The sequence below is a fragment of the Phocoena phocoena genome, chromosome 17 (genome assembly GCF_963924675.1).
Source record: "Phocoena phocoena chromosome 17, mPhoPho1.1, whole genome shotgun sequence".
NCBI lineage: Eukaryota > Metazoa > Chordata > Mammalia > Artiodactyla > Phocoenidae > Phocoena > Phocoena phocoena.
Window position 1 is genome coordinate 61505930 of NC_089235.1, and position 72089 is coordinate 61578018.

Here is a 72089-nt window from a genome sequence, read left to right on the forward strand (position 1 = left end):
GCAAGCTACAAAGGTAAAGATTCTGAATCCAGGGGCAGAGGGTGGAGATGCTTAGGCTCAGCCCAAGTATAGCTTTTGGAGCTTGAATCCTACCTCTGCACCTCAACTGCTGTGTGATATTAAGCAAGTCACTTAAATACTCTGTGCCTCAGTTTTGTCACACGTCAAACAGGAAAGATAACAGTTTTATTACAGTGTATTAAGCATCAAAAGAGATAGCTGAAGTGTAGCACTTGGTACTCCCCCAAAATAAACACATTTCTGGGGTAACTTCATCAGGGAGAACTGATAGAAAATACACCAAGATGGCAACATTGCTATAATTATTTCCACCTACAACATTATCAAAATTATCGAAGTTTCTCATTCTTAGGCAAAGTTATTTGGCTTGGTTTTAGCCAACATGGTCCCAGGAACATTCCACAGTTTCAGCTAGAACTTGCAAAATACATGCATTTTTAAATAGGAGGTCAGATGCTAGACAAATTATGGAAGTAGTAGCAACACCAAGTCTGTGCATATACTGATCTCTTGTAAAGATCATGTTAATGTCACTTAGGTATAACTCTGAGAGCTACTTACTAGTCTTCTCTGCCAGGTAAGTATTTTAAGTTAAAAAAACAAGTCTTTCCATTATCCAAGGCATTGTCTCATTTAATTTCTAAAGCTCCGAGGCTATCACTACTGACCTTAATTTCTAAGATCTGGACTTTAGTTCTGGTTGTGACACTTATTAGTTAGACAAATTTATTATGTCACTTAAAGTCTCTGAGTTTCTGTTTCCTCATGGAGTTAATGAGATTCTCAGATTAATATAATACCTGTGGAACGAATTACAAATAGCAAACCAAGCCAGTGCTGTCTCCCAAGGTCAGTTGATGATGTCGTTTTCGTGCCCATTCCATTTTCAGAGGAGAGAAAACTAAGTATTTTTACATTTTAATTTAATTGAAAGAAATGTTGCTGGTGACGGTATGTTATCTTAAAGAAAAAAGGGTGTTTTATCTTAGAGGTTATTGGGCAAATTTAGTGGAAGGCACACAGTGAGAAAGCAAAATTATCTGCAAAACGCCACAAAAAAAGATTTTGGAGCAATCTTGGCAACCCAAGAAGGAGGAAGAGTGAGGTTACATGAAACCAAGAAGAGAGGATTGGAGGTAAAGTCCTAGAGAAAAATGTTGAGAAGGAAAGGCCTGAGAGAAGATGGCAAAGGGGAAATTCCTAGTGTATTATTGGCTAGGGAATTTTGAAGAAGAGGAATGCCGAATACTCAATTTTAAGTTGTTTGATCTGCTCTTGAAATAATCATCCTCTGTCCTCAGCACTTCGGTAGAAAGACACCGCATATAACTAACTGTCTTGCACCGGTGATGCTTCAGGGTCAGGAAATAAAGTTCCCTTGTGTGATGGATTGCACACACTTGAACTTACAAAATGGGATTTAGTCTTCCCTTCAGTCTTAATTTAGGTGATCAAGTTGAAATAATTTACCTTAAGGCTACAACTTGTGAATGTGGTTATTCATCAGGGAAATTCTCCCATAGCAACAGATTGCCAACAGGTCATGTAACCAATGTTTGTATTCTAAAATACATGTATGAAACATATTCATAGAGGAAGCATGTGACAGACAAGGAGCCACTTAACAGAGACACCATGGACCTGGGGTTGAAGAATAGAACACAAAACCAAGATTGAGTTGAGCTCAATGGTGTGGCCAAGATATCCTAAAACATTAACCCTGTACATATCCCCATGGTGCCCCAGAACACACACAGCATTACTTCTAGGAGTCCCTAAATTCTGGCTTCCGTTTTCCGTGATGTATTCTTGCCTCTGAAATTAATGTGTTTAAAAAATATTTTTTAGCAACTAAATGCTCATTTTTAAGCAAAATTGTTCCCCCGTGTTGTATCCATTGTGACATGTCCTTGTAAGCTTTTGGATCCTTTGAGAGAAAGAGAAATAGGAGTAAGAGACTTCAGTATCTATGCCTGTTAAGAAGGAGGAGTTTTGGAGTCGTTTATCAGAACTTAGAAAATATATTTGCTTGACATTAAGTTTAGATCTTCTCAGAAGTATTTCATGAAAAGATGTGCTGAAAATTATATATAAAGTACGCAGCCAAATTTCATAATATGAAATCTCTGAAATATAAACAGACCATTAAAAAACGAACATGTCATTTATTAGGCACACGCTTCCCAGCAGAGCTGAAATAAATATTTATCTCTATAATGCAGGAAATATTTTCCCAGAAGTGGGTTATATTCTGTGTTTCATCAGCTCAACAAATGCCCGATGATCTCTTTTAACTTCTCTGTGTTGAATGTCAACCAAATACATCAGGTCAAAAGTCAACCACACACTCTTCAATCTTTATGGAGACCTTGTTGCTAAGGATTCTCGGAAGCAAGGGGTAAAAGAAGTGGTCAACAGCAATTGCTCTGAAGATCGTTCATTCCTGACCTCCGTATACAGTGAGGAGAGAGGCAAAGATGCCCTTTAGTAATTCAACCTGTACCTGTTTAGTGCCTATCTCCAGGGAACTCAGGTACCACGAAAATTTGTTTGACCCATTCCATAAGCAGAGCATGGATCTGGTCTCCACACTTGCAAAAATAGAGAACTAAGATGTAGCAGAAGTAAATAGTCTTCCCCAAGGCAAAAATCTGTAATGGTATTGAAAGTTGGGCCCAGGCTTCTTAAATGTCGAGTCACCGCTATTGTTTAGCATAGTTTCTATTAAAAATATTCAGTTTAGTCATCTTTTTTTCCTAGAGAGCATAAAGCAATTTAAAAGAGATCATGTATTTGAGCTGACTACAAAGAATAAAGATGCCTTGTCAAAAAGGAAAAAAAAGTGCATAAAGTATTAATTTCCCTTTCACACTGCCGAAAGCATTAAAGAATCTCTCAGTTATAAAATGTGAACTTTCTTCCTCTATATGGATTTGGCAAGTTACCAAACTCTATTGACTCTTCCTTTATAATACATTGGCTATCTTTTCGTCTCACTTTCTATTCTTTCAAGATCTCATCCACTCTGATGGCTTTAATTACAACCTATATGTGGATGACTCTCTGATCTGTACCTCTGGCTGAGATTTTGTTGGGGCCATCAGATACCTCCCCTTGAATATTTCAGAAGGATGTTGAACTCAACGTACCCAAAATTTAATTTATCATCTTTTCTCTGAAATTTGCATTTCTTTTCTCAGTAAATGGCATCACATCCAATTGTTCAAGCCAGGAACCTGGGAATTTCCCTGACCCCTTCCTCTCCCTGACCCTCCATTTCCAAGCAATCAGTAAGTCTTGTTACTTCCACATTCTTTTTTTAATCCATTTGCTTCACTTGATACTCACCCTTGCTTCCAAAGCCCTGATTTACCTAATTGAACTATCTGATCTTTCAGCCTCCCTTGCTGCTAGCATAATTCTAGCCAATGAGATGTAAATGGATTTCACCCCATAAGTTTTCCAGGATGGTTCTTTGAAAAGATGACTAACTAGCTGTCCCGTTGTCTCGGCGCTTGGTCTACAATTTTTCCCTTCATCCTGCGTAGAATGTAGGTACAATGTTTGAAGTTATAGCAGCCCTTTTGTGGCTATGAGGAGAAAAGCCACATGTAAAATATGGTGAAGGCAGAAAACAGAAGTCTTGGTGCCTGATGACAACATAGTACTACTGTGTTAGGATTCTCTGCCTTCAGATTTCTTATTATTTGAAAAAACAAACCAATAAACCACAAAATCCATCTCTTATCTCACCGAGCAAGTTACTTGCTGCGTTTCTATTACATGAAGCCAAGAAGGCTTACCTCTGACACACCTCTCATATTCTGATTTTCAGATCCAGCAGCAGCATTCCCTTTTTTTTTTTTTGGCCACACCCACATTGCTTACGGGATCTTAGTTCCCTGACCCGGGATTGAACCCATGTTCCCTGCAGTGGAAGCGCTGTCTTAACCACTGGACCGTCAGGGAAGTCCCAACAGTCACTTTCTTAAAATCTTTCATGCGCTCCCACTGCCCGTGGTATCTTTTTCAAACTCCTAAGAAGCACCTACAATGTCCTTCAGATCTACTCCTTACCTTCAGCTGAGCCTTATCTGCCCCATCAAGTTCCAAACGCTAGCCTCAGTGAACTACTTTCAGTGCCCCACACATATCATTCTATCTCTCAACCAAGACTTTGCATATGGTACTCCTTCTATGCAGAATGTCTTCCTTTTATAACTTCTCAACTTTATTTGGCTAATTCCAATATTTGGCTAACTTTATTTGGCTAATTCCAATAGTTTTCCAAAACCTGCAAAACCCCTAAAGGAAACCTTTCCTAATCCGCCAAGCCTAAATCAGGTTCCTCTCATCTAGGTCTCCATGACAACTGGATGCCCGGTATTTATCCCTATCAGAATGGGAAAAAGATTTAAAAAGTAATGGCAACTGTTTTTAAACTTCTCTCTCTTCCCCAAAAGACAATAAATTCCTTAAGAAAAAGACTGTGTCTTAAGGACTATTGTAACTCCAGATACTGTACTGCAGTATCTGATAAATCATTCATAGTTGTTGAATGAGTAGATGAATGAATGCATTTACATCACACATATCTATCATTCGAACTCAAACCCCTCTCATTATGTGCCCATGTAATTATTCATTCTAATTCATCCACTATTAGTCAAGAAATTGCTGTGTATAATTAAACACGGAACAAAAATAATGAAAGTCAGGAGCTTGCCTTGAGCCACATTTTAACCAGAAGAAGGTATTGATCCCTGAGTACGTAAATGGGGATACCCGTGCTCTTTAGTGTAATTAAGCTTATACTTAGATGTATTTAAATAATAGAATTTAGTAATTTATATATATTAATATCTTTTCTTTTCTCTGGTTATTTTTTTTTTCATTGATTGCTTTGATTGAAAAAGCCTCACATAAAGACACTCTTTAGGTGCACTGAATCAGTACATACTGACCTGGAAACAATCTTAAGATTGATGACTTACTGAATCTATAAGAACTGATTTCCAAAGTGGAGGCAAAACCAAATTTTTCTAATTGATGATTTCCAGGCTTACAAACACTTCTTGAGAATTAAAACATTCCAAGAGTTTGGAATGTAATGTTGATGTTATTTTTTTTTAACAGTTTTATGAAGGTATAAATTATATACCATACAATTAACCAATTGTAAGTGAAGAGCTGGAATTTTTAGTGTATTTATATAGCTGTGCAGCCATCACTGTAAAACAAATTTATAACACAGCTATCACTTCCCGGAGTGCCACTGTGCCCATATGAAATCAATTCCTGCTTCTTCCCCCAGCCTCAGGCAACTACTCATCTGCTTTCTATCTTGAGAGTCTTGCCTATCCTAGAAATTTCATATAAAAGGAATAATATAATACTTAGTCATTTTTGTCTGGTTTCCTCTACTTTGAATAATTTGGAGAGAAGCCATCATCTATATTGTTCCGTGTATCAGTAGTTTGTTCCTTATAGTATTGATCCATTGTGTGGACACACTACTTGATGGACAAAATCCATCCACTGCTTGATGGACATTTGTGTTGTTTCCAGTTTTTGACTACTACGAATAATACTGTTATGAAAATTCATGTACAAGAATTTGTGTGGACATGCGTTGTAATTTCTCTTGGATAGCTCTCAAAGAGTTGAATTGATGGCTTATATTTTAAGTTTATATTTAACCTTTAAAGGAAGTGCCAAACTGTTTTCCAAAGTGACTGTTTACATCCTTACCAATAAAGAAAGAGGGAGCCAGTTTATCACATCCTAGCCAACACTTAGTACTATCACTTTTAAAAAATTATTATGGCTAGTGTAATCTGTGTATAATGGTATCTCATTGGAATTTAATGAGTAATGGCATTGGGCTTCTTTCCATACATATATTAGCTATTTGTTGTCTTTGTAGAAATGTCTGTTCAGTTATTTAGCTCATGTTTTTTTATTTAGTCAGTTGCATTTTATTACTCAGTTTTTTACAAGTCCTTTATGGAATATATGATTTGCAAATATTTTCTTCCAATCTGTGACTTGTCTATTTATTCTTAATGAGGTGTATGTGTGCTTAAGTACAAATGTTTTAAATTTGGAAGTAGTATAATTTATCAATTTCTTTTATGGACCGTGGTTTTGGTGTAATATCTAAGAAATTTTTGCCTAACTCAAGGTCACAAAGTTCTTCTTCTATGTTTTCTTCTGTAAGTTTTATAGTTTTGTCTCTTATATTTCAGTTTTTTATCCATTTTGAGTTAATTTTTGAGTACGGTGTGAGATGTGGTTCTAAGTTCATTTCTTTTCATGTTGCAATTCAATTTTCCATGTGGCATCATTTGTTAAAAAGACTATCATTTTCCCCACTGAATTGCCTTGGTACCTTTGCCAACAATCAGTGTGAGGATTTATTTCCATTTGATTTTTTTTAAATGTGTTTTTATAAATATGAGGTTTAAAATGTAAAAATAAAATAATTTTGAGTGTTAGCATGTTGCTTTCTAAATATGTGTCATTTTAAAAGCCATTCTATTAATTTCCATTTTTTACAAACTGCATGCAATTAAATTAACTTATGAGAGAGAACTTTAATCGAATAAGATGCTTACATGTGAATGGACAAAGATAAAACCAAGTCCAGAGTTGAGTTATATCACCTTGCTAGGAAATCCCTTCAGGAGATGAGGTTGTCATTTTGCTGTTATCCTGTTTTAACAAGTAGAACACTTCAGCCTTGGGATATGCTTGTTTCATATTCTGTTCGTCATTTCCCTCCAGATATCACCTAAGCTGGATGAATAATAATTAAAATGCACAAGAACAGATGTTATTCGGTCTCTGTCAGGCACTGAATAAATGTCTGATGTGTCATTCCTTCCCATTAACTGTGGATGAATATCACAAGAATGGTACCTTAGTTTCCTAGGGCTGCCATAACAAAATACCACAAATTCGGTGGCTTAAAATAACAGAAACTTATCTCACAGTTCTGAAGGCCAGAAGTACGAAATTGAGGTGTTGGCAGGGGTGGGTGATTCCTTGCTTCTTCTAGTTTCTGGTTGCTCCAGGTGTGCCTTAGCTAAAGGCTGCATAACCTCGACCTCAGCCTCTGTCCTCACATGGCCTTCTCATTTTGTACCTGTGTCTCATATAAGGACACTTGTCTTTGGATTTAAGGACCACCCAGATAACCCAGATAATTCATCTTGAGATCCTTAGCTTAATTACATCTGCAAAGACCCTTTAGCTGAATAAGATCACATTCACAGGTTCCAGGCATTGGAATATGGATGTATCTCTTATGGGGCCACCATTCAACCTATGAAAAAATGGGTAGAAGACTGGGGAAGGAGGCAGAATATCACTTGTTATTCATTTCAGTGGCATGTCATTTTTGGACAAGCACAAATCTCAAACCTGGGATTTCAATGCCTTGGGAAGTGGAAGATGAAAAATTCAGGAAAATGTGGAATCACAGAGACAATTTCATAAATGAGCTACTAATTCTTATCTTTTTAGATTTACTTTTTTTTTTTGAGGTTCTTCTTTAACATCTTTATTGGAGTATAATTGCTTTACAGTGTTGTGTTAGTTTCTGCTGTATAACAAAGTGAATCAGCTATACATATACGTATGTCCCTGTATCTCCTCCCTCTTGCGTCTCCCTCCCACCCTCCCTATCCCACCCCTCTAGGTGGTCACAAAGCACTGAGCTGATCTCCCTGTGCTTTGCGGCTGCTTCCCACTACCTATCTATTTTACATTAACCTCTTCTAATCTTATACCAGCTGAAAACTTGATTGGTTTATTGTTTATGTCAGAATTATGTTTTAAAGAGAAATCATAGTTGACTTGTATTTCAACATCTGACTTAATTTTCTAGATAACTGAGAGTTAAGTCTTTAAAGTTTCAGTAGAAATCTTTCTAGTGGGCATTAGATATTTTTCACACACTAAAAAGGGTACATTTAACATCATTTGACAACTACCTTTCATTTACTCAATCCTCTCTTCCCTTTTAAAATTTATGTCATTCATTTATTCCATATTTACTGGGTTAACAAGGAACTTGTACAAAGTTTTTAAACAATAGCAACAGTCTCACAACTTTCAACATCTCACAGACCAGGTTCCATTAATACTTTCTTTACAACATTTTTTTTCTTCATCAACAAACTTCATAGTAAATTATGCTAGATTCCACTGTCTCATTTACCACACCATTCAATTTTAACTACACTCTGGTTTAAGCACTGTTTAGAACCCTTAAGAAGAAATACAGTATATTCTTAGGTGCTGAGAGTAAGTAAGTAGGAGACAGATGGGTCAATAAAGGTAAGTGATATTATTAGTTTTCATATTATTGTGACTGTTCAATAATGACTTTCCCAGTGGTTATGAGACTCCTTGTCACTCCTTTCCTCTCATCTTGATGAAATCTCTTCACTGAGTGATCTCTTTCATTCGTAAGGTGGTATTTATAAATTATTGACTTCTAAATCCCATGACTTATTCTCAACCTTCATCTTATGCTTCCATGCATTAATTGGAACCAATTATACATTTAGACTTTCTTGTTCTTTGGCTTCCATGACATTTTGCTCCCTCTGTGATCTGTTTGCTAGCCCTTCTTTTGCCTTTTGGCCCCTGAATATAGACTCTCTTGGTATTCATACTCTTGAACTTCTTTTCTCACTCAAAATTCCACTTTTATCTCTAATCTCCATACTTATGACTCTCAGATTGAAATCTCAAATTCTAGATTTCCCCCTAGAATCAAAACCCGCATTCCAAAATGCCTGCCTGTAATCTCCATCGTGTTATTTCCCTGACCCTTAAAGTCACCCAGCCTCATTATTTTCCCTTCAAAATTATTTTTTTCCACAACCAGGGTTTCTTAGTGGCAATAGTGTTTTTCCTGTCACCCAGATTGAAACTGAAAAGTGTTTTTTAAGATCACATTTCTTGGTAAATCCTAGCTAAAAGTAGAGCAGTCCTCTCTAGTCTATGAAAGTCCTCTACTTTGAATATCCACCTACTTAAAAGCTCCCATATTTGTCAGTGAGGGAAAAAGGGAACTATATTTCCAAGCCAGATGAGAAAAAAATTAATCCTGGAGACCATAGTCTCCATGAGAAAGGAAAGCACTATATGATTACAATATATGAGTTATTTTTTTTTTAATTTCCGTTTAGCTGTTGCTCTCAACATTCAGTGACTTACCAAGCCATATACATTTGTCTTCTTCAAGATCAAAAGCAGGAATTTTTAGACATAATTTGTATTTGAATTTCTTTTGTCCCCTTTTCAATGGGGGACTATTAGTCAGGGTTCTCCAGAGAAAGAGAACCAACAGGATATATCTCTTTCTCTATCACTATCTCTATCTATCTGTATATATCTATTTCAGAAAGAGAAAAATTTATTATAAGGAACTGGCTTACATAATTATGGAGGATGAGAAGTCCCACAGTCTGCAAGCTGAAGGCCCAGGAAAGCTAGTGGCATAGCTTCAGTCCAATCCCAAAGACCTTGAGAATCAGGGGAGACAATGGTGTAAATCCCAGTCCCAGTACAAAGGCCTGAGAACGAGGATAGATGATGCTGTAAGTTCCGGTCCAAGTGCAGGAAAAAGCCAGTCCCAGTGCAAGTGCTCAGGCAGAGAGCAAGTTCTTTCTCTCTCTGTCTTTTTGTTGTACTCAGGCCCACAAAGGATTGGATGAGGCCCATTCACTTTGGGGAGGCCAACCTGCTTTACTCAGTTTACCAGTCCAAATGCTAATCTCATCTGGAAACATCCTCACAGACGTGCCCAGAAATAATGTATAGCCAAGTATCTGGCACCCACGATCCAGTCAAGTTGACTAGTAAAATCAACCATCACAGTGACCTTGGCAAAACCGCTTAACTTTTCTGAGCCTCGGGTACTTTGCCTGCAAAATGAGGGAATTACTGTCTATTCCACAGGGCTATTTTAAGGTTTAAATAAGATAAACAAGTTAAGAGACCTATCCTTGCACATAATGACTGTTCAGTCAATGCCAGTTCCTTTCCCTGTATTGCTTATGAAAAGATCAGTTTAGTTATACTACAAGCCTGTTGTTATGGGTTGAATTGAGTCTCCCCAGGCAAAAATATGTTGAAGTTCTAACCCCCAGTACCTCATAATGTAACTGTTTAGACACAGGGTTATTAAACAGGTAATCAAGTTAAAATGAGACCATTAAGGTGAGTCCTAATCCGTTGTAAATGGTATGTCTATAAAAAGGGAAACATTTGGACACAGAGACACACACACAGGGAGAACTCTACTTGAAGATTGGAGTTATGCTTTCACAAGCCAAGGCACTCAGAGGCTATGAGATGGGCCTGGAACAAATCCTTTCCTGGTGTCTTCAGAAGAGGCATGGCCTTGCCAATACCTTGATCTCAGATTTCTAGCCTCCAGAATAGTGAGACAACAAATTTTTGTTGTTTGAGCCACTTAGTTTGTGATACTTTGTTACAGTAGCCATAAGAAACAAATCTACCTGTATTTCTTAGATTGACCATTATTTGAAATGACATCTCTTAGGGATAATTCCTTATTAGTTCTTATCAGAATATGTAAGGTTCTTTTCCAATTTCAAAGAAACTAGGTCCAAAAACCCTTCTGGCCCAACTCTTAGTTAACATGCCTCTTCAAGAACGGAGAAGGTAAGAAATCTCCCTGCTATATGACCTGGTTCTAGTTTTTCAGAATCTTACTAAGTCTAGGCTACTCATACAGGTCATGGGGTTGATGGAACAGATAGGTAAGCTGACAGTTAGATGGATAGATAGATAGATAGATAGATAGGTAGATAGATAGACAGATAACAGATAAATGTAGAAAGAGAGAGGAGATCTCTATTTCTATCTCTGTATATATGGGTATATTTGTAGTTACATCATCTGTATCTATATCTGGTCTGCTTTTTAACAAATGTGATACCACAAGGTTTTTTCTCCCCATTTTATCAAAAACTTGCTGAAAACACCATTTTAATAAAATTGTCATGCCGTACTCTCATGCATTTGTACTTAACGATGACTTGCCAACCATTAACGTATCATTAAGCAACTGATGTCCTTTCGCCTTTGGACACATCTTTTAAATAAAACTTTGCCCACATTTCAGAATATTTTTTTCAGACAGTGTACCAGAAGGCCAATTACTAGGGCAAAGGCCATAAACATTTTTAATATTCTTGATACTTTTTGCGAAATTGCTTTGCAGTGAAGTGATGTTCCTTCCTTTGGGGCTCAGTCCCAAGACAGTTCTTTGTAGCAAGAGAAGAAAGAAATAAGGTCACATGGAGATCAGTTGGGAGTGTTAGTGTTCAACTGTTACCAGCAGCAAGTAATGAATATTTCCTTGTGAAAAAGCTCAATGCCATGCATAACATGTAGGTAATTCAAGAAATCTCTGGCTCCATCTTTCTGGTACCCCAACATTTCAGTGCAATTTGGGTATTAAATTATCCATTCATGCACTGAGTTGAAGGTATCTCTGTCCCCTCTATTCTCTGAGATGTTTCTGCTGACCCGCACACTTGAGTGTTTAGTTCAGAGATAACTTTCAATAAACTGTTGTCACTTGAAAATAAACAGTCTGGACAATGTATGGTTCATTTGGAACACTGAGAAAATAAACAACCTTCCTTCCTGTTTTTACAGCCCTTTTTGGAATGTGTGTTCCAGATATTTCCCCTTCTTCCCCAAAGAAGAAGGTTTTATTTAAAATAAAGCTGTTCATTTGGCACTTCTGGGCGGCCCTTTTTTGAAGAGCCACAGCAATGGGTGGCTTCGGAGCCCATCTTCGAAGGAATCAGTTCATCCTTCTGTTGCTCTTTCTTTTGCAAATTCAGAGTCTGGGTCTGGACATTGATAGCCGTCCTACGACTGAAGTCTGTGCCACACACATAGTTTCACCAGGACCCAAAGGTGAGGAAAGAAAAATGAAACGCTCATATCTAGTAAGTAAGCTCTCTTACTTCATCCCTCAACCCCACTCTAGCCCCCAATGACTTTCTCTACTCCCTTCCTTAGAGTTCTCTCACTTTCCTTCTATTTTAGAAAAATCAATGTCTTGTTACTTATTTTAAGATCTCCCTTGGTGTTAGGTAAGAGAACGTGGGGAGGCGCTGGAAGGCTGGGGCAGGGCTGTGTTGGAATTCACCCAGGGCAGGGGGAAGTTCCATCTTCCGTGCTGCTCCAGGGGAGATACACAAGCAAGACATCAACCTTCCGGAATCCTTTCCTTAAGAGCATCTCTGTTCATGGGCTGTTTTTACTCCAACTGCTTCCTCAGACTGATTTTGGTAAAGCTACTAGACCAAAGCTCAGTAAAGTAAAAATGAATTCTTTCATGTATTTCATAAATTAAGGGGCTTCTGAAGAGGAAAATATTCATCAAGGATTGGAGGTAGCATAGAAATGAACATTTCTTTATTTGAAAGTGGAGTTTTAGGGCCAAGTGCCTTCAGCTGAAGGATGATAGAATATTGCAAACATTGTTTTTCAAGTAGAGCCAAGGTCCAAATGCGCTTCCAGCAACTGGTTGGTAAAAAAATGCTGTTGTTTTCCTGGTTTCAGCTCTGACCCTTTTGTTCTGGAAGTGGTCACTGCAGCACAAATTGGTGCTCCCTCATTAGTAATTCATGCTGTGTTTCTCCAGGCTAGATGGTGGAAGAATTGCATCTGCTTAAAATTTTAAGTAGAAAAAAAGGGTCTTTAAAAAAAAAAAGAAAAGCATTGTCCCGTGCTTGTCAGTTATTTAAATGTGTATTGCTTAAAGTGCATTTTTCTTAATCAGTGAATTAATTTCCTCCTAAGATTGCAATCCAAGTTTTAACCTTTGATGCCATAAAATAAATGCAGGGAAGAACAATGCGGCCTTGGGGCTTCCAAATAATTTCTTGGGTGAATAAATGAATAATGTGAGGGTAAATGTTCGGAAAACAAAGTTTCAATTAGAAATAAAGTACTTACTTAAAACCATTACTGGACTTTTCATAGAATAGAGGACACTTTGTGTTATTCCTGGGGTTTCATGGGAAATGCTAAAAATTAAAATTGAAACTTTGTCCCTTCAAATAGCAGAATCCATTTTAGAATAGAACTGTTAAGAAGTTTTCCTTGCAGAGAAACTGCAACTTTCAAACTGGAAGAAGAATGGACAAAGAATTGTTAAAATAATGTCCAAAATATCGTCCAATTCAACAATTCTATTCATTCCAACTCAGCCGGCATATATTGAATACCTATTAAGTTCTAAGCACTGTTTTAGGCACAAGCGATGCATTAAATGGTATCTATTAGTGTCATGAGCAATGGGGACGTAAATAATTTAGGAGGGAGAGCAGAGGGCAATTAATATTTGCTGGATACCAGCGTGGGGTCCACCATGAGCCTTCCAACCCTCATTTTTTAACATAACACAAAACTTCTCCCTTCCCATTAGAAACTGTAAGGTTTCAAACAATGGAAACCTCTTTAACTCTCTTCCTGAGCCTGTGTAGAAATTATGAGATGATTACACGCAGAAATGTGACAGAATGAAGAAGCAAGTGCTCCTGGGGAAGAAAGACTTGGGTCGAAGCCCTCTAGAGCTCCGGGTTTCAGAGCTAAGTTATGGACTTGGTATGATTTCTTCTTCCCCTAGAACCTGGGGACTTGGCATCAAGTGGGTTCTCAGTGGCTTTTTTATTTAAAAGATTCCAAGATTCTGGAACGTACTGAATACCAGCTAAGTCCCAGGCATCATGTGGGATTCTAAAGGTTTCAAGCTAAGGAAGAACTTGTCTTAGAACTTGTACCTACATTGAAAGCTGGTGTTAGAGTGCAAACTCTTGGGGTCAGTTAACTCATTTTTAACTTGCAAATTGCCTGTATGTGTACCACATGCATAACATCAAAAGCCTATTCCTCACTGCCCTTCCTCTGCTCTATGTCCTGTGCTAGACATTGTGGATACACCAAAACACAAGGCATGTTTTTTTTGTCTTCTCTCAAGATATAAACTGCCATCTGCTCTACTTCATCCTGTCATGAACACGGTGACAGTCCTCCCGACCCGTGAATAAGGCGGATCTGTATATTTATCTCTACAAAATGACCAAAAAAAAAAAAAAGCTTGATGGCTAAGCAAACATTTTAACGAACTGGATTATTGCTTTTATTTAATATATTTTTTTAAGAGCAAGCTGGTCTATATTTTTCTCCCCGGCTAATCATCTCAACACCGGAGTCATCAGCACTGTGCGCAGAAACTTCCAGATACTCTGAGAAACAAACAATAAAAGGAGTTTTCCCTAAATCCATTTGGGAGACTTGGAATTTAATAAAAATCTATAGAGTTGCAAATGGAAAACCATTAATGCTACTCTGTCATACAATATATTGTCTAAGACAGACACACCATTTTTTATTGCACTACTTCCCAAGCTTGACTTAGTGGGAAAAAAACGACATTGGATTGAACCTGCTTGATCTTCAGGATGGTATTACATCTGTTTATGCTTCAGTTTCTTTATTTGCAAAATGAGCTTCATCACAGACCTCTTTTAAGAATAACATCGGCTAATCAAAGTGAACTTTAAGCTGGGTAGACATTATGAATAGAGACTTAACAGATTCTATTTCTCTTTCCTTCTCCTTCCTATTTGTCTAAGTCTGTTGAGGAGTCATTTTGAGAATGAGTATTGCTCTAGTTATAAAAAATTCTTCGTTGAAAGCCATTTTTATTTTTCTTTCTATGCCTTAAACTTACTATTATATGCTGCTTAGTAGGAAAATGTTCCCTTCTTTTTTCCCCCACGTTGGTGGTTTCCTTAAACAATTTGTGTGAAAGTCTGACCTCTAGTGGTTTTACTTGAAAACAGCAATGACAAGAAATTTTAACAAGAACTATTAAAAAGAAATGTAAAACCAATAAGAAATATTTGGGTGATGCTTCACAGTTTCCAAGGAACTTTCAAATATATTATCTTGTTTAAGTTTCACAATTTTTCAACGTGGTAGCAATTACTTTGACCTTAAAGATAAGGAAACAGTCTCTATGAGGCCAAGTGGAGGTCCCAAGGTCTTCCATGTAGATGTTGCACAGTCATGCAATTTGAACTTGACCCCTGGCCTTCTGCCTCTGTGTCCACCGTCATTCCATGACATCTACTAGAGTCTATTAGAATCATGTTTGAAAATACAGCCCACTGACCCCTTTTTGATAAATGGATAGAACTCTGCCTCAGAACATGGAATTTATGCAAGCTCACAGCCCAACATTGTACTGGACCCTAAAACATGCTGAAAGTGATGACGTGCCTCCTCCTTGATAATGAACTCCATCACTTCATTCGTTTGTTTGGAAATTAATGATATTTCACCCTATTGCTTATTTTGGGTTTTGTTTTAGGAGGTTTTTCTTTCAATGAAATTTGGGTGTATGTGGTCTTAAAGCTCCTTTGCGATCCATCTGGATTCTCCCAACTTCTCCCACCTCAAACTACTTGTCCACTTGTAGTTTGCTTCAGGCATCCTTGCTTTGTCTCCCATTCCCGACCCAGGATTTTTGCACTTGATGTTCCCTCTGTCTGACCCAAACTTGCCCCAGATCTTCCCAAGGAGAGTTCCTTCTTCTCATTCTTGTTTTAGCTCAAATGCCATTTGCACAGTGGGACCCTGCCTGAAGACCCCCTTCACTCTCTGTCATAGTGCCCAAGACATTTTGTTGTTATTTTCACAGACTTACGACCAAATGAAAAATCCCTTGTGTTTTTATATATCTACAGTCAGTCCTAGAATACAAGCTTGATGAAAGCAGGGACCCTGTTCATCTTGCTGAGTGTGTTTTCCTGCTGTCTAGAAGAGTTCCTGACACATAGCAATTGCTCAATAAATACTTTTGATGAAATAAACAAACCCAAATTTTCCAAGATCCCCTGACCGTTCCTTGAAAATACTTTCCAAGGATGTCTTGCAGTTCCCCAAAATGTGTTGCAATGCTTCCAAGAAAACAACTGGTCTTGGGAGACACTGTCATTGTACCACTTCAGTGGTCAAAGAACTTTCCCACCAGTGGCCACTAGTTTTCTGTAAGCACAGCCGTACCACCACTTCCCTGGTACCCCTGTCTCAACCTGGCCTGGCCACTAACTCAGTGCCACTTCACTCAGTAAGGAAGGCTTTCCTTTGCTTCTGAGGGCACTGCAACTCCTACAAGTAACCATCTTGACTCCACACAACTGGCCTGTGATGAACTCATGGGGCCAAGAAAGGCTCTCTCCCCTTCAGCATGACTCTAAGGACAGCCTCAATCATGGTGGTGGCAGCAGTAATACTAACACATTGAATAGATGCCATTGACCCGGTACTGCGTGAGTGCTATCCAGCCATTTTTAAGTTGAACTATCTCAATAGACTTTGAGAAAGAAGACATTTTAATTCTCATCTGACAGATGAGGAAACCGAGGTTCAGAACTATTAAGTCACTAGCCTAAGGCCACACAGCTGGAAGGTGGCGGGTTGGAACCTGATTCAATTCTAGTTGGACTTCATGCTCCATTCAGGATGCTAAACCGTCTCATCAGCCGGAGGGGCCCCTAAGCAGTGTTGACTGCATCACAGGATTTTACAGGGCAGGATGAAACAGCTACTTTAGTTTTTGCTTAAAGCTCCTATTGGTCCCTGTGGCCCACATCTGAGTGCCAGACACTACGAGGTACATGTGGCTTTGCCAGGATGTAAACCTCTGTCTTACAGGATAGTTTCTTTCCCAGAAAACCCCTTACCTCTAGGAAATGGACTTCAATCTGGCCAGTATTTTTGCTGAACATGGCTCTGGATCCCAGCAATTGACACACTTGAGTTATTTCCCAGAAGTGTTCTCAAGCCTCCAAAGAGATGGCAAGTATGCCCAGCAATATCTGGGTCACTTTCACACTCCAATCAGAAGTCTCACTATGTGTAAAGTAACTTCAGAGTTTATTTGGTTTAACACCAGTTATATTTACATTTGTGAAAACTGAAGCCCAGAGAGCTAAAATCACGTGTTCTAGTTCACACAGCTGTTCATTGGTGGCAGAGCTAAAACTCCTCTTCCAGATTCCCAAGCCAGTCATTGTTCCATTCCGCCGTGTTCTACCATTGTCCTCAGGTTTTATCATCCTCATTAGGCATGAAATGATCCTTCCTTAGGTTTTATAAATTAACATTAGAAAAGGAGGTCAATGTATAAACATGGTACAGAGCTGTTTTAGCTGGGTCACCTTGGTACAAATTAAGTTGCTGGTTTCTTTCTGGTGACTTTATCAGAGAGGTTAAGCAAGTAGGTATTTTCCCAAAACCTTTTTTTAAAATTGTATTAATTCACCAGATTCTTTCATTAAGAGTTTTAATATGTATATTATGCATAAGGTCAGACCAAAATTTTAAGAGACTTGGCTTTTTCAACTTTATATTCCAGTGGATGGATGTTCTGAACCAATTTTTCTCCTCTTTTTCCCTTTGAATAGATGCCAAGAAAACATTTCAAGGTTAGATCAGGAGGGGAGGGATAAAAGTCCAGGCAATCAAAGTGTGGGCAAAGATGAGTGAGGATGTAATAACCAAAAAAAAAAATTAGCTTGTTTCATTTAAGAAAGTTGTATCCTTTACCTATACCATTTCTCCCCCCAACTCACTTACATAATAATTTGGCTATATATCAGTCGTTACTAGGAACTGTAGTAATAGGTGCTTGCATGTTGGTAAAGATGATGGGCTTTGGAGACAGAATATATGGTTTTGAATTTGAGCTCTGCCACTTACCTACCGATGTGATCTTAAGTCTCAGTGTCCTCATTTTTTAAATGGAGACAATTTTATGGCCAATCTCAAAAGCTTAATTTGAAAATTAAGACACGTTTAGCGTATAGCTCAGCTATCATTTTCTTTCATTAGCTTCCATTGCTGTTACTAGTCACCATAAGTCTTCTCTCCCACATCCCTAAACAAAGGCTCATAGGTTGTAACCTTGGTTCTACAAACAGAAATCTACCAGGGAAATGCACCACCTTCTGCTCCTTGCTGCCATTTCCTACCTATTTTAGTCTCACTGCAAAGTCAACTTTTATTCATCAGACGCTCACAGACTTGAGGCCACCCTTCCTCTTCACTAATGGCGCTTTCTTTCTGTAGTTCTCCAGTTGAGCCTGGGGCTTCTTATCAATTAAATAGAATAATAATAGTGTAAATACACCCAGTAGGATTAAATGAATTAAGACAGAAAAAACCAAGCCTCAGTCCTTTTATCTGTAACATGGGTTAGTAATGGTATGACTACCTCATAGGCATAAAGCATTTAGCACCATCTCTGACACATTGTTAAGGACTCTTTAAATATTAGAAAACCACAGATTAGCAAAACCCAAGGGAGAATGAGAATTATTTTTCCATGTTTCCTTCTTCTCTTTTTCCCTTAAGGAATATTTTCCTTTAGCCGCTGTCTGTACCCTAGGTAGGCAGTTCTGTTGGTCTTAGGTCATTAGCCATATGTGTAGGCCAGATACAACTTAGGTGTCTCTTTCTATTTGTGTTTATGAAATACTACTTCTGGAAACTTTCTAATTCTGTTAGAAATGGTTTTATTTGGCCTCTCCACATCTTTTCAGGGTATTCCAACTGATAACCAGTCTGTCGGGTTTTCACACTGCTATATGATCTGTAATATTCTATAATTTTCCAAAATTCTTTCAGTTATATTTCACAGCTTCCTCTGCTCTTTGATAAAAGAATTATAAGTATATGCAGTTACAATCTGACACTCAGAGACTCAAGTCAAGTAGCATCTGAATAGTTTAATTGTTTTCAAATTGTTTATCGTGATTGTTCTTGCTTTGAAAACTCTGGAAGCATCCTTTCAGGTCTCTTGACCATACCTGTATCTGTGAAATCGATCACATAAATACGAGTCTTTAAAATTTACAAAGGGTTTATCCATTATTTCGCTTTAGCTCCGCTGACGTATTATAGGAATCATTATCCCTATTTAAAGAGAAGGAAACTAAAGCACAGTACTCTTGTTTGTGACCCCTCTGAAGGTCATTTATGTAACATATCACCCAGGGATGTGTGTATGTGTAAGACATTACAATACTGGTTGCAGTCAAAAATACTTTACATGGTGTTGTTCTGCCTGGCCTGAGATGAACAAATATTTAGAAAAAGATTTTGATATTCAGAGCCAGTAGCTGTGACAATGTCATCTCTCTCTCATCAGACCACATGCTGAGTGACCAAATGACAGGACAACCAAAAGGAAGAGGCCCATATGTCCAATGGGACGTTGGCAGCAAGTGTGACAATGTGCTCCAGACCAAAATGAAAGTCCCCAAAGAGACTGGGAGACTTCGATATACCACAAGGGAGCGTCTCCGGAACTGTTTTATCAGTGTTGCCCTAGCACTTGCAGAGCAAGGCTGGGCAATGCCACCAATGATCTTGGGGAAAAGCCAGTACTAGCCCATAGGCACAGACCAAATACACTGAAATAAAGCTCACCCAGAGCGTACAAAGGCAAGAGCTATGACCTGCCTTCCTAGATTAGAGTACTCCTAAGGGGACATTATATTTTTATTAAAATGGGCAATTTTTGATTAACGTATGCGTAGGTATCTATATCTATACTGAGAAATAAAATATTGCCTGTCATATCAGTAAACAAAGGATGTCACAGTTATCAGCGATTACAGATTGCAGCCACCTCCAAAGGCCAGCTGGTGAGCCCTGAGGGAACACAGGAAGGAAAGAATACCTGCCATTCAGCAACCATCAGACTGCAGCCACTCCCATCGGTGAGCCCTGAGGAAACTCAAGTGTGAAAACGCACTGGCCCCAGAGAGCTGAGGTGCATATCAAAGGAATGATCTCTGTGATCCCAGACTCTTGCATCTTCCCATACATAGAAAAGCACTAAATTCCTAAACTTGAGATATCTAGTTTTCTTTCATAAATAGTAATCTTTTGTTCCGACTACCTGCCCTTTGTTGCAAAACTCCTCTATATCATAGCTCCCCCTTCCCCTCCCGGGAACAGTTTTCTCAGGGTTACCTGAGATGCTGCCTCCAGGGCTTGAAGTCCTCAGTTTGTCTGCCAAATAAAACCTAACTCTCAACTTTTAGGTTGTACATATTTTTTAATCAACAATATCTGTATCTATATCTATGTCTATCATCTCCTGATGATCAAGGAAAGCAATACCACGTTGGTATTATTTTAATGTTGCCCAGCAATACTAACATGGAACTTTTTCCTGCTCCCTCTTTCTGATTGACTAACATTTTAACCCTGAGCAAATGAGCGTATGCAAAACTACAACGTCCAGCATTCACAGCTCCCAAGGTGTTCCTGTGCCTTCCTAAAAAGTTTTATTACTGGGAACTGAAACTACCAAAATGCATCATTCCACTGCCTGTCCTCCTGTATCCCTCTCTGTCTTACCTTTTGGAATGAGGTTAGGGCGCAGTACTCTGCCGTGTCAAAAAACATCACTCATGTAGCAAAGTTACTGACTCAACTTTCTTGTCAGTAGAGACCTCGTCTTGGAGCAGGGGTGTCCAGTGGAAGAGGAACTAAGTTTCGTTCTACCTCCTTTTAGCTAAATAGGATGGATCTTTTAATAAGGTAGAAGACAGAATTATTTTCCCTATCCCAGCTCCAGTGGCTTCTATGTAAATATTCATATGCTTCATTATGCTTTGTTAACCTAATCTTCATTGTACCTTGGGTTTTCTTTTTTCTTCTTTCTCTGTCTTTCTTTCTTTCTTTCTTTCTTTTTTGTTTTTCCAGGTTTCATAGCTATTCTGTAGAAGTTGTATTTATCAGGTCTGAGCAGCCACATGATCGTTTAAAACAGAGTAGCCAATGGAAGTTTTTGAGTAGGAGAATGATGTAATTAAATTTGTTTTTCAGGCAGATAAATCTCTTGGAAGGGGTGATGATAGACTGAAGGGTGTGAGAAGCTCCTGGTGGAACATGAATTAAAAACAAGGGATGCATTAAGGCTGTCGGGAGAGGGTGTATTAGAGAGATTTCAGAAGCAAAATGGCAGATTATAATGAGTTCCAAACTGTGTTTGAGCCACCTATGAACATCCAGATGGAAAAGTCCAATAGGCAGTTGAAAATAGACACATCATAAATACTTTTTAGGCATTTTTCCTTAATAAAAGCTAATCACATGACCTGTAGCCTCGACTCTTAGTTTTTATATTTTGTCTTATTTAGTGATAGCAGGGAGGACTGCCTTTCTCACAGATAGTTGGGATATACATGGACCAGGATATTCGTTTATATAATAGCAGTTACGACTTACACTTAATAACAACACTACTCTTTTTCTTTAAATTTGTTTCTGCCCCACTTTGTACTGAAAGAAAATTTAGACAGAATATTGTATGTCACATCTATAGAGTATTGTGAACATTTCAATGCCAGAAGCACAAATCTCTGGAAGCAGAAATATATATCAGCCAGGGCGTGGGAGAGCCGCACAGCCAAGGTGTGAGTTAAAAAGATGCATCGCTGGGCTTCCCTGGTGGCGCAGTGGTTGAGAGTCCGCCTGCCGATGCAGGGGACACGGGTTCGTGCCCCGGTCTGGGAAGATCCCACATGCCGCGGAGCGGCTGGGCCCGTGAGCCATGGCCGCTGGGCCTGCGTGTCCGGAGCCTGTCCTCCGCAACGGGAGAGGCCACGACAGTGAGAGGCCCGCGTAACGCATAAAAAAAAAAAAAAAAAAAAAAAGATGCATCGCTTCCCCTTGGCCTCTTTTTTTTAATCCCTCTAATTTCTTTTTTTTTTTTTTTTTTTTGAGGGGGGTTTCTCATTCTCTTTATTTTATTGTTTTTTTAATTGAAGTATATAGTTCATTTACAATGTTGTGTTAGTTTCAGGTATACATATATATGCATATATATGTGTGTATATATATCCAAGATATACATATTTTTTTCAGATTCTTTTCCCTTATAGGTTATTACAAAATATGTATCCCTCTAATTTCTAGTGGCTAGAAACTCTGGGGGCCGATTGGGTGATACTGGCATAATGTAATATTTGCTGAGTGCTTACTGCATTCCAGGCACCGTTTGGCCCTTCACATGTATCATCACATTTACTCCTGGGGAAGTAAATTTGTTTTACTTCCACCCTGGGGAAGTATTTACGGCACCCTGGGGAAGATATTTCACTCTTCTGATCTACTAATGAGGAAACTGAGGCTGAAAGAATTGAAGTAGTTGCAAAATCTCACAGCCAGTGAGTGCCTGATCCCAGATGCCCTGTTCTTAACCACTGCATTGCATTGCAGAAACACAGCACTCAGTCCTAGATGGATGGGATACCTCCTCCTTGCATTTGTTTCTGCTGACTTGGCTGTGAATGCATTTGAATAATGAATGATATGTTCAGGCAGAAGAAAACCTGCCCCACATAACTTAATGTTGTATTTTTCATTAAGGATAATGTTAGTTGTGTTTTATTTTTTGTTTTTTTCCGCCCTGTTACTCGGACATGCAGTGACTGCAAAAGACTTGCAGGTTCCAAGTAGGAATTCTTTTTAAACAAAACAAGCCTGAAAACAAAGAGTGGGTCCTTTGTAATTCAAGTAGGAAGGATTGCAGGATTCTTGAAATTCTCACTTTTCTTTGCTAGGTTACACAGGAGTGCGGTGAAGGGCGAATGAAGTTTATGGGTCCCTGGAATGGATGGGGCACAGTAAATGGATTGGCTGACAACATGCCATGCATATTAACAGCCCAGCTAGGGCCATATTAAGCACCCAATAAACATTAGATGTTATCATTATTGACGTTGATATTATTATTATTGTGATAAATTAGTCACAATATACATATCTCCTTACATTTTGTATTTCCTTGCATTTGTTTAGCATATTAATATTGAAAAAGCACTTCCATTTTATTTTCTTATTTGATATGTAATCTTGTCATCTGAGGAGACAGCAGTAGAGATGAGTAAAAGCCTAGTCTCCTTACCCCTACATCATTGATCTTTCCAAAGGCTCACCTTGTTAGAAGCCAACAAAACAGGCAGTAATTTCCCTTTCAGAACATTCATGACATTTACAAGACCTTGCTTGGTGCCTCCTTCCCACCAAACTTTTCAGCTTAGGTCATGTCTTGTCCAAGCTAATGCTGTATCCCTAGGATCCAGCACAGAACTTGGTAGGTGGTAGAAATTCAGTAAATATTTGACCAAGGAATGAATGAGTGAGCACATTGTGAAGTTTGAACAGCTCTTGAGAACAAAGTGTAGAATGTCTGCCCTTATCACAAGGAACTTACATTCTGAAGTTAAGTAACAATGCATTTTTAAATAATACTTCAAGGCAGCAATTAGAAAGTAGTAACAAGGAGCCAGATGGTGAATTACCAAGGAAATAATTCTACCAGTAAATTCATATAATTTAGAATTTAATTTGAGACACAACTCATTGGTATGATTTATAAAAGGAGAAAAGGGCCACAGTTCTTTTATATTATTTATGATTTATTTTTTAAATCATAAGAGTAATTCAGGCTTGTCGTAACGCATAGCGTGTATAAATGTGTACAAAATAAGGATATATAAAGAAAAAGCTAATCTCTCTTTTCACTGTGACGCTGCCCTTTACAGATCCAAATCTCTCCTGTAACCATCATTAATAGCTTGTTATTAACACTTTTCTCTATATTTGTTCTGTTCATTTGTTCTTTCTTCTAAATGGGATCATATGCATATGACTCTCTAAGAGGCATTCCTTACATAATATAGCCTGGAGCTCACTCCTTATTCAGAGATCTTCCTCATTATTTTTAGTAGTTGCACAGTATTCCTCATATTTTCATCAGTCTCATGATGATAAACTTTCAGATTGTTTATGTTTTTTTTTTTTGCCACTACAAGCAAACATTCTCATGTATACATTTGTTCTTACAGATAAGTCCCATAAAATAGGTTCGCTAAGGTAAAGTAGCGTATGTGGATTTTTTATTTTAATCATGATTGACAGATTATTTTGCAGAAATGTTGTAGCAGTTTATGTTGCCAAAAGCAATGACTGAGTGCTTTCTGTAGCTATGGCAACTTCAGATGCCATTAATCTTTTATAATTATTACTAAATATGATGGAAAAATATGACATTGACATTTACACGTATATCTTTTTGTGACTAATAGTGAGTCTGGGCATCTTATCCATCATTTGCTGTTTATATTTTTAGATTACCTTTTAATTTCATTTGTTGTCTTTTTTAGCAAAGCAGTTTGCAAAAACTTTTTGTACATTAAAAATATTAATCATTTTTTTTAAGTCAGTGTTTGACTTTTTCCTCATATTTTTGTTGATAAACTTTATATATTTATGTGGCATCTTTTGTCATATAAAGACTTTTAATTTCTCTAATGATCATATATGTCTTTTATTTTATAAGTTTTTCCCCTGAGGAGATGAAATTCAAACAGAGAGAAAGCCATGTGCCTTTCAATGGGAGCAAACATTGAAAGACATTTTAATGAACAATGAATAGACAAGTCGGGCAGGAATAGAAAGTTATGCAGGTCAATGTCAGAAAATAATGCCAGAAAGTTCCATTGATACCAGTCTGTGAAAGTCCAAACACTAGACTAATTAGTTTGGACTTGGCCTAGAAACACAGAGGAACTGCTGAAATGTTTTGAATGGGGCAGTTTTATAATGAAAATGTGATTTTATACAGATTAGTTTGCAAGGTGGTTTGAAAAAGTGAAGTTCAGATCCAAAGAAACCAGGATTTCAACAACTATGTATACAACAGACACGATTCTAGGCCCTTGGAACCACCAGTGAATAAAAACACCATGAAGACCATTTAGGGCTCACCTGCAAGGAACACGGGTTAGTGTACAAGGACAGGAAGAGGTAAAACAGTGGCAGTAGAGATGGAAGGAAAAAGAAAGGATGGACGTGAGAAAAAATAAGAATCAAGGTGGGAGTTAGGAAGGAGGAAAGGGTCAAAGCCAGTTTGGGTGTTGAGCCTGGGGCATTGGAGCCCGGGGGGATTGGAGCCTGGGGCATTGGAGCCTGGGGGATTGGAGCCTGGGGCAGAGCCTGGGGGATTGGAGCATGGCAGTGATACTGGAAGATGGGTAAATCAGAAGAGGAAACAAAAATATGAAGTGGAGGGAACAGTAGAGACAGATATTGGTGTGCAGATCTTACTCAACTTACAATGCAGTTGCATCTTGATAAACGCTTCCTAAGTGGAAAATATCATAGTTGAAAGTGCATTTAATACACCTAACCTAGGGAACACCATAGCTTAGCCTAGCCTGCCTTAGACATGCTCAGAACACCTACATTAGCCTACAGTTGGGCAAAATTATCTTTTTAAAAATAAAGTGTTGGATGTCGCATGTAATTTATTAACTACTGTACTGAAAGTGAAAAACAGAACGGTTGTCTGGGTACAGATGGTTGTCAGTGTATTGATTGTTTACCCTCATGATTGCATGACTGACTGGGAACTGCAGCTCACTGCCACCACCCAGCCTCAAGAGAAAGTATCATATTGCATATTGCTAGCCTAGGAAAAGGGCAAAATTCAAAAGTTGAAGTACAGTTTCTACTGAACGCATATCACTTTTGCATCACTGTAAAGTCAAAAAATTGGTACGTCAAACCATCGTAAATCAGGGACTGTCTGTATTTGCCTGGGCTGCCTTACTAGATTATAAGCCTTTCCCATAGACCCCCCAGCAGGCTGAAGTCAATTCATTAATCAGCCATTATTAAGAATGACATTTCAATCAATTAGTAATTAATTTGACCGTATTTTCATTAACCTCACATTCATCCATCTTGTTTTTAAGAATGTTATTCCTTTTACTTTGAAACCTTTATTGAGAAAGCACCTATTGCATCTGAAACCCTGTGCCAAGTACTAGGCATACAAAGAAAATAATATATCATCCCCAATGCGTCCCATCATCTGTGACACAATGTGGAGGAGGCTATGAAGTCTGAGGGGAATTACCTTCAGAGAATGAGATTAATCCAGACTGCTAAAGAGGGAGATGGGGGCAGATGCTGAGAAGACTTTTGGGTAGAGGAGGTGACACATTAGCTGGACCTACAGGGTGCATGGAATTGGACAAAAGATAAAAATCCACATGAATTTTATTGATGAGAACGTTTTAGTATCAACCTGCCCTAATATATTGACAAATTTGTATTTTAGGTTATTTTCTTCTGCACTTACCTTGAGATATAGTTTATTCTGGTGGAGCCCAATGAAAGGGATCTCGTTTACTTCTTCTGGAGAAAGAATAGAGGAGAGTTTTAGGTGTGAGCAGGCAGAGTTAGATGTTTTCTCCTTTATGTTCCCATAACTGCTACTCTTCCCTCTTCCAGCATCTATCACAGTAATTATGTTTACTTGCCCATTCTCTCCTGAAGTTTTGATCTCCTCATGAGAAGATCCTGATCAGTGTCTAGTAGTTATAATAGTAAGGAAACTTGTGTTTGCAAGTGAAAGAAACAAAACCAAATCCAACTTAAACTGGTTAATCATACAAACAAACAAAAGAGAGAAGAGGAATTTATAGACTCATGTAACAGGGAGGGTTTCAGGCAGAGCTATATCCAGGCTCAAGTGATGTGTTCAGAATCAAAAACACCTTGGTTCTCTTTTCCCCTATAATGACTTCATTTTAAAGAAGGGTCTTATTTTGTGGTGCTAAAATAGATTCAGATACTTCATTAATAGTCTATCCTCTCTGCAACCCCTGCAGAAAGAGCAAGTCTCTGTCTCGAAATTCATAACTGTCTGAGTTATTGAGGAGACTTATCTACCAATTGAAATTTGTTGGCTCTCATTGGGCCACATGTCCACTGCTGAACCAGTTACTGTGGAGAAGGTTCAAACTACGTGGATTGAGAATAAGCTAGTATTGTTTCCTATGGCAAGTTGTGGGGCCGTTACCAGAAGCACAGGTAGAAGCTCCCTGGTAGGAGGTAGGTGAAAGTTACAGATTTTGTGGATTAATGAGTCCCCTCAGTGCAAGGGACTCTTCTATAAATTTTGCCATCCATAGTATTATTTAATATTACAGTAACTCCATGAGACACCTGTAACTATCTTAATTTTCCAGGGTAGAAAATTGAAGCAGAGGGGATAATTATTTAGGATAAGGTTAAAGAGCTGTTAAGTGGAGATTTAGGATTTGCACCTAGATCTCTGTGACTATGATTCCATTTGCTAGGGCTGCCATAACAAAATATCACAAACTGGGGGGCTTAAACAACAGAAGTTTATTGTCTTACAGTTCTGGAGACTGGAAGTCCAAGGTCAAAGAGTTGGCAGATTTGGTCTCTCTTAGCCAAGACCTCTCTCCTTGGCTTGCAGTTGGCTGTCTTCTCACTGTGTCCTTACATGGCCTTTTCAGGGGTGTGTGCACGCATCCCTCATGTTCCTTTGTGTGTCCAAACTTCCTCTTCACGTAAGGACACCAGTCAGATTGGATTAAAACTGCCCTAAAAGCCACAATTTAACTTAACCACCTATTTAAAGGCCTTATCTCCAAATATAGTTCCGTTCTGAAGTGCTGGGGTAGGGCTTCAACATATGGATTTGGGGGAGAAGATACAATTCAGCCCATAACAGACTATAAAACTCCAGTTCATTGCACCAAGCTTCTGGAGGAAACTTGAATGACAGTCCTGTCACTCATTCAGTTTGAATAGACTTAATGGTTCTGAAGGCTGAGCCCCTTGAAAATTTCACCTTGGTTAAAAGCTGTCACCTTCCATGTAAGATTCTCCCTGGGACAGCTTTCCTCCTTAAAGACATGAATTTTCCTATGGACTAAGATGAACGTGGTTTTTTGGTAAACATATCCCTACCGTGAACAGGAATAAACAGTGTTTTGCGAACACGTTAAATGTGGAAAAGGTAGGAAAAGCGTTAACTGTTTAGAATGGTCTTATTTCACGCACATTCATCATAACCAGGTGAGGTAATGTTAGGGAAGAATCTCAGAAAAATCTCTTAGAGGACCTATGTGCTACCACCATATTTTTACTAATCATGGAGAAACATACTGTTGTTTATTTATTTATTTATTTTTGCGGTACGTGGGCCTCTCATTGTTGTGGCCTCTCCCATTGCGGAGCACAGGCTCTGGATGCACAGGCTCAGCGGCCATGGCTCATGGGCCCAGCTGCTCCGCGGCATGTGGGATCTTCCCGGACCGGGGCACAAACCCATGTCCCCTGCATCGGCAGGCGGACTCTCAACCACTGCGCCACCAGGGAAGCCCTACTGTTGTTTATTGTTCTTAAGCAAGGTTGACCAAGGTCAGGGTCTCCCCTATCAACAGATAAGCTACCTCACGGCCATGAAGATGCCAAACACAATGTTTACAAGCGATTTTTCACTTAGAAATCATGCTTGCTTGCTCAATTTTTATGTTTTCATTAAAAGAAATATGAAGAAAATTGCCCCTCAGAGTCTCAAAGAAAGAAAGATGCTGTGATAAAATGTCACTATGGATCTGTAGTCTCTCGACACTGTATACCCAGTGCTATCATTGGGGGATCAGTAAGCCATACCTGGTTTTAAATTAAAGATAATCTTCTCCTTTAAAAAATTTAAAATATATATCTAAATATAATATTTTCCTATTGGCTCCCAATAACCAAGTGATGGGTGCCAGTTCTAGGGTATAGGACTATTTAGACAGTTAAAGAATCCCACTTTCAGGCAATGAACAGGAGCTGTACAAGTTAAGACTAGACAGGGAATAAAGGAAGTGAGAAACCTTATTAGTGGTGTTTTCCTCTGCCCGCAATTACCATCCCAAAGCTATTAAAATGAATCAAAGTACCATGTGTCTCAGAGTAAGGAAACAGCCCTCAGTATGGGAGACTAAACATGTAGGTACTCTAGTCATTTCCAATTACAGATAAAACAGAAACTTTGGAAGGTTAAATATTACCCCTAAGTTCACAAAGCTGGAAAGTGATATAATTAAGACTTGAACTCAGGATATGTAAGAGTGGAACCTGTGGGCTTCATCAATATATCACCCCAGCTTCCCAAGAACTGCTGTCTTCTGTGAAAGACCAGTGGAAATTGTCTTCTTCCAATCACTCTGGTCATGGCAGTTTCTTAGTAGTCCTTTCAGAAGAGAAAATGAAATTATTTGTCATGATTTGTCTTCAAAGAACTTCAGTTTACTCCTCTGAATGTCTTCTCCTCTTTCTAAGTGCTTGCCTGTTTTTCATTAGATTATATGCAGCACAGCAGCATGGGCTCCAGATAAATGAAATCACAAAACACAAATCCCCGCAGCCCACTAAAAAGTAAGACTGATATAATGATATTTTGTTTACATAGGAGAATGTTCTTACCTTTTAGAGACACTTGCTGAAGTCTTTGAGAAATATTGGTTATAATTTACTTTAAAAAAATCAGTAAAAATAAAGAGATGAAGCAATGGCAACTTGTTAATTGTTAAAGATACCTCAGTATCTTTAATGGGTGTATATTTACTTAGCTATCTTTGCGTGAAAATCTTCATAGTAATGAGTAAAAAAAATACCTAGTCAAATAAAAAAGTAAGTAATGATTTTAAAATAAGGATTGAGATAGGTTCAAAAGAGATGACCTTTCATCGTAATCATCATCATCATCATTTTTGTACCTCCATTCTGTTCTCATTAAAACAAGAATAGATGAGTTTACCAAGCACCAGACACTGCACTGAACACCTCTCATGCATTGTCTCCTTTAGTCCCTGACAATCCCTTGACGTAAGGAATTTTTCCTCCATTTTACGGATGAAACTGAGACTCAGAGAAATGAAATGACTTTCTCCAGAGCTCTTTTCTCCAGTGCAGTGCACTCCTTTTTCCTTAGGGTGAGCCTTGTGAATGTGACTGAGTTGAAGGGATCCAGGACATATGGGGAGGTAGGTAGAGGCACAGAGGGACTGGTAAGCTGGGTGAATAGAGGAAAGGCAAACAATAGCAGGTCCCAGTAAGGCCTTAAAAGTTTTCTTTTTCTTTTTTAAAACAAATTTGTATTGGAGTAGAGTTGATTTACAATGTTGTGTTACTTTCAGGTGTACAGCAAAGTGAATCAGTTATACATATATATCCTCTCTTTTTAAGATTCTTTTCCCATATAGGCCATTACAGAGTATTGAGTAGAGTTCCCTGTGCTCTACAGTAGGTCCTTATTAGTTATCTATTTTATATACAGTAGTGTGTACCTGTCAATCCCATCTCCCAATTTATCCCTCCCCCTCTTCTCCCCCGGTAACCATAAGTTTGTTTTCTACATCTGTGACTCTATTTCTGTTTTGTAAATAAGTTCATTTGTACCATTTTCTTTTAGATTTCACATATAAGCGATATCATAAGATATTTGTCTTTGTCTGACTTACTTCACTCAGTATAACAATTTCTAGGTCCATCCATCTTGCTGCAAATAGCATTATTTTGTTCTTTTTTATGTTTCTGGGGAATAATGAGGTCGTGATTGTGGAAGGAAAAGTACTGGGATGTGGTCCACTTTATGACCTTACTAGTGTATCTCATATATATGAGAGGTCCAGACGATAATTGATACAACTATGAACATTTCCAAAAATGAAGATGCAATCAGCATACGTGGAAAAAGGGCATAAGTAGGGTTGGGGAGGATATATTTTAGGTAGGAATCTGGCCCCATTGATAAAGTACACCATAACACCTGTATCACTCAATTCCAAGGCTGACCAGGAGAAGGATTGTTAACAACTTGCCCCCAGTCCATAAGATTATTCTGGCAGTGGGAAAAGTACAGCTTCCAGTGAATTTTTTTTAGCATTTCCAAAACCAATTCACTAAGTTTTAATAATTACTTCCTTTGAGCAGGGATAATGACCTAGGTTCGGCTATTTCATTTCAAACTAGAATTTCATTTTAAAAGAGCTTTTGCCTTTTGGGGAAAAAAATCGTACCTAAGAAGAATTGGTCAGCTGTGTGCTCTGCTGGAATTCTGCTGGAGAGATTATCACAACAAGCTGGTGGCCTGGCAGGGGCTGAAACAAATAATTTTGTAAATCTGAAACTAGTTCATCACAGTTTATAGTTTTTCATTTCATTTTAAAATGTAAGTGGCTATTTTTAAAGGAAGGAAAGTAAGTCTGAATTGCCCTACTAATCCAATGAAATATCGCCAAGAGGGTAAAAGCAGACAACTGTGCTCCATGTGGGAGATCCTTTCCAAAGCCTGCTTTTACGCCTCTCTTCTGTTCTCATTAAAACAAGTCCCAAAGATCAAATGAAGCTGGGACCCAAGCTGAAGGCAAGGGTACACGTTGTTTACTTCGTCGCTGCCAGCAGCCCTCTCACTACCAGGCTGGGATTCAGGCACACAGGTCAGAAGAAGAAGAATCCTGCTTTCACCCTCCCAGGTCTCCATCAGGAACCACCAGGGAGCAGCAGATGACTAAGTCACTCACCTGGCTGCCTCCAGTTAGATACTTGCTTGAAAATGAATGGGAAAGCTCCTAAGAAGGGGGAGAGAAGAAATAATGGCACCAATAATTCACATTAGTGTGGTTTTATGATTCACCAAACCACGTACATGCCTGTATTTGATTTTGCCTTTTGGTGAGCAGAGCACGCATCTTTGGTCCCGTTGTGCAGAATAGCAATCCCCAAACCCAGAAATGTTAAAACAGAAATTTGTTCCCAATCATACGCTTTGTTCAGAACAAAAGCTTCGAAGGCATTTTCCCTGGTTTGAATTCTGGCTTTATTACTTACGAGCTATGTGACCTTGGGAAGTTATTGAACCTCTCTTTGACCTCATTTTCTCATCTGTAAAATGGAGCTAAGGGGCTTCCCTGGTGGCGCAGTGGTTGAGGGTCCGCCTGCCGATGCTGGGGACACGGGTTCGTGCCCCGGTCCGGGAGGATCCCACATGCCGGGGAGCGGCTGGGCCCGTGAGCCATGGCCGCTGAGCCTGCGCGTCCGGAGCCTGCGCTCCGCAACGGGAGAGGCCACGGCAGTGAGAGGCCCGCGTACCGCAAAAAAAACAAAAACAAAAAACTCTCTGAAAAAAGTATTATTTTGTCCATTCTACAAACGGGTGAAACAAGGCCCAATGTCAAGGACCTCCCGAGGTCCCTCAGCTCATGAGTGGCAAAGCCAGGTCTGACTTACACTAAATTACCGCAAGGATACATTCCCTATGAATTAAGTCACTGAGACCTTGAGCTGGTTTCATCCTCCCCACTATCCATCTTATTTAAAAAGGAACAAGACTCACTTTCTGTATCTCCACTTTTCTCCCTGAAAAATGTGGCACAGTGCCAAGTTCTGTAAAATCCACAGTCTGTTGAGAGTCACAGAATCCTAGACTAGAAGGAACAATTACCTGCTAGTAGGGATCTGGAGAGGCAGAGACACACATATTGTTGAATCCTAGTTGTATCACTCGCAAGCTCTATGACGACAGGGTAACAACTTAACCTCGGTGGGTCTCAGTTTTTCCATTCAGAAAATGGAGCGGTAATTGTTTCCACCTCCTAGAATTGCTGTGATGATCACATTAGCTCAGTGCTGGCACCCAGGATAACTGCTTGATAAACATGTGCTAATAACTTAAGCTAGAGAAACACCGTCTAGTTCATCCACTTCACCCCACTGGTTTGATCACACAAATCACCTGTGCATCTTTTTTGAAATCCTTCCCCAGAAGGAGATACTAGAGCTTCGTGTGTGAAGGGTTCCAATGCCTGACCAATCTCACAACCTGGAAATCTAACTGCTCCATTTAAAAGATTATTTCATTTAAAATATTAACATTCTAAAAAAATTAAAAATTAACATTCATTCTCCAAAAAAAGTAGAGAATGACTTGTTATGCTTTTTCTGGATAAATGAATGAACATCTCAACATTCTCTCTCCCAAGCTAATCTAATCTAATCCCAGGAATTTCGTTTTTGTCTTATGAAGTCTGTTGTCTACCACTTTCCACTGGTGAAGACGAGGATGGCTTCCCGTCCTGAGATTGCTGTGGTGATAAGGCAGGTAGCTCATCTTAATAATATTGTGTGTTGTGCTCTTTATTTTCAAAGCACATTCACATGCTTATCTTTTTTTTTTTTTTTTTACGGTACGTGGGCCTCTCACTGCTGTGGCCTCTCCCGTTGCGGAGCACAGGCTCCGGACGCGCAGGCTCAGCGGCCCTGGCTCACGGGCCCAGCCGCTCCGCGGCACGTGGGATCTTCCCGGACCGGGTCATGAACCCGTGTCCGCTGCATCGGCAGGCGGACTCTCAACCGCTGCGCCACCAGGGAAGCCCCTCATGCTTATCTTGTTGATCGTAATACAACTGGGAGAGTTAGGGAGGGTGGGGGTTATCTCTACACTAAGGATGAGGAAACTGAAGTATAAAGGAAAGAACAACGATAGCCACCATGGCTAAGCACTTATATTCCAGGTCTTTTTTTGTTAATTTTTATTTTATATTGGAATATAGTTGATTAACAATATTGTGTAAGTTTCAGGTGTACAGCAACGTTCCAGGTCTTTCACACATAATATCTTATCTAAACTTCTCAAGAGCCTTCTTTAGTAGGTGTTATTAGCTCAGTTTAGAGGAAAGGAAAATGAGGCTCATAAAGGGAGGTGACATAGCCAATTTTCTCCAGATACTGAACGGTAGAGCTGAGAAACTCCAGATCTACCTCACTCCAAACCCAATAAGCTCAGTCACTGACTTTTGAAAATGTGCTTTAACCCATCAGTGACTAAAATGGCATTAAAATCCAGGATTCCTGATTCACAGTTTGGGACACCTTTCATCAAACCACTAATTCAGTTCTTCCTGACTGGGTATGTTGCTAGAGCTAGACCCACCTATGACTAGAATAGCCACTGCTCACACAGAACTGCTTTACAGCTGTTCCCCATTCCTAGCTAGTCTTCTGCTCTTATCTTCCAGGTCCATGCCTATGATTTGGGGGTTCTCAAGCATGCAGTCAGAGGGTTATAAATTTATATATATGGTTACATATCTATCTATCTGTTATATGTATAAAATGTATATATATTTACATAATATATAAATATATATTTGTATTATATATTTATACATATTGTGCATAGATATTCATGTATATGGATATATATATATATATATATACATGCACAGGCTTCCAGAATTTGCCAGATTCTCCAGCAAGAATAAAGATTTGCCAGGCCAAACAAACTTCTCAGGGATTTGCCAATAAGTGTAATTCTTTAAATACAGATTTGGATGTGTGTTGGTTTGCAATTTTGGGAATTTCCTTGGTGAAATCTGAAACTGGCCCCATACACAGAGGGCAAGGGGAGGTGAAGAAAGAGGCAGGCCACTCCAGATTGGTAGGTGAGAGGTTTAATAAGCAAGGGGAGTTACAAGGCTCGTCTTGAGTGGCCTTAAGACTAGTCGATCTCTGCACTCACCCACCAGAATCTTAAAGGTTTATATAGATGCCTTAACTGGGTTCGGGCATGTATTCAGTCCAGGTGGTCTCAAGGCTGCATCCTTGAACTGGCTTGGGCTGTGGGAACTGGGTGGAACATACATTCCAAGGACAGGGGAGAGGGTAAGGAGCCTCTGATTGCCAGAGTCTAGCTTGCTGGTCAATCAACGGTCACATCCTCTTGATTACCTCTTCCAACAACATGGGAGAAGTGAAAGAAAAATGTTAATGGGAGTTTCTTCTCTTTCCCTGAGTGTCCCGTTCACATGGGCCTATAGACATAATCAAATCGAAGTTGTAAGGCCAGCACTGAGCTGAGGGATGGATTCTAACCATGTTCAGCTTTTCCTGGGGAGTCTGTGCTTATGTTACTATTTGAGCTGCTCCACTCATTCATTTTCCATTTCTAAAGGAGATGAGGGTGAAAAAGGAGATCCAGGAGAGGAGGGAAAGCATGGCAAAGTGGGACGCATGGGGCCGAAAGGTAGGTAACATGATATGACTTTGACACTTTGCTCTCTCTCTGCTGGACTTGCCTTGGAAGTTAGCAGCTTTTGTAACACCCTCCTCTCCAGAGATTCATGAGATGTGTTTCCTAGATGAATTTACTTGCCACCAGAGAGTTCCTATGAGATTGCCTGTTGACAAGACTCGGACACATTTCTCAAGCTTCATCCTTAGGGCTGGTGGGAGAGGAACACCCTGGGAGCCCTGGGGAACTGCAGTCTCTGGGAATATCTAAGAAACTCTGAGTTTTAGAAACACAGCCATGTTCACCGCTGTGTCTCCCCTCAGATGCCGTGCTAAGCATCTCTGGCTGGCTGGCTTAGAGTGTGAGGGGGAAGAAAAGCAAGAGCAGAAACAGCTGTCTGATCCATTGATTTACTCACTTTTCTCCAAGAGCTCTTGGCAAATGGTGGGGTATATATGGGAAGAACAGGAGAAAAGAAAATGAGAATATAACACACAGGCTATTAGGGAATGGTTTTACTCACAAGCCAAGACTCAGCCTCGCCAGAATACAGCTTCTGGATTGTGACGTGTCAGCGTGTGTCTTCCAAGCACTAGAACTATTCCTTGCCATCTGCTACAAGGTAGTGGCCCTAGACCACTGATTTTAAAATCTTCAGTAAGTTAAAGAGAGAAAAAGACTCATAGGATTTTGAGACTTCAATTTGAGAAATGCTGATTTAAACTCTTCTTATTGTATAAATATGTACAATCAACTGCAAAATTATTCTCACAACTAGATAGCTTTACAACTGGTAAATATTTTTTAGATAATCATGGATTAAAAATGCAAATTAGTAACAATTTTGTAGGCACTCAGTAACCCCTGATTATATTTTTTTTGGATGAAAACTTGGTGGGACAATCTCTGATGTCTCTTTAATCACTAGGTTTTATGATCGTATGTTCCCTCCCCTTTGAAAAAAATGGCTAAGCTAGTCCAATTTGTTTTAAAGTAGCGAGGAAATAGAATCCCGGAGTGAAGCCAAAATGGATCTCAGGAGGAACAGAATTAGAAAAAACTGCAAGAATTTTTTCACTCAGCTCCTTACCTGACCTTTAGATTAAACATCTTCTGCTGTAGTTCTTTAGAAATATTGCATTTTAATATCATCAGGCCCAGGACTGTCACACTCACCCACATTTTAATTTTAATACGTACATTATAATGCTATTAAAATAGTTAATATAGCACAGGATGTATATAATATAGCACAGATAGAAGAATGCACTTTTCAGTATTTCCTTCAAGTGAATATCATATACTAGGCACATCATTAAAGGGGAGATAAAACCTTAGGATATAAAGATGACTTGCTTTACTTTTCAGGAATTAAAGGAGAACTGGGTGATGTAGGAGACCAAGGCAATATTGGCAAGACCGGGCCCATTGGCAAGAAGGGTAAGCTATATTTTACTATTCTCCAGTAGCAATTTAAAGCCAATCGAACCTACCCTCGATATATGTTGAAATGTTCTGCACCATGAAAAATGAGCCCTTTCCTTTCTTTTAAAACACGAGTTTTCTCTTTCCTCCTATTTTGGCAGTTTCTTCCCTGCGTAAGCAACGTGTCTTTGAAAAAAGGCCTTGAGCAAAATTCAGGGACAGATTCAAACATAAAGTTCAGTTAGTCTCTACCCAGAACTCTCTCCTGGGATCTACTGGTTATAATCCTTTATGCAATTAAAACGGGTGTCATGACCATGAAGTGCACTCAGTTGCAGAAAACAATTATTCATAAAACTCAGTGTAGCTGAGGACAGTATAATATTCCTTTTTAATCTGAGTGGAATGATAATAAGTCTGTGTCTGAGATCTACTAACAGGATAGGAATTTGAGGTCCGTGTATATACATCCTTTTGTTTTCAGTCATATCCTGATCCTGCATGTTCCTGCTTCCATATTATGAAACACAGGTAGCCTCCCCTTTATTATCTAAGCACCCTATCCCATCGTCTTCTCCAAAAGCACCACAATGGTAGCAGGTTGTTTTTTTAATAGATCTTTACTGGAGTATAATTGCTCCACGGTACTGTGTTAGTTTCTGTTGTACACCAAAGTGAATCAGCCGTATGCATACATATGTCCCCATATCCTCTTCCTCTTGAGCCTCCCTCCCACCCTCCCTTATTGCTTCTGATATTCAGCAATTCATACAGACATCGTTCTGTTGGTTTGAAGTTACAAAGCGATCTCCTTTAACCTGGATACACAATTTATTTGAGCATAGGAGAACGGGCTCAAGTGCGGATGATTTGCATAACAGGGGCATTTTAAGCAGATACTTGCTACGCTGGAGCTCACCACAGTAGTAGTGGGAGGTGGCTACGAAATTATGACCTAAGTACAGTATTTACTCCAGTTAATTTTATGCAGTTATGATTTAATACTACATCTTTACATTTGCTTAAATTTCTCGCAACTGGGAATGGCACCATGTATGGTCCGTAGTCGTGTCTGTAAGTTTTGATGAATTTTAACTTTTTATAATCAGTTTGTGTATATTTTATGGTGTAAATGATAAAATTAACTAGTATCTACATCTATTTTATACATTCATGACATACCTAAATTTTTCTTAATTTTTTTCAGTATTTCTAGGCTACGTGGTTTATCTGTGAGTTTTTTCAAATTGTTGAAAATCTCCCAAAATTTCCCCAATATATTTATTTTAAAACTTTGCACATAAGTGAACCCGCACATTTCAAACCCGTGTTGTTCAAGGGTCAACTGTATAATGCTGAATAACCACAGGACTACTATAGGAACCATGTCAGAGAGTAAAGCCAGATTGGTATGAAAAAGAACTGACCGGGCTTCCCTGGTGGCGCAGTGGTTGAGAGTCCGCCTGCCGATGAAGGGGACATGGGTTCGCGCCCTGGTCCGGGAAGATCCCACATGCAGCAGAGCGGCTGGGCCCGTGAGCCATGGCCACTGAGCCTGCGCGTCCGGAGCCTGTGCTCCGCAACGGGAGAGGCCACAACAGTGAGAGGCCCGCGTACCGCAAAAAAAAAAAAAAAAAAAATACTGGAAAGTAGTCACAGTGCTTACATCTTCTCAGAAAAAAAAAAAAAAAAGTCCATGCATCAATTCAAGTATCTATTTCCCACATTAAGATCCAGTTAAAGGCTACTGCTTCAATGAATCTTTCCCTACTCTGATCCACAGCCGTCTTTACCTTCTCTGAAAACCTACCAGGCAATTCCTTTATTTCATTCTGTTTGTAGACAGTGGTGCTAATGTCTCATCTCCTTGGTCTCTTATGAGCACTTTGTTTTCCTTAAAAACCTATTTTTTTGGCCGTGCTGCGCGGCTTGCAGGATCTTCGTTCCCTGACAAGGGATTGAACCCGTACCCTCGGCAGTGAAAGAGTCCCAGCCACTGGACGGCCAGGGAAGTCCCCCAAAACCTATCATTTTCTAAAGCAAATACTCTATGTATGCTTTTTTTTTTTTAATATTCATTATTGGGCTTAGACCAGAACTAGGGTCATAGCAGAACTAGAATCAATTTTCAACCTATGTTGAAGTGAAAGGATTCACATATAAAGAAAATAAACGATTTTTAATTAAAATATTAAGCCATATTCATATGAACTTTCAAGTCCATATTGCTTTTGGTGATGATAGGACTGATATTCCTTTCAACTTTTTATAACATGTTTTGAAGACTTGGCTTCCCTTCATTAAGTCATTGGTTAAGTTATTTGAAAAGCACCATGAACTGGGGAGTCAGAAGTGGTTGGGTTTCAATACCAGCACTGCTATGGAATTGCTGGGTGTCCTTGAGCAATTTATTTTGCCTCTCTGATCTTCAGTATCTTCAGTTGTAGAATAAATATAATGATAGTACCTAGCTCATTGGATTTAATATGATAATACCTATAAAGTATCTAACTTGGCAAATGATTGGCACTCAGCAAGTATATATTCCTTTTCTTCCATTAACATCCTCTCAAAATCTAGTCTTATCTTTTCCAATTTACATATAAGGGGAATGAGGAGTTTGCAGGACACAGCTTAGGTGTGTCCAGATCAATCTTCCTCATCAGGGTGCTCGGCATATCTTTATGCTTCTTTCCCAGCTGTACCTCTGCTGTACATTGTTTCCTATGTTGCTCCCACCTTCACCTGCTGAAGCTCCAATGCCATCTCCTCAGGAGAGCCTTCCTTCATTCTTCCAGCTGGGACACTACCTCTTCCAACTGCCGTCTGCATTGGACAGAGTATGTTATCTCTGCTCATGGTCTTTCTTATAATATTTATCACATTCCATTGTCATAGATTTCACCATTGTTTCATTTCATCCAAGTACAAGTTCTGAGGCATTCCCCAGCATACTTAAACTACATTTGGGGTTTCAAGGACTCCCCTCCTTTTGTCTGGGGAGCTCTGGCATCACTGTAAAAAAGAGTGTCCACGTAGGTCAATTCGGAAAGGCTCAGCAAACCCTGGGGGCCCTGGCAGGCATGCCTTTCTGCATGATCAGTGGTCAATATGTACGGGACTCAGTGAAAAGCAGTCAGCAGACAGTGATGAAGGAATAGCTAGTGGGCAGGCAACATGGGGAACCCTTTGGGTTTTAGAGTGGCTCCCAGGTTTTCCCTTTTGCTGGGAAAGGAAGGGGTTAGGCAGAACCTCAATGCTGACCCCACTGCCCCTTACATTGCCCCCTCGGTCATATACCCAATTCCTGGCCACATCATTATTCTACAAGAGTAAGCCTCATACTCTTCTCTAGCCTGGATGACCTTCATCCTGTATTCATCCCCCTGAATTCTTTCTTATTCTTTTTCCAGATCACCGTTGAAGCATAAACTCTGTTTTACTTCTATCAGGGTCTTCTCTTTGGAGAAGAGGACTTCAGGGCCCAAAGCTTCAGGCAAACATTTCCTCTTATAAATCAAAAGTTTTGCTTTCAATTATTGTGCCTGATGTGGGCTTCAAGAGCTTATTTTGAAGTTGAAAAAATTCAACATTTTTTTCCTCTCTGCTTTAATAATTCTGATTCTCTGAAAACTGTTTTGTGGATGTCTCTGACTGAATAAGAAAAGGGTCAAATACAAAAAAGAGCAGAGAGGAAAATTATCAAGGTTGATATGTCAGTATAATATTTTTGACACAACTTTAAATTATGGATATTTGCATATATCACATCTCTTCCAAAAAGCATAAACTCTTTCAAGCCAGATGTTTAATCTTGTCTCTCTTTATACCCTTTCAAAGTACCAAGCAAGTCTTTTGTCTTGCATAGAGTAAGTAAATAGTAAGTATTTGTTGAATTAAATTGAAAAAGCATGATACATGTTTTTGAAAATCCAAGGGCAGAGCCACATGGAAGAACTTGGGGGCATAATAAATACACAGACACTGTGTAGTGCTAATCAGTTGATCCAGATGTGTAAAACAATGGTACTTTTTAAATTAAAAACATGCAGAATATTGTCTTAGCTTTGCCCAGAAGGCCACATTATAAAAACATGTTAGTAAGATCAGTGACACAAACTTAAACGTTTATACATCCAACTGGAATTCTGCATTCCATCTAATTAAATTATGACTTGTTTGATTTGCTGTACCTGTACAGCCAACTCAAAATCAAATTATTTTTATAAAACCAAGGAATATTTGTTGGAGATATTGCAATGAATTTTAAAACCTCTTTCCTGTTATTTTAGGTGTATAAGATATTGTCTGCCTGAAATAATTCTATTTCATTAGATTTTATGCATTCTATTCTATTCATCAATAACACTATTTTATTTAGTTGTTCTTTTCATGGCTACTGTTTTTCTTCAGGTGACAAAGGGGAAAAGGGTTTGCCTGGGATACCTGGAGGAAAAGGCAAAGCAGGTATAATATACTTAGTTTTTCTTCTTAATTTTTAGCATCATTCCAAATCTATTCATCTTAAAAATGAATATAGTATATAGAAAAACAATAGTCTTTTCAGTGGGATTAACCTCATTTTCCTTGGGCCAGAAGAAAGGGAAGAATGAAAATTTCCTCTCTATCTGCTGGTGACTTTCCAGGCCTCTGGGGAAGGGGAGGATGGTGCATTCCACCCCTCCCATGCTTACCATGAGGTAGCAAACCCAGCACATCAGGAAGCAGCCCTCATTCTCTGAGACCAGGAGGAAAATCCACGAGGGCCACAACAATTGGACCAGCACGTCTTACATTCCACCAACATCTCAGCCAAATACTGGCCAAGCAGTTTGCCAGCAGCAAACTGGCCTGATCCAGTGAGGCCCTGTGGTTACAGAACATGCCTCAGTGGCCGGGGAGTTTCTCCCTGATACTGAAAGAGAGGTCTATTTCCAGCGCTCGATGCAAGGAAAAAAGTAGCTTGTTCTTGGTGAGCTTCAATTATTTCTATCCGTAAAGGTGTAGTGCGGACTAATTCTAAGAGCTCTTTTAACTTCCTTATATTTAACTGTGAATGTGGATAAATAAAGCCACAGATATTTTTTTTCCTTTGGCTAATAGAATTCATTTTGCTTTTCAACAACCAAAGAAACAAAGCCAATGGAAATGTTGACATGAAGCAGCCATTAAATAGGAAAAGGGAATCATTTGAATTTTTTTTAACTTTTTATTTTATATTGGAGTATAGTTGATTAACAATGCGTTCGTTTCAGGTGTGTAGCAAAGTGATTCAGTTATACATATACACGTGTCTACTCTTTTTCACATTCTTTTCCCATTTAGTTGTTACATAATATCGAGCAGAGTTCCCCGTGCTATACAGCAGGCCCTTGTTGGTTATCTGGGAATCATTTTAATTTTACATCATTTTCCTTACAATTCTTTCTCTGCCACATTACCAGTAGGTAATTGAAAAGGTAAATGATCAAAGGGGAATTAATGGCAGAAGTTAAAATCATAGTTAATCCACAAATGGATCAACTGACTCTTGAAATTGTAAGATAGATCTATTCACAAGATTTAAACTTAGTCCTTGAAACGTTAAGCTATACTGCAAATGGATAATCAGAATTAACATTTATTTCATCGTGAAAGTTTTCTCCTGTCTTGGCAGAGTTGTGTGAGCCAGTGAACAATGCAGTAACAGAAGAGAAGACTGGCTAGAAATATGTTTTTTTAAAAGCTGTAAAGATTTTATTCTGAGACTGGTATGTTCTGTGTTCAACAGAATGCCAAATGGTCCACAATATGTGTACAGTGGCTAGTCATATTTACTGTTCTTTTAAAAAATCTGGTTTAGAACTGTGTTTTAACTAATTTAAAATATTTAAAAAGATATTTTCTGAATTCCTAAAGACAAGGTATATCAGAAACCCTGTATTAAATAAAAGACAAAAAGCATAGCCGTTCACAGAGAGGCGTAGCCAGACTAGAAGAATACAGTAAATATTGGGAAGAGAGCAATTGCTCTTTTCAACCAGTCTGCTTGCGCTTCAACATGAATTCACAGCTTTGTCATTTAAAAGGGACTGTCTGTGATTGTGGAAGATACCGAAAAGTTGTTGGACAACTGGATATCAGTGTGGCTCGCCTCAAGACATCGATGAAGTTTGTCAAGAATGGTGAGTCTCTTCTATCGCTTTGTACTATTTATCCGTGGATTTATCTCTTTCAACACTGCAATTCCAACATCCCTAGCAGGAAATAACTTTGGGCAAAGGCCTACTGAATAGTGTCAACAGTTTAAAGTCTCTCAAAATCCTAATTATCCACTCAGTCTAGGACGCTTTAGGTCCACTTCCTGTGGACATACATATGTGCGCTCCTATGGGTAGAAAAGGGTGCTTTAGTGAGAGAGGGGAATGAAGAAGAGGCAGAGTCTGGCTAGCTGGGCCTTAAGAAAAAAAGGGCCCAGCTTTCAAACAGACAGCCAGCATCTCAGAAGATAAAAGTAATAATAAAAACAACAGCTACTTTCTTGAGTACTTGGAATAATAATAATTTTTATGATTAGACCGAAGCTTAGAGAGATTATCTTACCCATAGATACAAGCTAATGAACAGTGGAGCATGGATCTGAACACAGGTTTCATGACTCCTCTACCCTCAGTGCAAATCAATAGGAACATTATGCATTTCTCTAAATTGTGCAATTTTCCATATCAGTCATTTTTGTTTTCCCTTGTATTTCCCTATTAAAGTTCTCAATAAAGCCCTTAAAGTGGGGCTTATGTGCCCTCTCCTGAGACAGTATGAATGAGGGAACTGTTTTAGTTACTGTTACGGTTGGTTTCACTTTGTTGTACTTTTATTTATTATAATCCAGCCATATTTATTGTACAATACTGGAGGCACACAGTTGCCATCTTGTGTCCATTCTCGTCTTGTAATACTAAAGGCATAGGAAATGTTTGATATGAACTAACCCTCAGTTATAACTCTGGTTGTAACCTATACAGAAGATGCCGCATCTTGACATGACTTGGACCTTAATGAATAAACCAGACCCCAGAGGTTCAACATAGTGCAATGGTCCTTAACATTTGAGTGCTCATAGATTTATTTGTCAATTTTAACTTATAGACCCTAAAAAGATGGACGTAGATGCCCCCATAGGCCAAAACGTACATGGCATATTATGAGCTCGAGATGATTCTGAGTCCCCAGTTCTGTCCTGAATCTTACTCAGAAGCTCAGTCTCCTTCATCTACCTGGAGTGAAGTATAGACCATCTATCTCAATTGATGTATATGTTCACAATCTAGGAATCTGGCCCATAGGGACAAACTTCTGTATTATTTCCGTATCAGTCCAATAAGCCTTTACCACCCCTTAACGCTGTTCCAGGCACTGAGGCTACTGAGTGGCAAAGACATGGTCACTGGCCTCAAGATGCTCACAGTTCAGTAGAAGAGACACACAAACAATTAGACTAGAATGTGTCAAGTGCTGTGAAGTGAAAGGGACAATGGAAACATAGGGGAGAATGCACAGGAGTGCTCATGTCTGTCCAGGAGCATTGAAAAGGCTCTTATAGGAGAGAACACTTCCACTAAGATCTAAAGGATGGGTAGGAATTTGCCGGATAAAGCAGTAAGAAGACCTTCCAGGCATGAAAGGTACGGAAGCGGAAGAGAGAAGGTCATGCTCATGGAACTGTAAGTGTGGCAAAAGCATAAACTAGGAGGGGAAAAATTGTCTGAGATGAGCTGAGTGACAGTTCATATAACACATCTTCGTCAAAATAGCTCTCTGCTTCACATTGTGAGGGAAGTGAAGGAGAAAAAGACAAGGGAGGACCAATGACAGGAGTTTGTTCCCCATTTGACAGCTAGAAAGGTGGAGAAAATATTGAACCAGTGCCCACCTCATGATAGGTTCTTGGAAAAGAATTTTAAACGTTGAATAAATGAATTTAAATTAGCAATATTTTATACTTAGCGTTTCTCTTTTTGACATATATAATCACATTCTTCTTTTCCTTGCTGCAAAGTCATAGCAGGGATTAGGGAAACCGAAGAGAAATTCTACTACATCGTTCAGGAGGAGAAGAACTACAGGGAATCCCTGACCCACTGCCGGATCCGGGGTGGAATGCTAGCCATGCCAAAGGATGAAGCTGCCAACATGCTCCTGGCAGACTACGTCTCCAAGAGTGGCTTCTTCCGGGTGTTCATCGGGGTGAATGACCTTGAGAGAGAAGGCCAGTATGTGTTCACCGACAACACTCCACTGCAGAACTACAGCAACTGGAAGGAGGGTGAGCCCAGCGACCCCTACGGCCATGAGGACTGTGTGGAAATGCTGAGTTCAGGCAGGTGGAATGACACAGAGTGCCATCTTACCATGTACTTTGTCTGTGAGTTTGTCAAGAAGAAAAAGTAACTTCCCTCTTGCTGTACACTTGTCATTTCCCCGTGACTACCATGGCAGGTATTTTTATCCATCTTTTTCTGTCTAATTACACTAAATTCAGTCTGACTCAAGGCAAGTGAGAAATGCTAGACTGAGGTTTGGAATCTCCATCGCCATGTTCGTCCATGGCGATTTTGAACATTTTCATACACGGTATGTTACTGAGCCATAAGCTCACCAGGTTACGGGTCCCAAGAGAGAGCTCGAATTACTAGTTGTGCAGGAGGTGGTTGTCTATGTCTCAAATGAAGTTTTCACTTGGCATTTGCTCTGCCACCTCTCCCTAGAGCCGTAAACCACTGTCTGTCTAGCCCAGTGGATAATTGGATAGTTGGTTGGGGATGATTAGGCTCCAAGCCAGACATATGAGAGGCTCTTCTCTTAGGAATGTCAAGGTATTATCTGTCTTTGAACCCAAGATCCCCAATTCTTTGACCAGTCACCCACCATGGCCATAGCCACACATGCAAGGTCCTCTTCTTTGCATACACTCAGAAATACTTCAACTCTAAGCCTCTATATGAGGAACTTCTAGCCTAGTGCCCTGTTCCAGACCATATGGAATCGTACAGATAACTTCTGTTCTTCTGGTTGACGGCCTTCACTGAAGTATACCAAGCCTTGGCCCCCTTTCTGTAGGCCCACAGGTAAATTCCAGGCCTCCAGATATTAACCCTGTGATCTGAGGAAAAGGGAGCTCTAGAAATTGAAAAGAAAAAAAAGAAAAGGTTAGCTCCCACACAATATTATTTATAATCCTCCTGCTACATTGCCCCCTTTATTAATATGGCTCCATTTTTCCTCATCTTAAGTTCATCCATAGCAACTTTTCTCCCCTTGGGCATGGAGAATGAAGGAAAGGGTTTGTGAAGCCTTCAGAAAACTCTGGAAGCTTCAGGGTGCTACCAACACCAAGTCTCTAAGACTCTTGTCTGCCTCTAATATATCATGCATGGTGACATTTTGTGGGAGGCCCTTTATTCTCTGCAACTGTATGTTGTAAAAATCTCACATCAGTGATGCCTTCAAGTACTTTCAAGTATATCACAAGAATGTGTCAAGTGTGGAGTTTGGAACATGCCTGAGACTCACATTTACTAAGCTGGTAAAATTCTACTTTGAACTGCAGATCAAACCTCAAAGCAGCTCTAAATTGAAATTTTAAAATAAAAGTTCAACAAAACCCTAGATTATCCCCTTATAAACTGATGCTCCAGTTATAGTTTGTGACATATAATTAGACGTTTAAAATGCTGGCAGAACAGTTAATGAGGGGCTTCCCTGGTGGCGCAGTGGTTGAGAATCTGCCTGCTAATGCAGGGGACACGGGTTCGAGCCCCGGTCTGGGAAGATCCCACATGCCGCGGAGTGGCTGCGCCCGTGAGCCATGGCCGCTGAGCCTGCGCGTCCGGAGCCTGTGCTCCGCAACGGGAGAGGCCACAACAGTCAGAGGCCCACGTTACCCCCCCAAAAAAAAAAAAAATTACAAAGCAGGACACCATATCAAATCCAGTATCCTGGGGTAGAATGCCAGCCAAGAGCTTGAGGAACAAGAATCTAGAAGCACTTAGAGGAAAAGAAAGGGATTAGAAAAGAGGAGCGAGGGAACAGACAGTAAACATTGCCTATGGGCAGCTCACACTGGGATCCATATTCTGATTTGTTCTAAGCCCCCCAAGTATGAATATTAATTGTGTGTACCATCCATGCTATTCTAATTTCTATTATGATTATTATAATAATAACAACATTTCTCTCAATGACTCATCGTTGCTGCCAGTGCTTCCAAGAGAAGATGACAGAGTTTCAAAGATAGGATTCATCCTGAGACCTTGCCTGGGAGAAATTTTGAAGGCACCACACATTTAATTAGATTTGCTATAAAACTTACTTTGTGCTTTACAAAATAAATGTCTTCACATAACATTTTCCATGTGATCCTGATAAACTCTGGGAAGTACGAAGGGCAGACGTTTTTACTGCCATCTCTCCAATGAGAATACTGAGGTCCAAGGAAGCTAAGAAGTTTACCAAAATCAACTCATTTGAAAGAAAAGCAGGATTTCACTCTGCTGATTGAAACTGTCAATCCAGTGTCCTCTCCAGCCTATGTTTTTTGCTCTTACATTGAATGGAATTTCATCCACGATTCTCTTGTGATAACAGGCGCTCAAATAATCTCTCTTGATTACTTTCCAAAGTTAAAGATTAGGGTTAATTAATAGAAATGCTGGGGATTCAGAAACTTGCCTTACGAATATGGTACTCACTGGTTTCTTTTAAAATTCAGGAATGTCTACACATGTCATTAATGTTGAGGAGGGGATTTAGTAAAGTGTCACTACAGTTTTGCAGATAACTACAGATTTAGGGAAAGCAAGGCAGATATATTAAAATTAAGATTTGCCAAAACTAAAAATGAGCAAGTAATTATTTGCCCCATAAGAGAATAAAGTAGATAATTCCCTTAAATAATTAGCATTTAAAATCAATTTCATTCTCAAAAGTTAAATGTATATTCAACTTTTCAGGAACATATCTGGGCACTTCCTGAGGATGACATAAAGGTTCCAGGGGAAGAAAATTTTAAATGTATTCACAATTGCACAGTGCTGCCCTTTCAAAGCAACACATTCTATAGCCAGACAAGGAGAAATACCTTATGTCCAGAGTCATTGCCCAGACACTGTAGAAGGGTATACATCCCGTGTTGAGAGAAATATAACAAACATTGATTACACTTTGGACAACTCACCCATAAAAACTACTAACATTAAAGAAGATGTATTTTTTCCTGCTTAGATGTATGAGCTTCTTTGATTGTTATTGACCAATTAATTTCCAGCTCTCTGGATTGCATACCTGGAGACCATAAGACGTCTCTGGAATAGGAAAGGTTAACTAGATAGCAGCACGCACTGCATTTCCACAGATGTGGTATACATACATGCATTGTTTTCAATATAGGGCTTTCTTTTACTGCACTCCTAACAGGTGGTCACACAGTCCATATTTGAAGGTTTTGGGTAATTTTCTAACCCCATTAGAAAGTTTTTCCTTACGGTGAAATAAAATATGCTGTCTCTAATTTCCATCTACGTCCTTGTTCTACCTTCTGCTGTTCATAACTCTGAGAGGTCTGACCCTGAGACCAGCTGGATCAGCCTCTAAATGAAAGTACAAGGCAGGGCAGGGAGAACTATGCTCACTGTGGCACTGGTTACTAAGGTGGATACCCAGGTTTTTTTTTTTGTGCGGGGGGCGGTTCGCGGCCCTCCCACTGTTGTGGCCTCTCCCGTTGCGGAGCACAGGCTCCGAACGCGCAGGCTCAGCGGCCATGGCTCACAGGCCCAGCCGCTCCGCGGCACGTGGGATCTTCCCGGACCAGGGCACGAACCCGTGTCCCCCGCATCGGCAGGCGGACTCTCAACCACTGCGCCACCAGGGAAGCCCGATACCCAGTTTTGTACATTTCTCTAACCCTATATGGTATGCCCCACTCCCAGTGAATTCAAATTTTGTTGGTGAGGCATTAGAGGCACAGATATAGAGTAGAACTGGGATTGAAGGTCATGTGGGGCATCTCAATTATAAATAATCTATTTATTAGGAGAGGGTATTCAGTGGAGAGGGTTCAACCCTAAGGGAGGAGGCTGTTAAGAGGTTGATGGTTTGGTAAGACCTGACTGAGAGGGTTCAGGGCAGGTGTCCAGTGCCAGTGAGATGAAGTCCAAGGCAGAGACCAGGTTCATGAAACTGACATGGCGAACAATTGGCTTAGGTGCCTAGTAGAGCTCACTAACTCATTAATTCATCAAATGTACTTATGGAGCATTTACCATGTGATGAGGGCTGGAGACACAATGGAAAAGAAGACAGATCAGACTTCTAGCCTCATGAACAGAACTCTCCTTTGGCTCATTGAACATCGAGGTTACCACACTGAAGCCCAAGAGTTAATCCACTGTCATGGATGGAATATATAAACCTATTCTATTTTTACTCCTACTTCCTCTTCAACATAACGCCTCTTCAAAATTATACTGAAATAGGTTGGACAAAGAGAATTTTTTTTTTGGTAAAAGTACAACGTTACCATTTCTTGAAGAGCAACATTGACACATCTCTTCAAATACATTTATAAATTCCTGTAGGCTGGCTAATTTTGATGTGAACAAGAAGTTCTCATGTCGTTGTATATGCTCACCCACACCACTACCTCACAAGACAGAATATATCCTTGTGATTGTGCATGGATGAGCGTTAACACTTGGTAAATATTCCTCCACATTATTTTTTTCTGGTGACCTACAGCTGACATTCAGTGAAACCCAGATTTCCCACAGACTGTCACTTTCATACTAAAATAAAGACAGGTAGAGAGAAGGGGGAAGGGAATCAGAATTTTACAATTTATTAAAATGTGAGCACAGCAGCCTTAAATTAATCACCATGTTGGAATCTGTAGCTGGGAAATAATGCAGATTCATGTGTGTCCACACAATTTTAAAGGTATGTAATGCTTTGGCCTATGTGTTTTTCGCTTTAGAACCCTTAAACAGATGAATTTATCAAGAGGTAAGTCTTATCCTTTGGACGAACTGGGTTAGTGGGCTTCTGGGGGAGGTGATAGAGATGAGGATTGTCTACAACCCACCCCTCGATATATTGACAGAACATCAGTCGGGAAGAATACTCATAAGCTCTGCCACGATATGTGAAAAACCAAGGCAGGCACAGAAATTTCCTAAGTCTTGAGAAAATGAGGTAAGTGGAGACATAATTGCAAAACACGTTCAATTTACATCCAATAAAGTCTAGGTGAATACATTTACTAAGTGTAGTGCACATAATAGACAACTGCGGAAGACTCTTTCCTAGGAGATCACAATTTCATGTGTATATTTCCTGAATCAACTCAGAGAAAATGATTCTGGAGAAAGCTTACCGGGAGAAACATATGTGTTTTACAAATAGATGCTTTTTGGAAATGTTTATGTTTAAAATAATAATGTTTCCAAATACGTTTCCCCAGACTCCCTGGTTTGTCTGACCTTATCTTTGATTCTGCTGACGTTGGTACTTTTCAGGGACTCAGTCTCCAGGAAGGATGAAGGATTTATGTACAGGCACAAAATTACAATCACCACAATTCTCTCTTCCACAGAATAGGGATATTATCTTTGCCCTAAAGGACCTTAGGGCTTAAAGAATAGAGTGAACAAACATAGGAGGCTATTTCCAAGAGTCCAAAATTTTGATCACTACATTTGAGAAAAAGGAGATCCAAAAATACATTTTGAGACACTGGAATGAAATATCAAAAAGCACAGTTTTTAAAGAAGCTTGAAAATATTTCTTCTGGGGTTTCTAACCTTAAACACCCTTGCATGGAGATATTTTATAAAAAGTGCAGGGCAGGGGGTAAATATATATGTTTGTGTCTCCATCTTTGAAAGTGTAAAAGAAAAAATACCTAAGCTCTTCTTTCCTCAGATAATCTGTGTTACTGGGGACGGGATGAGCATTACACTACTGCTCCTTTTAAAAAGTTTTGTTGTAAGTTTTCCTCATTCTTACATTTTCAAAAATTCAGTAGCTCACTATGCACTAATGTCCAGGCCTCATTGATTCATGCCTGTATGAATTATGAAGATAGTAGTTGGAGGGTGAAATTATACATGAAAAAAGGATGTGTTCCTTTGATCACCACAAACAATCCCTCAGTTCTATATGGAGAAGAATAACGTGATATCTGGGCCCTGGTACGTAAACACCTTACACTGGAAATCTTTACTGTCAGACTGTCTGTAATCACTCCAAAGTGAATCAGCTATACGTATACATATATCCCCATATCCCCTCCCTCTTGCATCTCCCTCCCACCTTCCCTATCCCACCCCTCTAGGTGGTCACAAAGCACCAAGCTGATCTCCCTGTGCTATGCAGCTGCTTCCCCTTAGCTATCTATTTTACATTTAGTAGTGTATACCCATCCATGCCACTCTCTCACTTTGTCCCAGCTTACCCTTTCCCCTCCCTGTGTCCTCAAGTCCATTCTCTATGTCTGCGTCTTTATTCCTGTCCTGTCTCTAAGTTCATCAGAACCAATTTTTTTTAGGTTCCATATATATGTGTTAGCATACGGTATTTGTTTTTCTCTTTCTGACTTACTTCACTCTGTATGACAGACTCTAGGTCCATCCACCTCACTACAAATAACTCAATTTCGTTTCTTTTTATGGCTGAGTAATATCCATTGCATATATGTGCCACATCTTCTTTATCCATTCTTCTGTCGATGGATACTTAGGTTGCTTCCATGTCCTGGCTATTGTAAATAGTGCTGCAATGAACATTGTGGTACATGACTCTTTTTGAAGTATGGTTTTTTCAGGGTATATGCCTAGTAGTGGGATTGCTGGGTTGTATGATAGTTCTATTTTTAGTGTTTTAAGGAACCTCCATACTGTTCTCCATAGTGGCTGTCTCCATAGTGGCTCCATACTGTTCTCCATAGTGGCTGTATCAATTTACATTCCCATCAGCAGTGCAAGAGGGTTCCCTTTTCTCCACACCCTCTCCACCATTTATTGTTTCTAGATTTTTTGATGATGGCCATTCTGACTGGTGTGAGGTGATACCTCATTGTAGTTTTGATTTGCATTTCTCTAATGATTAGTGATGTTGAACATCCTTTCATGTGTTTGTTGGCAATCTATATATCTTCTTTGGAGAAATGTCTATTCAGGTCTTCTGTCCAGTTTTGGGTTGGGTTGTTTTTTTTTTAATATTGAGCTGCATGAGCTGCTTGTAAATTTTGGAGATTTAATACTTTGTCAGTTCCTTCATTTGCAAATATTTTCTCCCATTCTGAGGGTTGTCTTTTCATCTTCTTTCTGGTTTCCTTTGCTGTGCAAAAGCTTTTAAGCTTCATTAGGTCCCATTTGTTTATTTTTGTTTTTATTTCCATTCCTCTAGGAGGTGGGTAAAAAAGGATCTTGCTGTGACTTATGTCATAGAGTGTTCTGCCTGTATTTTCCTCTAAGAGTTTGATAGTGTCTGGCCTTACATTTAGGTCTTTAATCTATTTTGAGTTTATTTTTGTGTATGGTGTTAGGGAGTGTTCTAATTTCATTCTTTTACATATAGCTGTCCAATTTTCCCAGCACCACTTATTGAAGAGGCTGTCTTTTCTCCATTGTATATTCTTGCCTCCTTTATCAAAAATAAAGGACCATATGTGCGTGGGTTTATCTCTGGGCTTTCTATCCTGTTCCATTGATCTATATTTCTATTTTTGTGCCAGTACCATACTGCTTAGATTACTGTAACTTTGTAGTAGAGTCTGAAGTCAGGGAGCCTGATTCCTCCAGCTCCGTTTTTCTTTCTCAAGATCGCTTTGGCTATTTGGGGTCTTTTGTATTTCCATACAAATTATGAAATTTTTTGTTCTAGTTCTGTGAAAAATGCCATTGGTAGTTTGATAGGGATTGCATTGAATCTGTAGATTACTTTGGGTAGTATCATCATTTTCACAATGTTGATCCTTCCAATCCAAGAACATGGTATATCTCTCCACCTGTTTGTATCATCTTTAATTTCTTTCATCAGTGTCTTATAGTTTTCTGCATACAGGTCTTTCCTCTCCTTAGGTAGGTTTATTCCTAGGTATTTTATTCTTTTTGTTGCAGTGGTAAATGGCAGTGTTTCCTTAATTTCCCTTTCAGATTTTTCATCATTAATGTATAGGAATGCAGGAGATTTCTGTGCATTAATTTTGTATCCTGCTACTTTACCAAATTCGTTGGTTAGCTCTAGTAGTTTTCTGGTAGCATCTTTAGGATTCTCTGTGTATAGTGTCATGTCATCTGCAAACAGTGACAGTTTTACTTCTTCTTTTCCAATTTGGATTCCTTTTATTTCTTTTTCTTCTCTGATTGCTGTGGCTAAAACTTCCAAAGCTATGTTGTATAATAGCAGTGAGAATGGGCAATGTTGTCTTGTTCCTGATCTTAGTGGAAAATGGTTTCAGGTTTTCCACCATTGAGAGCGATGTTGACTGTGGGTTTGTCATATATGGCCTTCATTATGTTGAGGTAAGTTCCCTCTATGCCTACTCTCTGGAGGGCTTTTTATGATAAATGGGTGTTGAATTTTGTCGAAAGCTTTTTCTGCATGTATTGATATTATCGTATGGTTTTTATCCTTCATTTTATTAATTTGGTGTATCACATTGGTTGATTTGCATATATTGAAGAATCCTTGCATTCCTGGGATAAATCCCACTTGATCATGGTGTATGATCTTTTTAATGTGCTGTTGGATTCTGTTTGCTAGTATTTTGTTGAGGATTTCTGCATCTATGTTCATCAGTGATATTGGCCTGTAGTTTTCTTTTTTGTGACATCTTTGTCTGGTTAGTTCCTTTACTCTTAACATGACTTCTTCCACTGGCATCCAATGATGAAGAGTAAAATGCAATTCTACTTTATTTTGCGCAAAGATCACTGAAAGTAACCCCACCCTCATTTAGGCTTATGTGCTCAATGCCCATAAAGGACTTTTGGTTAAGCCTTTGATCTAGAAAATCTCCTTCCCATCAAGTTCAATAAAGTCCACTTTAACTCACCAAAACCAGTCAAATTGATTATCTAACTGGTATCCCAGCATCAGGAAATATTTTTCCTAGAAGAATGCCATTTTTACAGTTATACTTCTAGCTTGGGTCTCAAACACTTCTCACCATACTCCTACTAGATGATCTCAGCTGAAGCTGCTGGTTGTGGTAAAGGATAATGTGGAAAATACTCTATTCAGTGGCAAGCAGAAGAAGAACCTGGGATACCCAATGGACTTTAGAAACCTCAAGGAATTAGAGCTTTGAGACTTCATCATATTTGATCATTTTCTGTACCCCAGCTCTTCCAGGGCTTTCCTCAGAAATCTCATGTTTAATGAATTCCCTCTAACTTAAAGATTCCTGGTGGGCTTTGAGGTTTCTAGCCATGGCCCCATCACCTGCGTGATCAGCAACTCCATGTACTGCCTTTTTGATTACTATGTGATCTGGAGAGGTGGAGGTTTCTGCTTTCTGCTTCCCTGTTCTATTCTCAGCGTCCTACCTTTCTGCTAAACTTGATCTCTTTAGCTATCCTAGAGTTAGTCTCTAATAAAGAAGGGTTAGTCTCTAATAAAGAAGAGTTAATCTCTAGTCTATCTCCTTTTGAATCCATCAGCATAAATTCCTCTTTTTTCTCATCAAAGGAATGTGCCCAATAAGACTTTTATTCTTTTACCACCAGGTACCAGGCTTAGCATTAGCCTACTCTGACATGAGGAGAGTGCTGTATTATCCTTGTTTCCTTTCCTCCCATATAAGTTATTAGATCATTTTTACCGTCTAGCTCGTGATGCTAAACGTCTTAAACCTAGATCAGAGAAATCAAGGATGAACCCAAAGACTGAAGAAATAAAACTCATTGATACTTTATTAATTAGGAAGAGTGATATCCACCCACATCTGAGCAAGTTTCCTTTCTATTTCTCACTAAGAATCACTCAAAACAGTGGTAATACTCAGCACCCCACATGAGGAGAGTAATGCAGTATGTCTGAGAAGTCCTGAGCAATCAAGCTTCTTTCTCTTCAAAAGACCTTGTCAGGGCTTCCCTGGTGGCGCAGTGGTTGAGAGTCCACCTGCCGATGCAGGGAACGCGGGTTCATGCCCCGGTCCGGGAGGATCCCACATGGCGCAGAGCGGCTGGGCCCATGAGCCATGGTCGCTGAGCCTGCGCGTCTGGAGCCTGTGCTCCGCAACGGGAGAGGCCACAACAGTGAGAGGCCCGTGTACCGCAAAAAAAAAAAAAAAAAAAAAAAAGACCTTGTCAGAAACAACATATGCTATTATATAACAATAATTCTGCAAATCAGCAAGCCATGTCATATATGCCTGAAGACCAGGTTCTAGACCTTGAAATTCTGTGCTAGCAATTTTAAAATTTCAGTTTACTTGAGTCTGTATCATAACACGTAGACATGTCCCATTCATCTTATTTTAGAGACTTTCCATGGGCAGTCCTGGCCAGAGTCCCCCACAGCAATCCTGGGTGTAGAGCTGAGATTTGAAGGTACAGAAATGGGAGAAGTTGCTTTGGGTAAGAATGTTGAGTGAGGAGAGCAGATATCCGAGGCCTGAGATCTAAGTTATTCTAGTATTTAAAGGTTAGGAAGAAGGATAAGGGTAGGTTTCTTAAGGTTCATTGTTAAAGGGTGGGCAGAGAATAGTAGTAGAATCGGGAACATTTCAGGAAGGGAGCATCAAATTTATTGAATGTCTCTGAGAGTTCAAGTACAAACAGTTAAAAAACACCTATTGGATTTGTCAACATGAAATCCTGAAGGAACTTAGCAAAAGTCTCAATAGTATGGGGGAGGCAAGAGACAAAGTAGAGCTGGGTTGATGGGGAAATGGGCTGCAAAGAAGTAGAGATAGTATATACAGGTAATATTTTCCAGAAGCTTTTCAGTAAAGGAGAGTTGAAGCAATCCAATCAAGAATGGAAGTTGGACATTGTCAATCAAAATAATAGTAATAACTAATATAATTTGAGTGCTATGTTAAGCCTTTTATATGTGGTTTCAATTTAATCCCCAAATCAACCCTGTGTAGTACATACTATTACTACTTCCATTTACCTATGAATAAATAGAAACACAGAGATTAAGTAGCATCTCTAAGGTCCATTGCTGGGCCTTAGAGCTGGGATTTCATTGCAAGCAGTTCAGTTCAGTGCTTTCATTGTTAAATCCCTACACTATTCCATCTTACCATATGATAATGGGCATATTTCGAAAGTCCAGAGTTTCTGCTATGGCTTTGCTACCTAGGTTCTAGATGAATTTCACAACTCACTCAGTTTTTCTGGGCATGTTGTCAGCATGTACAACACACTTATTGATGGATGTATGGAAAAGAGGAAAAACTGTACAAACACATTCCTGTTTCACAACACCTCCATCAGTCCTGAATAGGTTTGAAACTTAAGAACATATTGTCCATGCCTCAAAAGGAACAAATAGATATTTCAAGAATTCTGAAGACTACTCTTTTTTCTGTCCCTCAGAAGGCAAGGAAAATTACAGCTTCACATAAAGGAAGTGACTAATAGAGACAGAGCGTTCCAAGGGGACCTGGCGGAAAGCACTTAAAGTCAGACATGAGGAAGTTCCTGAAAAGAACCTTGAGAAGCAACTGCTCTGATCAAGAGGAGGAAAAATGACATAATTGGGGTCTCCTGGGCTGAAGTGATGTGATCCTGGGATGCAGTGTGGCAGGAAGATGGAGAGCTCAGGGGTCTTCTTAAAGGACACTGTGAGTGCCTCTGGAGGGAAGTGTGGCCGTGTGGGTCCCTCTTAGTGAGGACATTGGGTCCTCTGTTTGGGATGCTGAAAGCATTCAGCTCCCGTTGCTGTAGACAGTATTCTAGCCTGGAAAAACTACTGTGATGTATATAGTGGGATATGCTGTTTTTATTTAATTTTAAGAATGAAATATCACTTGTTCCATGATGGCAATAATGTTCTAGCCTTTGCAGTTCTACATCACAGATATCTTGCCTCCAATCCTGTCCTGTACTTATAGTCCTATGGGATAAAGCCAAGAATTCATAATATAACATGCTATGAAACTTAGATACTTGATGAACGAATATGCGATCTTTGTAATACGGCTTCTGCCTACATTTTCAGCCCCTCCATTCACCACCCCTTCTAAGTACACACCTCCAAATATGCACATGTACTAGAAGTTTCCACGGCTTTTTCATCTCTCTGATTTGTGTATGTTGCCTTTGCGTATTTTTCCCTATTGTCTGCTTAGCAAATTTTCACTCATCCAATGAAACGCAACTGATACATCTCAGCTTTCTAAGAGACCCTCAGGGGTTTCTTCCACTGTTCTCTCTCCACACAATTCTGTATGTTCCTGTCAGGACATTTCTGTTGAGGTCAGGGATTATACCACATTCATCTCTGTAGCACAATGGCTGAGGAAAATATCTAGGATATAATGAGTAACCAGTATATGTTGGCTCAATAACTACCTTATAAAGGGTGAATCCAGGAACAGAATTCAAAGCCTCTTGGTGTACCTTGGTCCTACTATGTTCAGAGCAGCACATTAGGACCAAGGGGTGTTTTATTCAGGGTCCTTATGGGAAAGAGATGGCACATGCAAATGAGATGATTGAGAAGCCTTGAAAAGGGAAATTTTACAAAGGTGTAGACAGAGTCAAGGGAAACCACCAAGAGGTGATGAAACATGTAGGGTAGTAACAGCAGGACCTATAGGACCAATGTGAGAAATGGGTTACCAGACCTGGAGAGAGCTCATGGGAGAGCCACCCAAGAGGATCTGTGGCCTTAGAGGTAGGAAAGCAACCTGCTGCCAGGTAGGGAGAGAAACCAACAGATCATTAGCTGACTAGCATCTCCCACTGCTTCCTGTTAACCCACAAGTGCTTCCCATTGTCCAATCCCAACCAGAAACCAGAGAGTAAAGGATCCAGTTGTTGTAGGCTAAAAAAATTCAACCTCCCCAGTCTCTAAACATGGTGGAGCCAGGTAAAGATGTAGTTGAAGGCCGAACAAAAACATCTAGCACAAAGACCGGAGTCCAAGCTTTCTTCTTCAGCAAGCAGAGGCTGACAATGCCTATTAGGGATTTTAGGAACTAGGATAAGATAAGGAAGTTGGAAGATCACTGAAATTAGAAAGGCAGCAAGCAGTGGACAGCCAGGATTAATACAGACAGTCCTAATAAAGCATCAGAATAAAGAGATAGGCAGAATGGTGGATACAATCTGTGAGGCAATGGGACATGAACCCAGGACTGAACAGGAAATTTTCAATGAAAATTAGAAGACGGGGCCAGGAGACACTCTTTAAAATAATAGAGTTCATTGTAGGGACTTTTCACAAAATGTTTACAGATTTATTCACAGGAGAAGAAGGAGCTACTAAGTCTACAGAGCTGGGTTTGGCATATGCAAAGGGGACTAATGTATGAGTCCTAACTTTAGGAGCTTTCTAAATTGCCAACGCAAAAGGGTCAGATGGAATTCAAGTCTGCCGTCCACCCCTTGGCATATCCTGGCTTCTCAGGTCTTGGAGGACACTCTTATGATCCCCAATCCTTGAAAACTATTTTTTAAAAATTCCACAAGACCCTGAAACTCTTTGCTGTCATGGCCATCGTGCTTATAGAATGAAAATGTATATATACAGTTGGATGTTTAAATTCTTCAATAAGTTCGTTATCACGAGTCTGTTTTAATTCTAATTAAAACTCAACACACAGGTCGGCTCAGAATTTTATTCTCAATCAAAATCAGCTCAATCAAGCAAAAGTCATTTGTGCAAGTAGTATGGTTACTCTAGAAATGTGTTTCCCCATTCCCTCTGCACCACCACTTCTGGGCTTATAGCTTTCCCTTTGTACTTCTTTGGGCCAGAAGATTTTAATAGCAAGAAAGAGAAACTCAACTCAGACTAACTGAAGTAGGGAAGGAAAGTGGGAAACATAGGGCTACAGCTGGATTGTGCTACAGCTGCCTTCTCTGGGTTCTCCTTGTCTTTGTCTCCTTACAGACTCTCATCCCATGATGGAATGCTGGTTACTTGTAAGCCTCATGTTGATTCTCATTCTTCCTTTTCACTGACCTCAAGGAAAATCCAGTGTGTCTTGCTGACTGGGACACAATGTCCTGTTGTTGTCCCCAAGTAGCTCGGTTTGGTCTTATGCCCTCCACTGTGGCAGAAGAATAGGTGGGATGGGGCAGGAGTAAGTAACAATTCCATTAACTCATGGAATCTCTTTCTGTGTGTCTCTCTTTTTTTCTTTCTATATTTTGATTTATCTATCTACCTATCTACCTTGAAATACATCTATCTTTGTATGGAGTAATAATATTTTGAATTATGTTGATTTGAATTGGACTGAAGGGCTGAATAGCAGAAAGGAAAAGAAATGAAAAGGGATAAAGGACATAGCTGTGCTATTACTCCACCTTCATTTCACCTGGGAGACATCATACATCACAATAAACCCCAATTCCTTGTAAGGCACATTCATCCTTAAAAGTCTTGGACCTGAATTTTGTTCTTCTACCCAGTGACTTAAGACCAGTGGGATTTTAGATATAAATATCTAAAGGAGGCACCAATATCCATCCTGCTAAATTGTAAAATGCCTCCTACACCCCTTCTCTCCTTCTGTTCCCTCTCACCTCCCAGTTTCTCAGTTAACTAAGGCAGGCAGAATTGTCTCTGCCAAGTGATTCAGCCCAGGGAAGCTGAAGTTTGCCAATGCCGCAAAAATACATTCATTTGCAGTTCCATAGCTCATCTCAAAAATTCATCTAAATGTCGCAATCTCATCTACAATATAGTGTGTTTATTTTAATATAAAATAATGTGCCTACCGGCTGTTTCAGGAAAACTGGCGGCAGAGAAAAGCAGACCGCATTTCTCCTTTCCACCGTACCTTTGTGGCATACTGCTTGGAATACCTCAGTCCAATAAGCAAGACTGTGCTACTGTCTCACATGGAAACCAAAGTTGGGTAAGACCATGGGGATATGATTGCCAGCTGGAAATCCATCCGATTGTGCAGTATCACTTTCACATTTACTGAAATTTTAGTTGCTCTGAGTGTTTTGACAATTGCTAGACAGTTCCCAGATGAGGAGCTAGCAATTATTGCAACGGCCATGAGGTATTTCAAGTTGTTATAATGTTCATGGTGATCTTATTATCTATTTATTTTTTTATCAAGTTGACATTTTTGAGGTGAAAAAGGCTCTTTCTATGATTTAAAGCAGCGTATGGCTATTAAATTGACACTTTATACCTGGCAATTTGACAGGGCCATCAGCCGATTCACGAATCTAAAATTGTTCAGGCTGCAAGAATAAATGAATGTGTGCCCTTTTATTCTGCTGACCTACCACTCTCATCCTACTCCTAGGGGGAATGCATTTGACCATTGTACTTTACCACCCTTGGTTCTATCTGCAAGGAAGTTCCTCCTGGTTATTATTCTCCTCGGCCATATCTGATGTGGATCTTAGAGACCACGCCTTCTTTGGGGGTTAAATAGCCTTTGAAGCTTGACTCTTTTCCTCAAAACTTTGGGACCTATGGATTGTTTTAGGTCTCATCCAGTCAAATGATTTTTTTTAAGCCAGAGTTGTGTTTTCTTTAACAATGCAATTCCTTAAAAGATTAGTAGGCTTCTGATCTTGCTTTAGGTTCCATCAGCAACCACATGCAAAATTCTTTATAGGAAGAATTTTCAAGCCTGATGTATTTCTCTGCTTCCTTGCTCTGTGCCTGTCCCATCCCCTCTCTTTGAGGCTCTCTGGAACTGTGTTTGGGAAGTCTACAGTCTTCATCTGTCTTTGCTCAGATTACTTTATTCATCTCGGAAGTTTTATTAGACCTTTTCCTTGAATGTCTTCTGACATCTCATCTTCTTTAATTATTTGGCATCTTCTCACATAGCAAGACCCCAATTTCTGCACTCTGCTCTCTTTCAATTCTATTTATTACTGGCCAGGATTTTTTTCCAATTTTTTTGGTAATAACCTTGCCAAAGGCAGCCAATAATAGCCAATAGACACTAGTGGTCTTTTATTCATCCATTTCTCCTAAAACTACAAGTTAAATGTTCCTATTCTGTCTCCCGCGTTACTAAAAGCAACAGTTATTTCCAGTTGCTCTTCCTTCCACAGTATTAAAACAATAGCTAGTTTCTCATATATCCTAGCCTTTGATATGGACCTTCTTGATGCCTAACAATGAAACCAATGTCATATAATTGATTTTAAAGCAATCTGATTCAAAATACCAATTTCTTTATTAGTCAGGATACATCAAGGTATGTACAAGTAAATGTACTCTCAAATCATAGTGGTTTGATGTAATAAATGTTTCTTTCTCATTCATATTATCATTGAAAACAGATTGGGGAGTCCGTCTCCATCTCTTGGTGGTCCCATGTGGAACCCCTGGCTTCCTAGTTGCCAAAAGAGAGAGATCTGGAGGACCTCAAAGGATGATCTTAAAGGCCAAGCCTGGAAGGAAGTTTACATCATTATTGCCTACATTCTTCTGGCCAGAACTCAGTCATTGGGACTTATCTAGTTTCAGGGCAATCGAGGAAATGTAGCCTTTCTGTGTGATCTGGAAGAGGAAAATGTAGTAAACACATACCATTTTCTCTGCTACCTGCCACTACAAACTTGTAGTTAAGTGTAATGATTCTGATCTTACCATATAATGGCCATGGGACATTGAGCAAGTTACTTAACCTCTGTGTGCTTCAGTTTCTTCCCCTGTAAAGTGGGATTCATGAAAGGGTAACTACATCAGATGGTCATAGGTTTATATATATATATATATAAAGTAATTAGAAAAAGCCTGGCATACAGTAAGTGCTATGTAAGGTTATATAGCAAGTTGTTGAAATGCCAGTAGAGAGCACACCAGGATAATTAGCAAATGAGCCATTTAATTTATATTTTTAATACATTTATTTATTTATTTATCTTTGGCTGTGTTGGGTCTTCATTGCTGCGTGCAGGCTTTCTCTAGTTGCGGCGAGCAGGGGCTACTCTTCATTGCGGTGGCTTATTTTGTTGCAGAGCACGGGCTCTAGGCGGGGGCTTCAATAGTTGTGGCTCACAGGCTGCAGAGCACAAGCGCAGTAGTTGTGGCGCACAGGCTTAGTTGCTCCACGGCATGTGGGGTCTTCCAGGATGAGGGATCGAACCTGTGTCTCCTGCATTGGCAGGAGGATTCTTAACCACTGTGCCACCAGGGAAGTCTCCGCAAATGAGCCATTTTATAATAAGTCTATTTGACTGGAAAGACAGATATTTAAAAACCCCAGCCCAAGCTGAGGCTCCGCCTTTGATCGGATCCGAGGGAGAGGACTGGGGTTGGCGGCGTGAACACAGCCTGAAGGGGGCTAGTGCGCCACAGCTAGCCGGGAAGGAGTCCGGGAAAAGGTCTGGAACTGCTGAAGAGGCAAGAGACTTTTTCTTGCCTCTGTTTCCTGGTGTGCGAGGAGAGGGGATTAACAGCGCCTTTTAAAGGAGCTCCAGAGACGGGCGCAAGCCGCGGCTATCAGCGCGGACCCCAGAGTCGGGCCTGGGATGCTAAGGCTGCTGCTGCCGCCAGCAAGAAGCCTGTGTGTGAGCACAGGTCACTATCCACACCCCTCTTCCAGGGAGGCTGTGCAGCCCGCCACTGCCAGGGTCCCGTGATCCAGGAACAACTTCCCCGGGAGAACGCACGGCGCGCCTCAGGCTGGTGCAACGTCACGCGGGCCTCTGACACCGCAGGCTCGCCCCGCATCCGTACCCCTCCCTCCCCACGGCCTGAGTGAGCCAGAGACCCCGAATCAGCTGCTCCTTTAACCCAGTCCTGTCTGATCGTGAACAGAGGCCCTCAGGCGACCTACATGCAGAGGCGGGGCCAAATCCAAAGCTGAACCCCGGGAGCTGTGCGAGCAAAGAAGAGAAAGGGAAATCTCTCCCAGCAGCGTCAGGGGCAGCGGATTAAATCTCCACAATCAACTTGATGCACCCTGCATCTGTGGAATATCTGAATAGACAACGAATCATCCCAAAATTGAGGAGGTGGACTTTGGGAGCAAAGATATATATTTTTTTTCCTTTTTCTCTTTCTGTGAGTGTGTATGTGTATGCTTCTGTGTGTGATTTTGTCTGTATAGCTTTGCTTGCTTTTACTATTTGTCCTAGGGTCCTGTCTGTTCATTCTTTTTTTTTTTTTTAGTATAGTTTTCAGTGCTTGTTATCATTGGCAGATTTGTTTTTTGGTTTGGTTGTTCTTTCTTTATTTCTTTTTTTTAATTAATTAAAATTTTTTAAAATAATTTTTGTTTTTTATTTTAATAACTTTCTTATTTTTATCTTTTCTTTTTTTTTTTTTTTTTTTTTTTTCAGTACGCAGGCCTCTCACTGTTGTGGCCTCTCCCGTTGCGGAACACAGCCTCTGGATGCACAGGCTCAGCGGCCATGGCTCACAGGCCCAGCCGCTCTGCGGCATGTGGGATCTTCCTGGACTGGGGCACGAACCCTCATCCCCTGCAACGGCAGGCGGACTCTCAACCACTGAGCCACCAGGGAACCCCATATTTTTCTTTCTTTCTCCCTTTTATTCTGAGCCGTGTGGAGGACAGGATCTTGGTGCTCCAGCCAGGTGTCAGGGCTGTGCCTCTGAGGTGGAAGACCAAGTCCAGGACATTGGTCCACCAGAGACCTCCCAGCTCCAGGTAATATCAAACGGCAAAAATCGCCCAGAGATCTCCATCTCAATGCCAAGACCCAGCTCCACTCAACAACCAGCAAGCTACAGTGCTGGACACCCCATGCCAAACAACTAGCAAGACAGGAACACAATCCCACCCATTAGCAGAGAGGCTGCCTAAAATCATAATAAGGTCACAGACACCCCAAAGCACACCACAAGACGTGGACCTGCCCACCAGAAAGACAAGATCCAGCCTCATCCACCAGAACACAGGCACTTGTCTCCTCCACCAGGAAGCCTACACGACCCACTGAACAAACCTTAGCCACTGGGGACACACACCAAAAACAAGGGGAACTACAAACCTGCAGCCTGCGAAAAGGAGACCCCAAACACAGTAAGTTAAGCAAAATGAGAGGACAGAGAAGCACACAGCAGATGAAGGAGCAAGGTAAAAACCCACCAGACCTAACAAATGAAGAGGAAATAGGCAGTCTACCTGGAAAAGAATACAGAATAATGATAGTAAAGATGACCCAAAACCTTGGAAATAGAATGGAGAAAATAAAATAAACGTTTAACAAGGACTTAGAAGAACTAAAGAGCAAACAAACAATCATGAACAAGACAATAAAGGAAATTAAAAATTCTCTAGAAGGGATCAACAGCAGAATAACTGAGGCAGAAGGACGGATAAGTGACCTGGAAGATAAAATAGTGGAAATAGCTACTGCAGAGCAGAATAAGGAAAAAAGAATGAAAAGAATTGAGAACAGTCTCAGAGACCTCTGGGACAATATTAAACATACCAACATTCGAATTATAGGGGTCCCAGAAGAGGAAGAGAAAAAGAAAGGGACTGAGAAAATATTGGAAGAGATTATAGTTGAAAACTTCCCTAATGGGAAAGGAAATAGTTAATCAAGTCCAGGAAGCACAGAGATTCCCATATAGGATAAATCCAAGGAGAAACACGCCAAGACACATATTAATCAAACTATCAAAAATTAAATACGAAGAAAAAATATTAAAAGCAGCAAGGGAAAAACAACAAATAACATACAAGGGAATCCCCATAAGGTTAACAGCTGATCTTTCAGCAGAAACTCTGCAAGCCAGAAGGGAGTGGCAGGACATATTTAAAGTGATGAAAGGGAAAAACCTACAGCCAAGATGACTCTACCCAGCAAGGATCTCATTCACATTTGATGGAGAAATTAAAACCTTTACAGACAAGCAAAAGCTAAGAGAATTCAGCACCACCAAACCAGCTTCACAACAAATGCTAAAGGAACTTCTCTAGGCAGGAAACACAAGAGAAGGAAAAGACCTACAATAACAAACCGAAAACAATTAAGAAAATGGTAACAGAAACATATATATCGATAATTACCTTAAATGTAAATTGATTAAATACTCCAACCAAAAGACATAGACTGGCTGAATGGATACAAAAACAAGACCTGTATAAATGCTGTCTACAAGAGACCCACTTCAGACCTAGGGACACATACAGACTTAAAGTGAGGGGATGGATAAAGATATTCCATGCAAATGGAAATCAAAAGAAAGCTGGAGTAGCAATTCTCATATCAGACAAAATAGACTTTAAAATAAAGACTATTGCACTACATAATGATCAAAGGATCAATCCAAGAAGAAGATACAAAAATTGTAAATATTTATGCACCCAACAGAGGAGCACCTCAATACATAAGGCAGATACTAACAGCCATAAAAGGGGAAATCGACAGTAATACAATCATAATAGGGGACTTTAACACCCCACTTTCACCAAAGGACAGATCATCCAAAGTGAAAATAAATAAGGAAACACAAAATTTTAAATGATACATTAAACAAGATGGACTTAATTGATATTTATAGGACATTCCATCCCAAAACAACAGAATACAATTTCTTCTCGAGTGCCCATGGAACATTTTCCAGGATAGATCATATCTTGGGTCACAAATCAAGCCTTGGTAAATTTAAGAAAATAGAAATCATATCAAATATCTTTTCTGACCACAATACTGTGAGACTAGATATCAATTACAGGAAAAAAATCTGTAAAAACTACAAACACATGGAGGCTAAACAATACACTACTTAATAACCAAGAGATCACTGAAGATATCAAAGAGGAAATCAAAAAATACCTAGAATCAAATGACAATGAAAACACGATGACCCAAAACCTATGGGATGCAGCAAAAGCAGTTCTAAGAGGGAAGTTTATAGCAATACAATCCTACCTGAAGAAGCAAGAAACATATCAAATAAACAACCTAACCTTACACCTAAAGCAATTAGAAAAAGAGGAACAAAAAAACGCCAAAGTTAGCAGAACGAAAGAAATCATAAAGATCAGATCAGAAATAAATGAAAAAGAAATGAAGGAAATGATAGGAAAGATCAGTAAAACTAAAAGCTGGTTCTTTGAGAAGATAAACAAAATTGATAAACCATTAGCCAGACTTATCAAGAAAAAAGGGAGAAGACTCACATCAATAGAATTAGAAATGAAAAAGGAGAAGTAACAACTCACACTGCAGAAATACAAAGGAGCATGAGAGATTACTACAAGCAACTATATGCCAATAAAATGAATAACCTGGAAGAAATGGACAAGTTCTTAGAAAAGCACAACCTTCCAAGTCTGAACCTGGAAGAAATAGCAAAAATAAACAGACCAATCGCAAGCACTGAATTTGAAACTGTGATTAAAAATCTTCCAACAAACAAAAGCCCAGGACCAGATGGCTTCACAGGCTAATTCTCTCAAACATTTAGAGAAGAGCTAACACCTATCCTTCTCAGAGTCTTCCAAAATATAGCAGAGGGAGGAACACTCCCAAACACATTGTATGAGGCCACATCACCCTGATACGAAAATCAAGGATTTCACAAAACAAGAAAACTACAGATCAATATCACTGATGAACATAGATGCAAAAATCCTTAACAAAATACTAGCAAACAGAATCCAACAGCACATTAAAAGGATCATACACCATGATCAAGTGGGGTTTATCCCAGGAATGCAAGGATTCTTCAATATTCACAAATCAATCAATGTGATAAGCCATATTAACAAATTGAAGAAGAAAAACCATATGATCATCTCAATAGATGCAGAAAAAGGTTTTGACAAAATTCAACACCGATTTATGATAAAAACCCTCCAGAAAGTAGGCATAGAGGGAACTTACCTCAACATAATAAAGGCCATATATGACAAACCCACAGCCAACATCTTCATCAATGGTGAAAAACTGAAACCATTTCCACTAAGATCAGGAACAAGACAAGGTTGCCCACTCTCACCATTATTATTCAACATAGTTTTGGAAGTTTTAGCCATAGCAATCAGAGAAGAAAAAGAAATAAAAGGAATCCAAATCGGAAAAGAAGAAGTAAAGCTGTCACTGTTTGCAGATGACATGATACTATAAATAGAGAATCCTAAAGATGCTACCAGAAAACTACTAGAGCTAATCAATGAATTTGGTAAAGTAGCAGGATACAAAATTAATGCACAGAAATCTCTTGCATCCTATACACTGATGATGAAAAATCTGAAAGTGTAATTAAGAAAACACTCCCATTTACCATTGCAACAAAAAGAATAATATACCTAGGAATAAACCTACCTAAGGAGACAAAAGAAATGTATGCAGAAAATTATAAGACACTGATGAAAGAAATTAAAGATGATACAAAGAGAAAACCTATGGGAACTTGGAATGAACATACACACACTACTATATATAAGATAGATAACCAACAAGGACATGGTGTATAGCACAGGGAACTCTACTCAATATTCTGTGATAACCTATAAGAGAAAATAATCTAAAAAAGAATGAATGTATGTATATATATACACATTCACTTTGCTGTACACCTGAATCTAACACAACATTGTAAATCAACTATATGGCAAAAATTTTAAGTAAAAAAAAAAAAAGAAAATGAGAACTTAGGTCCAGGATGTAGCATATCCAATGTGACCCCACAGGAAAGGAACTGGGGCCGTAAACACTCAAAACCTCCCTCCCTTGGATCTCCTGCCAGTGTTTCTCATTGGCCCGAAGCAAGTGGAAGCTGGATAGATGCTGTTCAGCCTCCAGAAGAAAAGAAGGTGGCAAAAGGAGAAAGAGAGTGAATTAGAGGGGAGCATCAGAAGACATACAAGGTGGAAAGTGGAGGAGAATGAATCTGAAGTGGCAAACAAGATAGTCATCACAACCACTTTCATAAAGGGTGAGCTCACCTAATTATACAGCCATTTTTCTGGAAAGTTATATTAGTCAAATTTTTACAATGGATTTAACTTAACAGTCACAGAAATAACCCTCTTTTACTATAAATATTACCTCTATTCATTAATATTTAATTATTTTATTATAGTAATAAGTGAACTGGAAAACAGGTTTGGGAACAAACACACTTGACTCTTAGTAAGCGCACATAGCAACAGTTGATAGTTGAAGCAGGCAGGCATGACCCAGATGCCCATTCTCTGCAAGGATTCAGTGACCAGTGAAATGGGTCATTGTGATTTACCAAGTGACGAAGTACATCAGTGAAACCAGCAAATCAGATCAGAAAGGCAGAGAAGGGCTTCTAGTGAAGTTCTATGCTGAGCATCTGGTCATTTTACTTGATAACTTAAATGGAGAAATATTTGTCTAGCTAGATAATATCAAACCATTTTTTCCTAATCTTATCTTATAGTGTCAATAATCTTCAGTTTCTTATCAAAGCTGTCAATCATGGTTAATTTCTGTGCAGTCTTCGTGCCTGAAATTTTCATAGATCAGCCTCCCCTGCACCACGTGCTTGGTCCATTTTAACAGACAAGTTTCGCAGGCAAAATCAATGATTAATGAATCCTATGAGCTGAACTAGCAGCTTGCTTGGTGTATCTGAACTGGGTGCTTTAAAACTCATTACTGGTACCTACTGAAGCTTTTCTAATAGATTTAAAATAGATTGCACTGCTGTTAACACGATTCTGCTCTTATGTGATCTAGATTTTCATGTTCCTTGTTTGTGTGTTGTAATTTATTGTTAGGCACTATTAACAGACATTCATTAAAAAAAAAAGTCAATCTACATTCAGGATAACAATTTACCATGTATCATTTAGAAAAGAAAGACTTTTACTCTAAAGTTACATGTCTAAATGATGGACATCTGACACAAGATAGCACTCCTTTAATGTAGAATTTATATGTTTAATATTATAAATAAAGCCAGGTCTATACAAAAATAGTGCCCTGGAATACTCCCTATAGTGGATATTGGTTATTTGCTCAATATTTGTTCTTCTGTGTGGTTGTGATGGAGCTGCTAAACATGTTACTCTATCTCTTCCCTCCTGATGGGAACATGTTCTAGGCTGGCCAAGCAAATAAACTTCTTTTCCTAATCACTGTGATTGGTTCAAAAACGTGACTCAAGCACAAGGCCAATCACTTTTTGTCAAGGTTTAACATATGGATAATGGGAGATATGATATATCTCTCTTCCTCTAGGATTACAAGTAATAAAGGTGATGGGAACTGGAGTTGTCACAGACATCTTTCCTTCTTGAATGGAGGAAGCCACCTATGCTAGGAGAGAGTAGTAATAACTCATAATCACCTAATTTAGCATGTAAAAAAACACATTATTACCACTCCTTTCTCTGATGTAAAGTATAAAATCTAGAATCTCACTGCATTCTCAGATGACTAATTTATGCTAATTTAGACTTCAGTTTTTAAGGCTTTAGACACCTCTTGGTTTAAGAAGGTCAGGGAAACCTGATAGATATCCCACAAAGGCTACTTTCTGTAAGGGAGGAAAATTGGGGTTAACAGAAGAAAGAGGAATGAATGTGAATGACCAGGAAGAAAGCAAAAACGAAGGGAAAAAAGAAAATTATAAGCCACCAAATCTGGATTGAAAACCAAATTGTGGTTAAACTTGGTGGTTGCTTAAGAAATAAAATAGGTGAAATAGATAGTAGATTCTATATATGTTTAAGATTTATTGCCTTCTGCTTTTACATTTCATGATTCCAGGAAGACTGATGGTATCAACAGCCAAGAAATGTTATAGTCATTCAGGGAAACTGGATGCATTAACAAAAAAGCCACAGTGAATAAATAGAATTGCACACAGCAAATGGAAAATCATAGGATCTACCCAAACTCTGGACTGCGGAGCAACTTTGAAAATACAATATTTATGGTAATAACTTCTGAAAACTTTGTCATGACAAAGGATGGCAAACTTGAAGCAATACCCATTGCACAATAGAGGCAAATCTTTCTGTTTATTGATACTTAGAACATTGCATTTGTGGAAGGAAATCTCATTCTCAGAGGGAAGCAGTTAAATGGAGATGATCCAAAAAGAAAGAAATGCATAGAATGAGGCCCCTGGAAAAGTGAGTGACTGTCTTATTTACACAATTATTGGGAAGTAAATTATTCACAGAAGAGTGTCTAGCTTGATGGAACTTTCTCTATTCAGTGATCAAACTCATAAACAATGTTAACGATTTTGAAGGAAAACTTTATACACAGAATTTTTATAATTGCATTTGTTCTTCAAAAGAACGTGTGAAATGTAAAAACATTTTTGATAATTGAAGTGGTTACTATAAATATGAATTATGGTATTGTATTGTAAAATAAGAATGCTTTGAGGACTTATAAGGTGTTTGATGCTTTTCACTAATCCAGATGTCTGTGTTTTCAGAATTTTGGTGTCTAGATTTTAATATTATTACTATTATTACTTTCTTCCTGAAAGTAATAGGAAGTTACTACTTATCTCTTTCTATTATTGCTTGAACACGCTTATGATCTCAGTGGCTAGTCACTACATTTTGGTGCCCGTATTTGCTAGAGAAGAGGAATTGGGTGTAAACTGGAGAAGACAAATGCAAATGAAAAACCCTCCTGTAGAAAATTTCATTGGCTTTCTAAGCTGTGCTATTTGCCAGCTCTTTTAGATTCTCAGCAAATAGAATTTCTCCCCACTGCACCCCCGCTCCCTCATTCACTCTTATTCATTTTTGTGTATCTCACTGTGCCCTACATACAGAGGTAGCCTCATGTTTGATGTATACTAGAGTGTGTTGTATGCAAACACACACACACATACAAACACACACAGAATAAGGCATAAAGTATCTAGTATAAAGAAGGAAAGGGTTGTAAGTTAATGATAGAAAATTATAACTATATTAATATACTTGAAGATGTAGCCAAGTGAGAGTAAGGGAGAAACCAAGACCAAGACTTTGACACAGAAATTTTAGGCTGATGGCAGTCCTAAAATTCAAATTCGGACATTTCAACTATAAAAGAATTTCAGTGTAAAGACTGAAAATTATTTCAAGAAATTTATTCAGCTCACACTATATTCTATGGTACTTCCAAATTATGTGAACCGAATGGTTTCAATCAAGAAAATTTAGTGCCTTTGAGCAAACAAATGACTAACATAATTAAAGATATTTACAGAATAATCTTTAGGTAATAATCATGACCTATTCGAAACCGGGGATCAAGCTTGTTCATTTTTGTCTCTCCTCAATGTCTAGCCTAGCATTGCACATAGCAGATGCTCAAAAAAAGCTTATCAAAAGAATAACTGTTACCCTTGTAAAAACTTAAAACAAATGTCTGGCTGCCTGGCTATATAGGTATACCTATGCATGAATATATAGATAAATATACTGGGAAACGATCATTCATTGGTTATTTAATTCTAAACAAAACCCCTTCGTTCCTTGCAAAGATATTTATTGTCTTTAAGTTAATTGGATCAGTAAGACAGTCTCTGCCTCGAAGAGGTTTGTAGTTTCTTTGAAGAATACAATATACATTATGATATTGAAGGCTTGTTTATTACTGTAATATTTGTCAACATACCTCTTTTAAATGTCAGATAAAGCTGAAATTTAAAAGGTTTTATAACATTATTTTTTTATATTTATTACCTACTTTCATTCAAAATAGTTGATGTAGTTTGCAAACTCTGAAGAACACATTTTACTTCTGTTAATTATTTTCTGTTTTAAAAGGATAAGATCTTTGTAAAAGAGATAAAATGTGACTTGCCAAAGTTTATAAAGTCAATGGGGGCGGGTCAATCTGAAATTAAAGAATATATTTCAGAATTTTACATTCAGAATTAAATTTCTATTGTTTACTAAATTCATTTATACATTCATTCATTCAGTGCACTGATCATTCCAGAGTATCATTTACTAATGAGAAATTTGTGCCTAAATTTCTTTCATTAACATTGTATGCTTTGATTTTGTGAACAACTTGGTTCAAAAGCTTTGTTCATTTATTCTAAGCTATTGAATGTCTGATTGCCAGGATAAGTCCACTGCTCACAAGGGTCTGTTTTTAAAATAATTTAGGCAAAATACACAAAAGTTTACTTCTTTAAGATATACTGTCTGAGAAACTATTATCAAAATGAATTAAGTAACTTACTTTATTCATTACCTGGAAACTAATAAATCAGTGGATGACAGTTGTACCTTCCCATAATATTTCCCCAAACATAGCGTTAATCAAACTTGCAATCTCTTGTTTAATAAGTATATTCACTGCTAGACTCTAAACGCCCCAGGAGCAGGGATGCATTAGTATTGTCTGTCACTTAATGTCCAATGCCACACAAAAGCATATGACACATAATGATCAACCCAACACATATCAGTTGAAAAGAACAAAATTGAACAGGTAAAGTAATACAGAACTTCTTCTAATCATTTACTGAA

The 72089-nt window shown here is 39.2% G+C and overlaps 1 protein-coding gene across 1 annotated transcript; it reads left to right on the forward strand.

Moving 5' to 3' along the window:
• Positions 1-11812: 11812 nt before the first annotated feature.
• Positions 11813-45905, forward strand: COLEC10 (collectin subfamily member 10). The gene is made up of 6 exons (XM_065895554.1): positions 11813-11994; positions 35003-35074; positions 36431-36502; positions 40901-40954; positions 42556-42651; positions 44523-45905. The coding sequence occupies exons 1-6, from the start codon at positions 11847-11849 to the stop codon at positions 44912-44914; spliced, it is 834 nt and encodes a 277-aa protein (XP_065751626.1). The 5' UTR covers positions 11813-11846; the 3' UTR covers positions 44915-45905.
• The last annotated feature ends 26184 nt before the right edge of the window (positions 45906-72089 follow it).

Excerpts from the sequence above, each read along its gene's own strand:
- COLEC10 (XM_065895554.1), top strand. The coding sequence starts at position 11,847 with ATGGGTGGCTTCGGAGCCCATCTTCGAAGGAATCAGTTCATCCTTCTG. Across the intron at positions 36,503-40,900 it reads CGGGCCCATTGGCAAGAAGG|GTGACAAAGGGGAAAAGGGT; the intron begins GTAAGCTATATT and ends GTTTTTCTTCAG. Across the intron at positions 40,955-42,555 it reads TGGAGGAAAAGGCAAAGCAG|GGACTGTCTGTGATTGTGGA; the intron begins GTATAATATACT and ends GTCATTTAAAAG.